This window comes from Pararge aegeria, chromosome Z, assembly GCF_905163445.1.
Source record: "Pararge aegeria chromosome Z, ilParAegt1.1, whole genome shotgun sequence".
Lineage (NCBI taxonomy): Eukaryota > Metazoa > Arthropoda > Insecta > Lepidoptera > Nymphalidae > Pararge > Pararge aegeria.
In genome coordinates this window covers 17,397,492-17,462,967 of record NC_053208.1, presented here as the reverse complement: position 1 = coordinate 17,462,967, position 65,476 = coordinate 17,397,492, and the positions used below count along the sequence as shown (strand labels likewise).

General features: G+C 35.1%; 2 protein-coding genes and 1 long non-coding RNA gene across 6 annotated transcripts; 1 reads left to right on the top strand and 2 right to left on the bottom strand.

Annotated features, from left to right (window-relative positions):
• Window positions 1-6,367: 6,367 nt before the first annotated feature.
• Window positions 6,368-33,432, bottom strand: LOC120636179 (flotillin-1). Of its 4 annotated transcripts, none has more exons than XM_039907526.1 (10): window positions 33,255-33,432; window positions 31,203-31,369; window positions 27,773-27,952; window positions 27,188-27,271; window positions 20,003-20,221; window positions 18,836-18,996; window positions 17,836-17,944; window positions 16,572-16,697; window positions 14,047-14,217; window positions 6,368-9,033 (listed from the first exon to the last, which is right to left on the bottom strand). In XM_039907526.1, the coding sequence occupies exons 1-10, from the start codon at window positions 33,304-33,306 to the stop codon at window positions 9,016-9,018; spliced, it is 1,287 nt and encodes a 428-aa protein (XP_039763460.1). In that variant the 5' UTR covers window positions 33,307-33,432; the 3' UTR covers window positions 6,368-9,015. The 4 variants fall into 4 exon arrangements, with proteins under 4 accessions (XP_039763460.1, XP_039763461.1, XP_039763458.1 ...); XM_039907527.1 differs by having other exon boundaries at window positions 14,053-14,217; XM_039907524.1 differs by lacking the exon at window positions 6,368-9,033 and adding an exon at window positions 10,581-10,681.
• LOC120636180 lies at window positions 15,576-17,991 on the top strand. Its single transcript, XR_005659354.1, has 2 exons — window positions 15,576-15,651; window positions 17,808-17,991. It is a non-coding gene; the product is annotated as an uncharacterized LOC120636180 (long non-coding RNA).
• Window positions 33,433-57,421: 23,989 nt separating the features above from the next.
• LOC120636536 lies at window positions 57,422-59,084 on the bottom strand. The gene is made up of 2 exons (XM_039908056.1): window positions 58,900-59,084; window positions 57,422-58,793 (listed from the first exon to the last, which is right to left on the bottom strand). Exons 1-2 carry the CDS (start codon window positions 58,936-58,938, stop codon window positions 57,456-57,458), a joined length of 1,377 nt encoding a protein of 458 aa, XP_039763990.1. The 5' UTR covers window positions 58,939-59,084; the 3' UTR covers window positions 57,422-57,455.
• Between the last annotated feature and the right edge of the window lie 6,392 nt (window positions 59,085-65,476).

Below are 65,476 nucleotides of genomic sequence, written 5' to 3'. Positions count from 1 at the left end.
GCTTAGGAGACGTTCGCTGGACAGATCGTAATCCAATGTTTGCTCTCAGCTCTGCCCAAAGATTACAATAGTATACTGCTCTGTCCCACGTACCATATTTGTGTACCATTAGTATAGGTTTAGCTTATTGTAAAACTTACTGAAATGGCTTAATTTTAGAATATGCAACAATGTTGAGGAACATTAAGTGCACGAGTTTTTTTAGCTGATATTCCGGATTAAAAAATAGGATACTTATTATTCAAATTAGTAGCTATAATTTTATAAATTCAAATTCGTTCAGTCATATTCTAAGATCAACGATATGTTTATTTCGGCCGTTGTTTGCGACTGAATGACTGGCAACTATATTAGTGAGAAATGGCAAAATATATAAATAAAACAGCCCATGAGTTAGTAATTTTATTGAATAATTATTAATAAAAACCACATTAGTTTACATACATTAATAAAAAGATTATGCACACAAAAATAAAATTAATAATAAAATTGTAACACATCACTTCAGTGCGCATTACTTATCAGAGTGCATTCATACAAAACTTTTGGCAAACGGTATGGTTTAAAATATTAGTATCTACTTTAGTTTAAACAAAAATCGTCAATATACAACTACTGTTCACTAACATGTGTATGAGAATAGCCAGGTAGATATCGTTGTCTAAGCACCGGTACCGGTATCCGGTAGTTTTAATCTGTAACTCAATGGTAGTTCGTGAGAATTTTCCATTTCCAACGTTATTTTGTCCACTGAGATACTGAATAGATTCACACATACAACCAGCGAGCGCATAGTAAAAATCGAGGTAACAAGAGTTACACTTTCTGATAGGGAATTAATGAACAAGAAAACTTTAGTAACCTATAACCTCAAACCTACCACACATATCTGGCTATTCTCATGTTGCATTACGGCGTACAAAATAAAAAAAAGTTTACTCATTCGTCAAGCGTACAAAATAAGCGTTCTTTCTTCTAAGTTTTATTGCCTAATCATAAGTCAATATAATTTGTAAGTAATTTCTTATAATGAATACAAGTGCTTTTGTTAGCTCTAATTATTAATTATTGTAAATACAGCGTAGCAATATGTATCAATGCTCTATGGGCTTACTATCATAGTTTTTTTTCCCATTATGTCTTAACTATTATGATTTGTTTTAGGTGAACAAATGAACTACATTTTCTGCTACTTCTCGTGAAGATGATTCGAGAGGGGGATCAGTATAATCATTCTTGCTACGATTTAATTATTGTACTGTGTAACGGGGGATTGATTATAAGTGGTTGAAATGGGGATTGTACGAGGATCCCATGTTTTTCAAAATTAGAAGGTAGGGTTCCTTTTGTGCGTTGTTTTCCGCAAATAAAGAGTTTATCTAGACTTTTTGTTTATATGGGAGAATTGGACGTATTCAAAAGTACGCGGACACAGTCGGAAGCGAGCGTTATGAATAAGTGTATTATTCATCGAAGAAGCAGGTTTACAGATACTTGTTGGCATAGATTAAGTGAAACTGATATTCTAAAACCGTTCTTAGCTTAACGAGGTTGCGAACGCGCTGCTTATTTGACGTAATGGTATTCTTCAGACGTTAACATGTTTATATGATATTCGGGACGGATGACGCGATTAATTAGACGCAATCACAACCTTGCAATATTTCTCATCTATAAAGTGCATTTATATATATTTCTTTGATACGTTCGATATTTGGTGCATGAGGCAAACGCGTACAGTAGACTACCAGTGTAGCGGACACAAATTCACCAATTCTATCACATTTCGAGATTAACAACTTCTTACTACTGTATCTCTCATGATTTTGGACATTATAAACGCCGCGGAAACGAGAGCACTGAAAGTCAATAATAGTTCAAAATGAGGCAGGCTGACGACGTGGCAGATTTCAACTCGGTCAACATTGCCCGTAGCTTCTTAAATGCAATACAAACGGCCTGGAATAGGACCTGATGAAGATATCATCAGGTACCGAAAGATTATTCGCCATGGGAGTGGTTACGAAACTGTCATGAGAGACCGAGTGATTAAAGAGTATCAGTCAACTCAAGTGGTATAATTTAAAGGGAGTATCACCGGTAATTTTAGATCGAAACTAACACTAACCTTGTAGTTTAATTCGGTGTTTTTAAACAAAAAGTAAATCTTGATAGTAAGCCCTTAGTATGCGTAATACTCAGAAATAATTCGCAGCAATATACTTACAGATGCCAAACGCGTAATTATTAGTTTTGTACTGAGAACAACAAGTTAAACATCTGTCAGTTTTGACAGCTGCTTACTCAGGTGTTTTTATTTATACGTCATTATACCTATGCATTCGTTATAGATTTCGTCATTGAATTGCTTGCTCACGGTGTACTAAGTTTGAAACGATTCAATTACGAGATCTTTAACGGACACCCGCAATAACAGAACCTACTTTCCTATTACTTATGTACGATTTAGCAAAAATAGGACGGGCAAACTATGGTATCTATTCTAACCACCAACACCGTCCAGCTAAATGTCATGGAAAAGTCCCTACGTATCATTTGAATATCATAAGTTCGATGCATCTTATGTTTATAAAATGATGGTTCCTTTTTATATAGATGTGCCTTCACTATTTTTAAATTTTCTGTCCCTCTCGCCTCCCCCCTGGTGAGATGTCGTGACATTTTATTTAACCCTCTCCTGCATCCCCTCATCTCACGTGAGTTTTTCAAAATGTGGGTTTCTAACGATTACGCGTTAGATTGTTATTGTAAAAAGACCAATGGACCAAAATAGTATAATTTTTTTTTGTTTTAATCAGATATTTGCCCCCCCACCCTCCTCTAACGTAAGATTAGATGAGATTTGACTCGACGCCCTCCCCCCCTTGAACATCTCACGTATTTTATGAACGCCCCCTTACAATTAACCTCATAAAGGTTGTCCTCGACTATATTAATCATGACCTTCTTAAGGAGCTTCTCAAACATAGCTGAAAGCTGTTGGCGTTATGAGCTTAAATTACCCATCCCTCTGAATGTAATATAATTACGAAAGGTATGACATAATCATAAACAAGAATATTTGTGGACTAGGAAACACTTCTCTATACTCTTATAGAGAAGTGTTTATCTCTAATCCAGTGACCCTCGGCATTTGAATAGGTACAACAATAATAAAAAGTAGGACTTATGCAAATGGTAAAAATAAGAGTATAAGTAGGGCAGTAAACTACAGTAGATATGACTGTATACATTATACATACATTAACACAAATACATAGATACTAACCATATAATATAATACAAAAAAATGTTCATAAAAAATACCTAAGTAGTTATAAAAATAAATATTATGAGAGGAAATTTTAGTTGTGTGCCTAAGTGTGCCAAAGCTTTTTTTTTTGCAATATAAGGGTAAAGATTAAGCTCTATATTACTTTACCATCGACACAATTGTATAAACACCGATACTAAAAATATACATAATCATTTTTTATCTTACGCAAGTCTAATTGGTATCATCATATTTATTTATAAATATCTACCTAATTCGCGGCTCAGAAAATAGCTTAAGACTAGTTGTACAAAACACCATAGTTTAAGACAAATTACGAGAGTCAGTTTTATTATATTACAAAAAAAAAAAAAAACTATATTTGTGCTAACATAAACTAACCTTTATATGGAATACACAGCACCTAAAGAACAATCTAACTCGGGGTTGTCTCCATGTTGAACCAACATTGGCCCTGGATAGTCCAGTACAACGAAGTGAAGTGCCCAAGAAGTAAATTGGAGCAGGCATTGATTTAACTTAAAAGTCTCGACAGTTGTACTTTACTCTGTAAACGTTGAAATTGGAGGTTCAAAGAAGATTTTCGGCATTTATTAAAGATCTCCTCCAAAATAAACGAATCATAAATACAAAGTAGCGACCGTAGTTAGGTTTCTCCAAAAATAGATGAAAACGAAATCACGGATCAAAATAGAATAATATTAAGTATAAATATAGCTAATGTAAATAAGTATAAATAGTGTTTAAAAATTACCTACGAATACAATAATTGCTTAGCATTTAATAATATTTATCAAAGATATTAATTAAAAATGCATATCAAAATTTTGGAACTATGCAGGGTTTTAAGCCACATCTCTGCGGCAAACAATCGCTATAAGGCTGATAAAAAACCTTTAATAATATTGGCAAGAGCTTTTATTGCCTTAATTAATATTTATACCTTTAAACTATTTTGTTGACATTGGCTAAGGCTGCGATTGCCGGTGCGATTCGCGTTTAATTTCCGATTTATTTATATGCATTTAAAATTTATATATTTGAGATGTGGGTAAAAACACTTGAATAAAAATATAAATACTAATTATGGCACGGAAGCCATGAAATTATTGAGGTAAACAATATTATCTAGTTCTGACATTATTTCATAAACACGTTGCTGGTAAGACGGATTAATTGTACTGACTTTGTAAGCATGTCAAGTACCAACAAATTTTAATTTTATTTAATGGCAACATACACCGAGAATAATTTTGAAAAAATTCATGTACCTAGACGTGTATAATTACGTTTATAACAAATCTTAATATTGATTTCTTGAGTACCTAGCTTATAATAATATGAATAATGTTCGTTTATTTTTTCATAAACTGTGTATAAATTAAAATATAACAACAAATAAAAATAAGTAAATAATTTGCTATAGTATACCTAGGTAATAATAATAAATTACGACGAGTGAAATAAAATCTTACATAGATAAGGAGAAAAGACATTGTACGGAGAAGAAAAGTGGTATTTCCTTTTTTGGAAGCACTTACGAACCGGTAAATGAAAGATTTGTACGTTATTTTATGAAGACAGGAATATCTATTAACGAGCTAAGTTTTTTTTTTAAACACACATTAAAAGTTCTCAAAATGTCTTACTTAAACAATATTCTTTGCGTGTATTAGTTATGGCAGCTAATATTATTTTTAGTAATTTATAGTATAACATTTATTACTAGAGATCGGTACAACGCGCGAAACTGGAAAGGACGTGTAAGGATATAATTTATGTTCAGAGGACACGTGTACGAATAGACCAATCCGTTAATTGTGCAAATAATGTGATTCATCTGCGACGCGTCCTCACAAATGATAGTCGTAGTACTGATCAGTGACGTAGTTATTTTTGTAATCTGTGGTTGACAGAAGTCAAGTCATAGAATTTGTTAAAAAAAAATTGTAAAGTGGTTGCATTGTTACGCAATGTTTTGTTTTGCTTCTCCAATCGAATCACAAATTATTGAGAAACATTGCATAGATAATCACCTTTAATTAGAATAAGGCCATTTGAATAGAAAGAAGTGGAACTGAAAATGGCCTTATAGGTCTATTCCTGCACGTCTCTGCACCAATCCCCTCGTCTCCTCACTCGCATAAATGGATTCTAGCTAGATCGTTATGGCGCGCCTAACTTAAAAAAAAAAAACATTGTGGTAAAACATATTCGACATATTGCGTTTTGTTGACGCCTCCATGCAAGTAAAACATTTGTAACATATTTAACAACAAAGTTTTTAGTCGGGCAGCTTAACTTCGAATTCCGCCATAGTTCACATAGTGGTCCCAAGTGATTTAGAATCTTGAGGTTATAATGTTATCCTAATATTTCAAAATGGCCCCCATATATTCCTAGATAGCTGACTGAGGAGCTAGTTAGTATCGTATGTGGGCAGACCTGGAAAAAGTCAGTTCTTTTGTCCAGTGTGCCCACATTTGTAAGCCGTGCTACCATACTTGCCGCATTTGAATCATTACAAATGTTTTAACAAAAAGCAATATGTTTGAATTTGCTCGAAGTTGTTGAAGTATTTCTTGTTGCATAAAACCATCTCAAGAATTTAACCATTTACAAATAGAATATTGTAGAACATTGTTTTAGTTCAAATAGGACGCACCGTGTAATGGAAAACGATACGGTATTACTTTACTTATGACAGTAATTATCGCGAGCATAAGTATAACACCAGAACATCCGCAACAATAAAATAAAAAAAGATAAATTGATTCTAAACTAGAAACTTACTTCTGGGAGGGTAAGACACTGAAATAGGTGAAAGGGTCTCGCATCAGCAGTTTTCTGAATGTTACGAGAACTATACTAAAGATAGTAATTGTATGACGTTTTCTGAAGTTTATAAACCGAAGAAGATCACGATGATCTGGGTATAAGGCAGACTCTCCTCTTCCCAACCTTAGCCACTCAATTACAGCACGCCATGTGATTTTGTTAGACCCAGAGATTTTTAGCAGAGTAAGACGGTACGAGTACAACGCGTGCAAACTCTGCATTTATGTATTGAAAAATCGTATAAACATTGCGCAATAGAAGCAAGGGTAGACAGTTAGCCATGTGATGCAAAACCTGCTGAAAAATTCAGAACACCACACAGATTATATTATTGGAAAGTCAGACACCGTGTAAAGGGAGCATGGGTGGAAATTATGCTAAGGAATTCGAGATAAAATTATGCTGAGATTATTGTCTGACACTCTCCTGAAAGTGCCACCGTATAGTGACCTTTCTAGCTTCCTGAAACCATGTTCGTTAAATTCTTGCTTTGGACGTTCGCATACATGAGAGCACGAGAAATACAGCTGTCAGACAGTGGAGATAAATGGGCAAACGTGCTAACGACCAAAGTAACTGCCCTGCGAGGAGCGAACCGACTAAGAACATTGCTTCACTTTCGACACGTCGATAAGAATGCTCCTCAGTGAAATACAAATGCTAGCAAGATAATATACACTGATTCGGTTCTATGTTACTACGAAAATTCACAAACAGTTTAATTTGACTATTCTTATCTTATACAAGTACCTTTTAGCACATTTAATAACTTGCCATTAGTAAATACGTATGTCAACAAGCTTCTTTCCGAATAACGATATTATTTAAACACTTAAAGATTAAGTATTTTAACAGAATATATCGAATGTCAGTGATATCGGATATGTCCTTGCTCGGAAGAAGACGGCAAATTGTTGTTTTATACATATCTATATTTCAAATGACAATATTAAGCCAAAAGGCACTTATCCGAAAATTACAGTTAATATTAAAGTACCATATTTTAATAAACGCAATCAATATTTTGGTAAATATAAGCTACAGTTATCAATGGAAAATCTATATTATGTTTAGAAAAGCAATATGACTTCAATAAGAACTACAAAACGCTAATTTAGTTATTTACTTTCTAATAAGAAATTTGTTTGAACACCAAATATTTGCATTATACCCTAAAATGTTAACGACAGTTTAGCTAAATAAAAAAATATAGGTATCATTTTATTAGTATAACAGTCATTTGTAATTTTTTTGAGAGTATTAAGGCGATTGGTCACATCTGTCATCGGACTTATGTTTTTGACATAAAGATTGCGCTTTCCGCGAGATCCTCCATACAAACATAATCCGGAAGATGATCCCTCTGTTATTTATTGCTCTAGAACCCATATTTAGATATTACTATATTTTTATTAGTATAACAGTCATTTGTAAAGTTTTTGAGAGTATTAAGGCGAATGGTCGCGTCTATCAAACAGGGTTACGCTGTGTGTTTTTTTTTTCACAAAGGTTGCCGCTTTCCGCGAAATCGTCCAAACAAACATTGTCATTAATTTTATTGTTTTTAAATCCATAATGATGGGTATAATAACATTTTGTATAGTATTAACGTAAATAGTATACTACATTTTGGGCAAAATAAACATAATTGAAGTAAAGGCACTCTGTGTGTGTGTCTTCCCGTGTGTGTCTTATGAGGCCGACTATGGGACTAAAAGGGGAAAACGTAGCAGCGGCCTTTGTACTACCATCTATTGTGGTCACCAACCCGTCTGCCCAGCGTGGTGAATTGGGGCAAACCCTCCCGTTGGGAGACAAAATATAACAGTCTGTGTATAACAGTGGACTGTTATAGTAAAGATGAAAGTAACAGAATAAAATAAATTATGGATTACGAGAAAAGGTGGCTAGGGAGCCGTTTCTTAATCGCGTTTAGTCAGAGTTTATTTGAAATTCCTCGTAACGCCTTTGATTACTTGAGAGACTCTCGCGCTAGAGTCACAACTTGTCATCTAACACAAAAATTAAATGTTGATATTGGCAATTGCTTGGATACACCTACAGTTTCGTATCAGATTACAAGTTACGATAACAACAACAACTGCAACTTGCAAAACTTTGAAAACATGCAGCATAACCCCGCAGATCACCGCTCCTATGATCGCTCACACGAAACCTTACACGAAACTCGATTATAATAGAATAAACGTTCTTAGTCGAAAATATAGGTAGCAAATGTGCTTATTGAATCGTCACGTATCGTGGAAGATTTTTATATATCAGACAAAGTGATTAATCGTGCGTTATTCATATATCGCGAGCAACTCAAATAATACACAAGTAAGTAGGTCATACAATTAATACAAAAAGTCTTTACTGGGCTTTAATTATTAGCAATGATATCTTACAAAATCTTAAGAAACTCGCAGCCCCAACTTTGATGACAAAGTTGAATAAAGACGTTTCGAAAAGAACAATGCATTTCCTGTGTAGGTGTTCATAAGAGTATTTTCTCTATGGCATTGAAAACGATCAATCTCAATTAGAATTGTGTACGTCTTGGTAGAGTTAGAATGATGTTCATCTCCATAGTTCGTTTGGTCATATACAGCCTGACTGAAATTAGGGTCACTTATTGTTATCGAGATATAAAAACAAAAGAACACAAAAGAGTGACGGGAGCGTTAAAGCGTTGACGCTCAATTATGAATAATGCCTCATTAAAAACTTTGCCCGTAACATATCGAAGAATTACATATTATAAAAGGATTACGATATCTAATATTCGTAGTATTCGTAATCTACTACTAGGCAGCAATTATAGACGACATTTGTAATTATTACCGCGTGGCCACCTCTTTGTCGCTACGTAGATTGTGGCTTTAAACGGCACGTAGTCCCTGTGAAAAATAAAACATGATTATAATATTTAGATTGCAAATCTTCATTAACGGACTCTTCTTTATTTATGGATCATAACTTTGTTCGGAAAAATACAAGAGTTTACGCGAGCGTAATACGAATGTTGACAACATTTGAGATACATGTGTATAATATGATAGCTGTGACAAGAATAGATAAGATAACCAATGAATTTAAGAGGAGATTTGAATGAAGCGCCAGATAGAAAAATGAGGTATAATAGACTTGCATGATATGGTAATGTGGCGGGAAAATTGCGTGAAATGCGTGTAAAGGCAAGTAGATAGCTAGTTGACTGCTGACGGAAGTAAATTGTAGAAGGCATGTGGTGCGTCGACTCCAAGAAGAAATTCCATTACCCAATTAGACTCTTAGGATAACTAGAAGCATTTTCCTTAATGCTGCGCTATTCGTGTGGTTAAATCATAATATGATCAATCGATTATTATTATTTAGGTAACAGTAGTATTTTTCCTGTCACGGTATTGTTTATTATAATAAACACAACTGTTATAATATTTATGAAGCTATTTTAAAAATCTTTTGCATTTGTCTCGCTAAGTATGATCCGCTGTAAATCCGGTGATAGTTTCCGGGTCATATACTTGAATGTTTTGGTTACGCTTATTTATCAGTTAAAATAAAAAAAAAAGTTTCTTATTCGACAGGGGTGTCGTTAACTTAGTAAAGAAAATGCATATTTCGACGACTAGCGCAATAGTTAGTAGTACACGGCTTCGGTAGTGTCTATTTATCGGCAAAGGCGTGCCGCGAAACGATTTAGCGTTTCGGTTAGAGATATGATTTTAATACAGCTGCCATGCCCCTCAAAGGTAGGACTGGTGATCCTGCACCAGGTGAGATTGCAATTAAGGAGTTAACTTGAAGTGAATTAAAAAAAATCGATCGAATCGATACACGGTAAGAAAATGCGGATGACGACAAAGAAATCGTTTTTATTATCTTACTACGCATTTGATCGGTACGTTGTGTTAACGTCATTCTGCATGCAAAATGTCTTGCATTCGGCACATTTGACTTGCGTTACTTTGTGATACTATTTCACAAGCGTAGTAATCGATTGAAAAATAATTTCAGTCGATTACTATGCTTCTGAAATAGGTACCTATATTATTAATTAAGTTTGTTTGCTTGAAACTAAGAAAAAGATATCGCGCCATAGGGGAAAATATTTGCCTTTTAAGCTTAAGACTTATTAGTATTAATTTATTATCAACTTAATATATATATAATAATAACAAAGCTAACGATACATTTTAAGATAAAGTTGTTTTTGTGACATAGCCGGGACATAATAAAATATCTCTCAAAACAATGAATATGATAACATATTTGTATTTGGATTTAATGTAATAATACAAATAGTGGTATCTTAGGGCGCGTTTTAGTTGCACGCCTTTTAGATCGTCTACCTTCTCGATCTCTCTATCTTGCTTCGCTCGGTCGACCCACGTTGATACCCCGTCAACAAGCTACATCATATAATTGGTTATACTTGCCTCGATGATCTTGGACGTTTTACTTGAGATACTCCAACAGTTATCGCACCTTACGCGCTGAATCCCCGCGTGCAGTCGGCGTGGGGACTAGAGCTGTGTCCATCGTCTAACCATGCGCCCGTGAAAAGAAGCGTTAGTAGAAAATGGGTTGTTAGTATTGCGATTGAGGTGATATAATGAACATGCACGAAAAAGGTTGTGAGTATAGAAATGAATTGCCATTGTGTATATTCCACGATGCCGTGTGGTCACGGCAGAACAGTATACAGCAGAACGGACGTAGCGTCTTGTCTGCTACTAGCATCTACTGTGATCACCAACCCGTCTGCTGGGACGTGATTATCGGCAAACCCTCCTGTTGGGAGAGGCCTTTAGTCTAGCAGTATACTTATATAGGATATTAAAAATGTTTTCTGCGAACACCGCGGCATAAAGTGGTCAATTGCAAGCCAGAATTATGCCGTTCTTGGAAGGAAAAGTTTAAAAAAAAACTTATAAAGCTATTGTATTATTGTACTGTATCAAAATGGCATGTTTTAAAAATGCAAAAAAAAAGTGTTAATTGCAACCAATGCTATGTATATTTCACGCCTGCTTATGGCAATACACTGTGATTTCGTAATTGATATTTAAATGCCATCTATGTAAACGTGTGTATAATGCAAATAAAGATCTATCTATCTATCTATTATCTATAAAAAGCAGTACCATTCAACAAACGCCAGACTGAAGGCGGTTTCAGTTCCCTTAAGCACTTCCAACGCGATAGTTTCGTTTCTATACTCAGCGTATTAGTAATAGTTTGGAACAGTTATTATTTGATAATTTTTAAATATATTTGCCCTTAACATTGCTGGCCATTGCCAAATCTTCAAAGTGGACTATGAAGGTAGACTTGGTAATAAAGGTAAAAACTATAACAGATTATATTTTAATCGCAGTCTGCCTTAGTTTTATTTAAAAAAATGGACAATGGTTTAAATAAGAGCCACCGTAAGAGCAAATGTATTGAAAATATATTATAGTACTTAATCATGTTTGCTATGCAATTCATCTAAACAATGAATTTTCCATTCATTATGACAGGTAACATCAATCAAGAGCACGTGCAAACGAACTAGAGTAAAATGTAGCGTTCATCAGAACAGAATGAAAAGCGACACACGAAGCAATTTTCTCGTCATCACACAATAGGTCGCTTGTTTGCGACACTGATGACCTATTTCAAAATGTATACATAACTTTACATTACTTAGGTTTATAACAATAATTAACTAGACTCGCAAAAGCGAAGAGAGTAAGTACCTACAATGCCGATGTATACTTTTCTAAAGTATCAATACTTTAAGTGTTATAACTGTAAACAGCTGTAATTTGTGATTTTGTGTGCGGTGACAACCAAAAATTAAAAGCATTAAGTTTCTCGTGTTCAATCGTGTTAAATGTTATGTGAAGCTATTACGACAAATAATAGTAGTCCGTAACTAAGCCGGAAGAAAAAACTTTCACAATATGTTTTATTGAAGTACGAAGGACGTCTATGAATGTCCGCGTGGCTTAACAGCTTGTAACCAATACTTGACGAAATTTTATTAGAAATTTAAAACTGATGGAGAGAGTAAACTAACTTTACTTTAAACTATGTAGTAGGTTATTAACATACATAAAGTAGACAAGCGAAAACCAACACGAGAATAATATGATTATAGATAATATATAAGTCAATAGGGCATTAAAGTCACTGTGGTGACCTTTAAATTGGAGATAGCACTATCTTATAGGCTTATTTCATTTAAAGTTACCTACGCAGTCTTTAACATAACATACTGCATTGTTTTTTATTACCTAACTAATTGAAAATTAATGCGTTGAACGTGATACTTCGAAATGCATAAATTAATACTTTTTAATACCACAAAAGGAGTTTTAAATGATGTAATATTGTGGCGAATGATATAATGTTGCGATAAAACTCGTTTATATTTTATTTATACACGCGTATTTGATACGTAAGCTAGAAAATTTTGTATTTTCTTCGTGATGAAAAAAAAAACTAGAATGTTTGACCACAGAGGACGAGAAACAAATAGTTAGTAAGTCGAATTTCTCAGTTCTCTCAGGTGATGTGTTCAACTTCTGTGCTTCGCAGAGCACGTTAAACCGTCAAATCTTTAATCATAATCATAATATAATCTATAATCCATGTGAATCATTATAATACACAAAGAATCAACACCTACAAACAATGAGCAGTTGGTCTCGTCTCAAAGACCATTTATTGCCTGTGTGAATAGCAGGAGAAGGCTCACTAGTCGTACATTCACACAGAGGTTTATGATGTTGAAGCCCACCACCCTTCATTGGAAAAGCTTGGCGGGTCTATGCTCGAAACCCTGAGATTTTTTAATTTAGTATAAGAGTATTTTTATATCAATAGTTTTTATTCCCATGTTCCCATAGGAACGAAAGGCTAAATAAAGGCTGTTTGCCCAATGATTAATATCAGTGAAACATGACTTAGCCAGGGTTTACCCGGAATGGCGTAAAAGAAGATAACGTAGCAACAACAAAAATGTCGTCTCATTAGATAATTAATTAATTATTGATTGATTGTTCCAGAATAGTTATAAGTAATATACAACACAGCAAATTTTGATAAGTGTTTAATGAACAGAAGGACGAAAAAGTTGCTTAGCTATGGCGTGATTAGGAGCAATGATTGTGGGCATTAGTATAGTTCACACTGTTATTACAAATTAGTAACGTTATTAAAAACATAAAGGCGAAGTGGAAACATAACAATTAGGTGGAATGAGGATGTAATTTGACCGTAATTTGATGTGCGAGTTAAAAGAAAGAGATTTTGTTTTTGTTGGATTAAAGATAAAAAACATTCAGAACGACAAAAACTCAATAAAATCAAATTTTCTGTCGACCTTAAGCGTTATTTTTTTTTCTACTTTTTTTCTATATGGTGGTGGTTTTATTGTATCGTTTGATAATTTTATATATATTATTTTACTTTATTTTTCCGTATACACCCTCGCCTTGTCAAGTTCACTACGCGTGTACTTAAACTTTTCCCGGCAAATTCGTGACGCCAATCAAGGTTATACCTGAAAATCAGCGCTGCAGTTGTCAATTGTTGTCATGGACAATTGAGGACGACTGTAACCATTATATCGTATATTTTAGATCGTAGGAATACCTGTTTTTTCCTGTAAATTCTTCATAGTACAAGATCCGTGTGAAATATATCTTTAGAACCCTGCTAGCGGAGCACGACACTTAAGATACACAAAATACATAATTTAGAGTGCAATGAAATGAATAAAATGGGTATTTGGTTAGGAGGAAAACATAACATGATAATTTAAGTAGGATAACATAATATTTTGAAGATCCCTTGTGTACTGCTTGAGAAAATAAAGAAATTTAAGGAGTAATGAGTGTGGAATAATTAAATATTACCTTTACCTTGGAGATATCTACGCCTGTAACGCCCTTCACGAGTTCGGGAATGCACTGGACGATGCTGAGAACTTCGCCGGTGAGCTTAGCGGCACCTACTTCGCCGCCGCCGCACGACACCATGGTCACTTTGCGTGCTTGCGACAATGGTGCTGCCACTTCCGCCGCCACCTAGCGAAAAAGTTTTCGTCAATTCACACCACACAAATTGTTCGTTGCTTGACCAGTGTGATCCCAGTGCGGTAATCAAAGGCAATGAACGTACCACTATAGTACCACGTTTATTATCTATGGCGTCCTAACATAAACGGCAGTAGTTTTCCCGCCATAAGCATCTTTAAGAGACCATGAGTGCGAGCGAGACAGTTGGAGCGGTACAAAGGAAGATCTCTTTTTTTTTTATTTATTTTTTATTACACAAACTACTAAAATTTTTATTCTTCGCATCCTGAAACTCGCATGAGAACTCACATCTTACTGGCCTGCTGCTATGTCGGCATTTACAACGAGATCAAAGCATCGAGCTATCGTATACATAAAAAAAAACAACTTAACAATCCTTAAGCCTGCTTGGAAGCAGGCTCCGCTCTCATCTCTCACAAGATAGAAAATTTAAAAGATCGTAAACTGTAAAATGATGTTGAATAAGCGCAATATGCTAAGTTTTTTGCCGGCTCTTCTCGGTGGCATCTGCCTTCCGAACCGGTGGTAGAGTCACTACAAACAGACTGATTTGACGTTTCAAAAGTCATTATAAACCCACCTACTTGGGACAAATGAATTTTGAAGTTTTTTGAATTTAATTTGCCGACGTACCTATATAGAAATGCGTGGCAGTGTCTGTGTATTGATACACATTGACTTGGTTATCGCTTTACGGAATTAGAGAAAATTTGGCACCGAAATAACTAGCAACCTGGAGACCAATAAAGGGTATTTTGCTACCACAATTACGAAAACATTTGTCGCGAAAAAAAAATCTAATTAGGATTAAAGTTCCCGAGGAAACATACAAACAAATACATTAGGTAAACTTTATTATATGGTCATGAGTTTAGTTTTGTCAACAATTTTTATAATAACCCGTATAGTATTACTCGAACTGCGATAAATGCGATAAACGATTAGGCATGAATAATGTATTATGTACTTACTTAGATTAAAACTCATGGTTAGTAAATATTTAGAATTACAAAAACGACGTTGTCGACGTTGTTAAACCAAATTACTGCATGACCAAACTTTAATGAAGAACATAATAGGAAATTTCTTTGGTAATATTAATTACTAAAGTAATATGTAACGTTTTCACATCTCAACCTCTAAACAGATTTTGATAAAAATTGGCAATAAGATATATTGCATCATGGGGAAGGGAATAATTTACTTTGTAGCTTGGAAAACTGCTAAATAAAAAAAAAAAAACATTAACCTAATTCCATATCAGTATAATCATCATCATCACCATATTTTCATCACCATTATTTAACCCCTTACCGGCCGCTTGTGCAAGTTTAGTACGTCTCAAATACATGTCACAAGTGTCTTTTATGCAAGTCTAGTACGTCTCGTATTCAGAAAGAAAGTGTGTTTTATGCAAGTCTGGTACGTCTCGTATTGTATACAAGTCGCAAGTGTCGCTTATGCAAGTCTAGACCGTCTCGAATACAGCTCACAAATATCTTTTATGGCGTCTCAAATACATGTCACAAGTGTATTCTATGCAAGTTTAGTGCGTCTCAAATACAGATCGCATGTATCTTTTATCTTAACTGTTTAACCTGCACTTCGAGGAAATATCAATTTTATAAATTATAATGCATAGAAAAACTTTCGGAACAGATAGGTTTTGAAACTATGCCGCTGTCATTTTAAATTTATAAAATTATACTCTTATAGTCGTTATTTGCTACAGTATATTTTGTTTATATCCGTGTGCATAAAACACGTCAAATTGTTGCTGCCAGAAAGATTAGAATAATTGCGAAGTATCCGTTCTCCTACCGAAAGTTATCAGATAAGGTTCTGGGGTGGAATGGCGACAGAGGAACAATAATGTGGCTTTTTTTGATTCTAAGAACACTTAATGAAATTTTCAAAGTGGCTTCAATCACTATCTTATGATGAGACGGAAAAATTTTGATTATTTTAAAATATATACGCACACACACACACTCGCTTACACACAAAATACATACACTCTAACACACACTCGAAATTAAGTTTAGCATGTTTGTATGTATCCCTTCTGATCGTTGTTTTTTTTTTTATAAAATTTGATAATTTTTGAATGTATTTAGATTTTTTGATAAATATCCAGTGAACGGTGGTATCCATACTTTTACAGTGATCATCGTTTCATTCATTAACGGTTAAGTTATGTTATTGTTCACAAATAAATTAAATAAATAAAAATTACTGCAGAGTATCCTGAAAAAAATACACCAGAGCACTTTGCGCCATTGGTATAAATTACTTTTAGTGGTAGTAGGTATATTACTCGGGACAGATTAAGCTGTACCAACCTTGGGCAATGTCTCAAGCATCATGTCAACCATGGCTGCAGAACCGTACTCCTTCCATGCGTCCGCCTTCTTGGTCATTTGCTCAGCGTCTGCAACCGCCTTTGCTTTAATAGCGAACGCTTCAGCCTGTTAACAAATAGTAAAAGAGATTTCTACGAGTACAAGGAGAATACGTAGATTTAAAACATTGTTAGCCGGCTTCTTCTCGGTAGAATCTGCCTTCCGAACCGGTTGCAGAGTCACTACTCACAGACAGACTTGACGTTTCAAAAGTGCTTATATTAGGCCTACTTGAAATATAATTTCAAGAAGGCCTAATAGTGCACTTTGCACTTTATATCAAGTTTGAATTTTGAATTTGAGTTGTAAGATTTATTTGAGTCTATGTGGGTTTAAAATGATTGTTACTGTTAATTTTTATAACGTTATAAAAAACAAAAAAAAAGGAATAAATTTCTTTCTTTGCTACATTGCTCAAAACTTATAATTAATTATTTTTATAAATGCCATTATAACAATAATTAATTATACTTCTGTATTACAGAGTCACACTATACTCTGATCAGCCACTCGACTTGTGCTGAATTTCTTGCCGACTTCGGTAGTTCAAAGTCATAACAAACAAAGAGTCACGAATTGACGTTTCATAAGTGCACAGTAGGGCTACTTGTCAGAAATTAAAATAATTAATATGTTAATAATATTTATTACCATTACATCATTATTCATTCAATTAAAATCACCAGAAAATATTGTATAAGCACACTTATTTATGCGAACTCTACTAATGATACCGATGGTACAGAGTTCGGAATATACAGAGCCATCATTCAGCCATTATTGAATGCAGTGCGTCTAAAAGCAGTGAAAAACTCCGCGCACATCTAACTATGCACCCCTATTTTTCCAATTTCAAGTTAAACGTTTAGTACATTAGAGGTAAAATAATTACTGTCAACTGCTAAGTGGAATGACTAACCATCTGTTCGAGAATCACTATTAAAGTGGAGTGGTTTTTGATGCTTCGATATTAGTCCACGGTTTCTGTATGTTCTTAACTCTGCGATCGAAGGGATATCATTTTAAATATTATTAAATAAAGTTACCTCGGGTAAGCTTCGAGCATCAGTGCCGTCACATCCCCGAACCCATATTTCTTAACCGTGTTTTTCTTTAAATTCTGTATTATCGTTCATTTTTATGTCAGGTAACGATTATTTATCATTTTAATGACAGGTAAGGAAAAAGAGACTATATGGCTTACCTCACCGCGAACCTTAACAGCCTCAGCTTCGGCTTCTGCCTCAAGCACGGTCTTCAGTCTGTGAGCTTCGGCTAACTTCTCCAGTTTGAACTTCTCTGCTTCAGCAGGCCTGTAATAAACATGCAATATTTTGGTACAATAAAGTGTCATTGTTTTTCTGCTTGTTTTATTATTTCATAATTTTATTTATTTTATCTTCCACGGCTGGACTTTGGTATTTTTTACGTGCGCTTTTCACTTTAAGTTCTTGTGAATTAATTATTATACATAAAAAATGACACAAAGCTGCAAAAATGTGCTGTGCTGGCCGTGCGATGCGCATGTGCGAAAAGACAAAAGACCACCTTTTTTATTTTTATTTATTTATATGTATAAAAACAAGGTTTACTATGACCCACAAATATTTGAATAGAATCGGGTAAAAAGTCCTAATTTGGCCATGGTGTGGGTGAGTATCGAGTAGACTCCTAACTAGTCGTAACTGTATTTAGAATATCACATATTCTACCGCGGACGATGTAATGTACCTTAAAATGGGTCCCGCGAAATAAAAACGACATAGAGGCAAACCGAGGCACACAAGGTCTCTGCGGCAACAAACTTATTGGATACAGGCCTCAAATAACAAGAAACCGCATCCAGTGGAATTAGGAAAGGATAGGCTTTATCCAACAATGGGACATTTGTACATTTAATTTCATAAACATTTTATTCATGTGGACCACTGTACAGGCACTTATGAAGTTCACATATAAAATATATTACTATTAATGCAAGCTGTGATGGTGATATTTATATTCGTTAACTTTAAACTAAAGTTAGGAGGGTTCCAAACGCCCCTGGTCTAAGAAAAGCCCACAACAAACTTGTCAAGGTTTTTTTTTTGTTATCACCATCTCACAGTCTAGTTAATGTTGAGCTATGAAGTAAGAGCAAATCATACCCAAGCTTTTTTATCATACATGTAATCCTTAATATTATAATAGGTCTTGTATTTTACCTGCGTATGGTGGCCTCTAGTTCCTTCTCTCGTCGTTGCACCTCCCACTTTTGCACGTTGATCTCTTGCGTGCGTTCCACCACAGCGATCTGCATCTGTTCTTCCTTGATGCGCTGTTTGGTCTTTGCGGCTTGCAACTCGTACGCCATTTCAGCTTCGGCCTGGAGTACAAGTTCATTAGTAAAATAACTAAACTAGTAATACAGCCTTAGAGTTTGTTTTCATGGTAATAATTGAAAGCATAGGCCATACGAGTTGTCCGTACACCTGGTAGTAAGAGAAAAACCTATAACTATAAAGGAAGCGTCTAACAAAATTCTGCCATGTGACCATCAACCTCAGGTGTAGGTGTTAAAATTCAAAATTCATTTAATTCAAGTATGTCTAATATAAGCAGTTTTGAAACGTCAAGTCTGTCTGTGTGTAGTGACTCTACCACCGGTTCGGAAGGCAGATTCTACCGAGAAGAAGCCGGCATGAAACTCAGCAGTTGCTCTTTTCCAACATCAACAATTTACATTTTAACATTCATTTTTCTATCTTGTGAGAGATGAAAGCGGAGCCAGATGCTTCCAAGGAACCTTTTCAATAAGAAACTCATCAATTGTATAGTAACCTCGCTGTAATGTGTTTTAACATATTCTTTAAACCAAAGCATTGGTAGGTCCAAAATTACCTTAGGATCCGTAGAGGTTTCATATTATGCAAGTATATAAAGTCTTGTATAAAATTGTTGATAATTAGAAACTTAAACACTCTTGTGATACCATTATATGACCCCACATATTATTAAACAACAATTGCATAAATAACTATTATATGCTTTGCTTATTAATAATATCACATAGTATTTTAAATGGTAGTAAAGAAGATACATATACTGATAACATGAAGAATCATCAAAACCGTTTTAGGAAAAGATGTTTTATAGATTTTTGTTTGAAAAGATTTAAGTTTATATATTGACCATACAGCTCTTTTCTGCAATATGAGTATAGTTTAAATATCAGCCGCTTTGCGCTATAATAAGATCCCTTAAGACTCACTGAAAGAGATCACTATAAAAGTTAAGTCTCTTGTTTCTGTAATAACACTAGAAACCACGCCGTTATAATTACCACGTTTATATATAAGAGGTCTTTGACAAAAACTTCTCCTACGACTAACCTTTTTTGTTTGTACTTCAACATCGTATGCGGCCTTCTTCAGCTCGAAGTCCCTTTGAGCCTTAGCGATTTCCGTATCGTTGATAAACCTGGCCGCCATCCTTTGCTCCTCGGCCATAGCTTCCTTGATCTTAGCCTCGGCTTGAGCCTCTGCCTCACCGATACGCGCATCCCTCTTTACTTCCGCAGTGCGCGCCATACCAAGAGCTTTCAAATAGCCCTATAAAACAAACAATTCAACTTATCAGACGTTTCACCATTTAGTAGATCAGCAAGCCTAAACATCGATCTAAACAATTCGTGTCACGTAAAAGTGCGCTGACTGTAGTGTCGCATACCCTACTAGCCCAGAGTTGAGTTAGTCATACAGAGAGGTCCGCCTAATCTAAGCAATCGAGCTGTGTGAGGCGAGAAATATACCCCTACAGGGCCTTCTTAGAAATAGTCCTATACACTGTCGGGACGGTGTCGGCATTTCAAATGATCCAAGGTGTTCAATTACTATTCCTATCTCTTTTTTAAACTGTGCCTACATTCATAAAAAATCATCATTAATGTAAAGATACTTTTTAGCAATAATTACAAATCTTTTTAAATAAAATAGCGGATTATATTAATGATAAAAGAATTAGTAAGTGGCAATTTGCGAAGTCAGAATGGAAAAATAGAAATGAGTTTTTCTTAAACCAGTAGGTAAGGCTAACATGCGCTACGAGATTATTATGTCAACCAACTTTCTAAAAATATGAAAGACATAATTATAATTATCTTAGTCTGTGTAGCGCAAATAACTTCACACGGATAAAAATACGTATCTATGAACTAATCAGAAGTGTAATATTGCATAGTCATAAAAAAGTCACCGCTTTACAAACATTGCAGATAATAAAATCACAAACCTGAATAGCAATAATTCGCACGCTTTAACCGATGGTACATAAAGTAGTTAGTCAGTCAGTACTAGGTTTAGATTTGCATAGTAGAAAAAATCAATGACAGTGGATATCATTTAAGAAGAACGTTACTATAAATTTGCTCTTTCTGTGGACTGGATGTTTAGAAATATTAATAAACTCAGTGGCGTGCACTGGGTTTCTTACCAGGGTATGCATACAGCAGGAAAATTGCATGAAATGGAAAAAATCCTCCTATTTGAGGGTATGCAGTGCTTTAGTGCATGTATGAAGTGCACGCCACTGAATAAACTGTAAACATGGCAAGAAGTCTGGCCTAAATTTACCATTGCAGGCTAACAGTCAGTGTTACTTTTACGTGAAGATACCCGTACTATCTTTTACAACAGATCTAGGTATCTGTTTAACATCAATTTCCTAATCGTGTGCAAGGACGCATGCGATATCGTACAGAGTGCAACAAAATGAGAAGACATAATATCGCAATGCGTAAAATCACATCCAAGTTCTAATATTGTGGAACAAGATACTATCTAAACAGTCAAATGCCCGTTTTCATTAATAACGTACAAGGAAATGTACAAGTAAGTAACGCCTAATCAAACTGTAACCGAACTTGTCTATGATTCTTTTCACAAGGTATGGTATTTTTCATTTGTATTATCATATTTTTCGTATTGATTTAATTAAGGTTATTAAAAATAAAACAGAATTGCTATTTTTTCATCTTTCAAGTTCCAGTTTACGAGTTCCCTAAGCATTCGCACCGCCGAATCGTTCGCGTAACTTTCTGATGGCGCCAAAAGTCTTTAGTCATCAACTTAGAGTTAGTGAAACGTAAATTTTTCTCAACAGACCATCAAAATCATTAGCCATTCGATTCAATCGTCTCCTAGGTTTAGTGAAAACGGGCATAAGTTATAGCACTAGCCATGCACAACGAAATAAGCCAAGGCCAAACCAAAACTCGCGTACAAATTTGAGTCCTATTTCTGACCAATCACAGGGCTTGTCCAACCGAGCAAGTCTTGTGATTGGTAAATTTGCACTTCACCACGGAATCCGGCTGAACACGTTGGTCTGGCCCTGCCTATAGTAGTCATAATTTGTTTTAAATCTATACATAGAAAATACTGTTACTTCTAAATTCACAAGTTTAACAATCATGTCCATGTCTTTTTCGTAGTGATCGCTGAAAAGGATATTAGTAAATTTACAATTGTCAATTTAGGAGTAAGATAGTAATGTACCGTCGCATTACACACCAATATACATCCAGTCGTGTGCACATAATAATAATTGCAATCGACAAGGCATAGTTCACATGGCAAATATACAAAACAACTTTTTATAATAACTTAGTCGTAAATAAACATTGATAACTGACTGATTGATGACGTTGCTTATTCTAGCATAACGTACCAGGTTAATGTTTATTTTAAATGCATCATATTTTTGTATCTCTTGTAAAGTTAAGTTAGTTTTTTTACGCTTTCCGTAATTGTTTGTTTTGCAATTTTAATTAATTAAAACCTGAATGCTATTACATTAATTCGATCTAGTTAACCCTATAAGCTGTTCTCCACACTCTAAAAGTTTATTCTCGGTTTTTAATTATATGCACACTATACCTATACCTAATGTTGAGTTTTAGCGTTAATACAAGATGCTTTATGAGTATGAACCTTTTATAAACATTAAGCTATTCTAATAGAATGATATACTCGTACTTAGCACTAATCAAACAAGAATGGGTGCGGTCTTTATACACAAGGTAATTTATAAAGGAATACCTGTGTGCTTTTTTTCCTCACTTCAATCTATTTTTACTTCACCAGTGTTAAAAAAATAAAACATTAAGAAAAGCATTTAGAAACTTTGAAGCAGCTTATCAAATTTCCTTATTCGAATATTCTTTCCTGCTGAATAAAAAAGGCCAGAAATTGTCCACCGCACCGCCTTACACTTGATATAGGATGCTTCTTACACACCAAACTATTAATTTAATTTTCTAAATATTTTGTTTGTTTATTATTTTCTACCAAAGAATAACAGCCCTAAATGAATAATGTTTAGCAGGAGACGCTTTTAGGCTGATTATGAATGATAATAGACATAATGGCTGGTTGTACGACGAAAGAATGGATACGGTTATACCTCATCAGCAAATTACCCATTTCCAAGTAGTCTTGTAAATGACTTGATCCGGTTTGAAAGATGTCGCCGAATATCCTGCGGTATTTTGTGCCGTCATCAGTAGCAGATTTGCATGCTCTCAAAACACTGTACCGTCAGAGTTACCTTGAACTTGTGTTAAAACTCAAGTCGTCATTAACAAGCATTTTTGTCGGAACATTTTTAAAAGATACATAAGTTATCATTCTTGACCGACAGGGCACGGGTCTCTTTCCAAAATGAGAAGGTAATTAGGCTGTATTACATCACGCTAGCATGAGTCATACATAATGTACGACTCTGGAACAAGTTATATTAGGTCCTAGTTTTACACGTAGGCATAAGAGTTTTGATACCTATTTGAAAACTCCTCTACCGTTGCAAGAGCAAAATTTTATACAAAGGGCTATATCTTAAATAGAGACTGAACCAGATATTCGGCAACTTATTCGGTTTACTATTACATTGTTTTGCCGCGTAAACAGGCTGATATATGACGAACGAGCAGTAACGTACACGTTACCCGCTCACACATCGAGCTGTTACTTTGTTTCCAATCATATTAACGTACAAAACGCACCTATAAGTAACATAAAACACAGCGGTGCTTATAATTTAAAAAAAAATATTCAAATATTGATAATATTAACTTAACATAAATGCTTGAACCGAATATATTCGGCAACAAAACCGAATAATTTGGCCGAATACAAATAAGTGGAAAAGACGCGCAATACGCCGAATATCGAATACTAAATGAATATTCGGAGTATCTCTAATCTTATAACATTCGAATCGTATAACATTAAATTAACGTTAGATCCATTACACTTTGACGCTACAGTGTGTTGATTACTACTCGAAAACACTACCATTGCGACCGCAAAAACCTTGTGTTAAAGGCTTCATTTAAATCTGGCTTTCATGTATGATTCGCTCATGCCCTAGGCAACCTCCGACCCGGTCTTTGTCTTATACCTACTATAACCGTTGATTATTTTCGAAATTAAAAAAGAAAAAAATTTTGTGTTGATATCACGATAAGAAATGACATGAAATAACGAGATACGATCATTTAGGATGATTTTTATCAGCGATGAGACTTTGTCGTTTATCTCTATAACAATGAGTTGAATAATTTCATAAAGTGTATTCATAATAATTTCAATTTCGAATAATATATAATATGATTATATAACCAATACGCGAACGATGCTTACAATCAATCAAATATCGGATACATCTTTATATGAGAAAACATGGTACCGATATTAATGTTATATTTTGATTAGCACGCTTTTAGTCCCATATATTGAGAATTTATGGGATAAAAGTATAGGTATAGAACAACTCCGTCACTAAATAAAACCAATTATCTCTAATAGGTGATCCAAATTTTAGTTCCACTTCAACAATTACGTAATTGATGTTTGACGTCATCTTTGTTTTATTTTTATTCCTCTTCAAATTTTATTCCTCGTCGCGCCGCCCGCATTAGCCCTACCCTATTTTTGTCTACCTATTGATGACTCGACTTTAGTCGTTTTTATTGAAGATAGAGGAGTATTTTGTTTTCTAATTAGCAGTACATTCAAAAGCAATGAGGAGCCCATGTCAATTGCATAATAAGTATGATGTTAGATGTATGGAAACTCCGTCGTTTATGTAGGATAATATAATGTTATATATTCAGCACATGAAGGATGATTGTGTTGCTAAAAAATGTGGGAAAGCCGCTGGCTAATTCTAGTTGCAAGCGCTGCTACAATGGATTTTAGGATAGGTTAACCGGTTTCCGACCGGCGATCTGTTTTCGTCGATTTGGGGGACCCAACTTTAAATCACAGGTCTGAACGACTTAGGAACATTAAGACAATTATATAGTAGTCTGCAATGAACAATTAAAATCTAACGTAATAAGGAAAAACGACTACTTCCAATTGAAATAAATAATATTATAACTAAGTTTATGTATAAATAAATAATTTCCATGTCTTAGTTTTAATTGGCGTTATTTGTAATGTATAAAAATAACGTCATCTGTCTAAAGACAGACGTGGAAAACAAACTTTTAACTATCCTATTACAATAAATTTAATAGTAACGTAGGCCCAAATTAGACGGTCAAATCACGATAATATAAATTATTTGGTTATTTTACAATTCAAAGAGATGGTCGAAAGTCGGTAAACCCACCCTATGTAGGTAAAAAAGCCATGTGATGCTTATAACTAAGGCATTGCTTTTTTGTCAACACAAAAAGAGTTAATTATTTACATACCTTAGCTCCCTGACAAAATAAAAAAATATATTTTAGGAAAATCATTACAATTTCCTACCAACCTAACATGTTACAAAAGTTTAAATAGTAATCGGATAAGATGGTTTTTCCTATTTATCATAGAACCAGTAAAGCTTGCATTAGAAAACAAGAAACAGAGTTCTTATATTTTGACAACAGAACTAAGATGTTTGTTTAAATAAGATAAAAAAGAGGTGATCCAAAGTAAACTTTATACATATAACCAAGATGCGTTTCTTACTTTAGATATGTCGTCTTTGGCTGATTTGCGTTATTTTCATGAATAGATGAAAAAAATTTGTAAGGTTAGTTAGAATAATTGAGACATGAGCATAATCAAACTGTCAGAGTTGTGGGTAAATATTGTTTAAAGAAAGAAAAAAATATAAACGAATTTTATAGTCATGCTAGTAAATAAAATATATGTTTGTGAATTTATTTTATAGTCAGTCTATCATCCGTACCGTCGTTTCTTACCTGCTTTAAATACTTGAAATAGAATATAAATATTACTATCGCTATCTGGAGAAAATACTATAAGACGTAAGGTATAAACTATGATATCACTCTAACATCCTCATAAATGAAAGATAACATTCCTTTGGCAACATTTCAAATAGTCATAAGTATTTTGTAAAATTTCAGACTATAACATTTTCTATTTTAGTTCTGGAATGATAACACTTAGGGCTACTAATGAAATTGACGAGGTCACGTTAAAAGATGGCTGACGGGCGAACTGGCGCCGTGGACGCATTATGCAATTACATGCGAATTGGTTCTATCATATTCGTTAACCCGGTGAACTCCATTGTGCCTAAAGTGCGTCTATTGAAACTAATCCGAAGTAGCAATTTCAATCATTTTCTTTATTTAAAGTATAAAATACAAAATGAAGTATTTAAATCAGTTTTTGCTTTTTTCAAGTCTTTGCGAGACACGAGGGGCAATTCATTTTTATATAAGGATATAAAAAGATTGATAGACGAATATGTTGTTGAATTTTATCTATCTAATCAAATAATTATCTATCAGTTTTCTTCCAATGAACGGAAACCTCGGGGAGGTCTAGTTTGACTCGTACTAGGAAGATTTTTTTTTCTGTATTCGTTCCCGTAGGTATCAGCCAATGGTATGTCTTCAGTGTTTATGGTAGATTTTATTTTATATATTATCTAATTCGAACTAGGCCTGCTACCTATAATATTGTATTCAAACAACCGTCTAAAGAAGTAAGTTCTTCAAGGAACATAATTTGATTTAATGAATGTAAAATACCCCATATCGATTTTAGCTCACGTTATAAATTAACTTAATTAACTTTCCACTGTTCAATAAATAGTGAGTAGGTGGGTCACCTAATGATAAGCTATTACCATCGTCCTTGATCAACTGCACTGCTTGTCTGATATAAAGAGTGATAGTTAGTTAGATTACCCTTCAATCCATACGTGTGGAGGATGTATTTATTCTCAGTTGAGTATTTTCAGGGAATGACGTATTAATGCGAACAACTCTCGATTATTTAATATGCTTATCTTCAATGTACTCATCTATAATTTAAATGGTGAAACAAGGGGTTTAATTTAAAGGCTATTAGGATGTTTGGGTATAAATTTTTGGATTTTACTAGCAAAACTCTAAATAGTGTCAGCAGTTTGTTACGTACTGAAGTTTAGTTTGGATCACCTATATAAGTGATTTTATTCTAATTACTACTAATTTAAAATACGATACAAGTAGGTATGATGATATAAAATTGGATGAAAATTTACAAATAGTTAAAAAAACTTACCTCTTCATCTCTTATATCTTTGAGGGTGTACGAAACTACGGTGATTCCCATATTTATCAGATCACTTGAAGCCACTTCGAATACCTTGAACATTAATAGGGCAAAATGTATCCATTGTTAGTTGTCAAACGCACACAGGAACATAAAAAAAAAACTGACTTTAGTGACTAATATTTTATATGCTCATAAAAATAATTCTTAGGCTTAATTCAAAAAATAATTAAATATCAATAAATTTGAACCAAGTACAATCATCATCATCATCTTATCAACCCATTACCGGCCCACTACACGGAACGGATCTCCTCTCACAGTGAGAAGGGTTCACAATCAGTACAATAATGAAATCATTCAATCAATAAATAATAAAATAATGAAGAAGTTTCAAACTTGAAGTAACAAAGTAAAAGTTTAATCTAAATTTATCGAATTTATTATGTTGTACACACTACCAGTTTTAAACATAATACATTAATTACAAAATAATCAAAAACATTTAAAGATATTGCATATTAAGTTACTAAACGGATAGAAATTTCCTGTAGTTTAAATTTTTAAAAAAATAATAATGAATTGGGAGTTTACCTTTTTGGAAAAAATCTTCCGATCTTTATATATTTCTTCAACAGTCATAGATCCCATGATAGCACGTTGATGACCTTCCAGGGTCACCAGGGCTATATGTTGGATCTCTTGTTCTGATTTGCCAAGAAACTGCTCACAGGCAGAGAGCAACATCTCTGCATTTTGACCTTGGATCTTAACCTAAAAATGCATAACAATATATAATGTAACGATTTTCCTAGAGGCATTCTATCAGTTGGAAAACTAAATATCAATGGAAAAATAAAATCTATTTCAAACTTTTTCAGGATTAGCTTTTATATGACTTGACTTTTATTATTATCTTTAAACTAGTGGTTCACAACTTTTTTTTGACCAGGGATAATAAGAAGGGATTGCAAAATTAATAAAAATAATCTATATCAAAGTAATAAAGCCCCTTTGAAATTAAAACGATTGTTATCCACTAAATTTTATCCCATCTCTGTTCTTAACAATAACTATTTTCAAGCATTCTGATGGTATCAAAATTATTTTAAATATTAAATTAGTATTAAATACTAAAAACAATATTTTGCGTGGTATACTGTTTCAAGCAGCGTTGCCCTCATTCCCAGTGGCGTACACTTCATACAAGCACAAAAGCTCTGCATACCCTAAATTTTTTGTATAACTCTTTAATGCGAAGGATTGTTCCATTTTATGGCATCAGCCTTCTTTATGCATACCCTGGTCAAAAACCCTGTGCACGCCACTGCTCATTCCATAACCGCGGGTAGACCTATTCGGGTGACTAGAGTTTTTGATTAGAAAGTTTCACCTCTAATAGAATATTTTTTTTAAAATCTGAAATATATATAGTTTAAAAACTAATGACTTCATCATTTTCATATTATTTTGTTAATAATAATTGTAATATTTTTTTGTGGTAATAAATGCTCGAGATATTATTTCTTAGACGTGATTTCGAATCGAATAAGTTATAGCATAAATTTTAAAAGCGAAAACAAGAATTAACGTTTTTCAACTTTTGACTGTACCTACTACAGTCTACTAAGTAAATATTGAATGAATCAAGCAAAATCGACATAGCATGACATTTGATGTTTTCCCTAAATATGGTGAACTTTTTCGTTTAGATTACTGACCTTGCCAGCTTAACTAATCCATCATTGAAGTTTGCTGTTTGTTTTCAAAGATAAATAAATATACTACGACAATACACACATCTTCATCTAGTCCCAGGGTAAGCGTAGCTTGTGTTATGGGTACAAAGATATGGGACTGATGAATAATTCTTTGAATTACATAAATATTGTTTTTGTTTTAATCTATATATTATAATATATAGATTAAAACCCAGACACTGAAAAATATTCATGTTCATCACAAAAAGTTGTCCAGTTCTGGGAATCGACCATGGGAATCGGGCGTTGGACTCAGAAAGCAATTGGCCGTTTAAAATATAGACCACTTTCTCAAACCTTGATGCAAGTTTAACTTATACTATCTATATTTTTATTACACATAAAGTCTAAATAAATCCGCAACGTATGCCAAATGCGATACGCGTTCGTTTAAAGTATGAAATCTTTTGCAGACTACTGGTTGGGAGCCACTGTTCTATACATAGGAAAGTATATTTTTCCTGACTGATTAAGTTATCAAGTGCAGCTCCGGTCTGGTTCCATTGTTATTATAATAAATTAACTTTATTTTTAGAAGCATGATTGAAAAGTAAAACTCTTTCTAATAAATAATCTGCAAATTGCACAGTACAGATTTACTTGGTTTTCGAGGATTATGGCAAATTAAGCTAAATGATTATCTTAAATTTTTGAAAGTAATAGGTAGTAACTTTATATGGGGACTTGTAGTGTTCCTTAGTTGCTCATCACAATATATATAACATAATATCGAAGACTATAGGTCTCTGATATTATGTTTTGCTCGCAGAATCCTTTTAAATTATAGCTTTCTAGTATAAGAGTATATGAGCTATGCTGCGGATGGACATCGCGAAAGTAAAGATTTTTTTTTGATTTATTGCATTTATTCAGACAGCCGCTTGGCGCAGTGGGCAGCGACCCTGCTTTCTGAGTCCAAGGCCGTGGGTTGGATTACCACAACTGGAAAATGTGATGAACATGAATGTTTAACAGGGTCTGGGTGTTTATATGTATATTATAAGTATTTGTGTATATTATTCATTGAAATATTCATCAGACATCTTAGCACCCATAACACAAGCTACGCTTACTTTGGAGCTAGATGGCAATGTGTGTATTGTCGTAGTATATTTATTTAATTCATAAAACAGTAACATAATACATTACTATATTTTTATTATTACAACATACCATTTAAGAATAAGCTATTACAATGTTATGATCCATTGTTCTTCAAGGAAAAACAAGATTGACCCTAAGTTTGACATGTAATCCTTCATACTTTGAATGGTCACAAGGATAAAGAGGAATAATAGAAACACGATTAATTTACAAGCTAAACTGTGCCTTACAAACCACTCATAGAGTGAGTTTTTATTGGAGGGAAAACTACACCTGTCCTAACTCAATTTATCTTGGCTTTCGGGATAACATAATTTGAATGAGTCACTTTAGCTCATGTGTACAGCAGTTTTGCCCCAACACTAATTGCAAAAGATTTATTGAGTAACCTGAATTGTTATTTTTAATATTGTTAATCTAGCTGTTAATTATTCATAACTAATTATGTGCTAAGAAATTAGGGAATACCTTTAGAAGAATTCTAAAATATCACTGATTGCTGCTTATAAAGAGCTTTAATATAGGGTCAGTCCGTTCTTTACTCTGTTAAGATAATAAAATTTGAATGATTCAAGATCATCTAGTTTTTGTTTTTTTTGTGTGTTGCCACTGTGATGATTCTTTGATAAATATTGTCTTTATAAGTCTAGGGCCCATATTTTATATGTTATTCAACTTGTGGAAGACTCCTGGGCCAGGTTTGCGCTCTTGAATTCAACAGTACTTGCTTTAAGAGATTCAAAGATTATAATATTATTGTAAAAAAGGGACCTTCAGTTCAGTTTCCAGAACCACAAGGTCTTTTTTCTATTATATGCTTACTTTAGCATTTTTTATATTAATAATTGGCAGGCAAAGCAGATGGCTTACCTGAGGATAGGTGAAAAATTATTGCTTATAAACATGCAAGGAAACCATCCTGCAACATGCTGCCCTGTGTCCAACAACCTGTGACATAGGTGTTAAGCTTGATGTGTCCGTAATAGCATCGGCAACCTCACTCTTAAGACCAGAACACAGAATTGTAACAATGCTGCTTGGTGGCCAATACGCATGGCAATAAAGCCTGTATAAGCTCTGTGACAAAACGCACTACTACTTCTCAAAATTAATACATAGATAAATAAATATTTTCTAATTTCTTAATGGCTGCTATATACCTGTGCAATGCCTGTGACAGATATGGGGACTCCCTGGCTGGTGTAGACGGTAGGAGATTCAACCTGCAAGGTCATAGTGTTGAGAGATATTCGCTGAACACGTTGCACAGCAGGCCAGACAAATGCCCTGCCTCCAGGTACCAGGAGAGGTTTTGAGTAGCAACATCCTGTGTAAGAATAATACATGACAATGCTTTATTGATTTGTTGATTTAGGTTACTGTAAACAAAACTGGATAAGTATTTGATGGAATGATTTAAAAATTTTATATGTTACATTTGTTCACTATGTTTGTTTTGTATATACTTTTTTATTTTATTATTTATCTGGAAATTCTTTTCAGCCTGAGTCTAAGTAAAACAGTACAGCCACTAGTAGGTAATACATTAAATTGTAGTTGTTGTGTTGTACATTACATTCAGAAATTTTATTTAACAACTTAATACCAACTGATATGAGATAAAAAATTTAGTTCTTCAAAATCAGCTAAATTTTTTATCTCTCTAACATATTTAAGTCCAAAGTATATTAAAATTATACATATGACTTTATTAAATCAGACTTATTGTACTGTGTTTAACATAAAACAAACCCCTACAACTAAATAGAAACTAGGTATAGATTTTTAAAAAAGATTACATACTATATAAAGTAAAGGATAATACAAAACTTCATAAGATAGCTTAAATGACTCATATTTTTCAAAGTCTATTATAGGAGTTATTAAAATGATTTCTTTTGTCTCATATTCTGGAAGAATGACTAAAAGTTGGTTTGAACACTTTAGTAACTATTTCAATAGGAAGGAAGTTCTCAGTAATTGATATAATAATAATATAAGAAATAAATATTCCACCATTTTACATGACAGCCCCAAAAGTTAGCATTGTATTAAGAGTTAACAAGAGTAGCAGCATGTTACCTAAAAGCCCTCCATCCCACATTGGAACAGCATGTTGGGTCTAATATATATATCCTTCTCTGCACAGCTAGCATGGGCAGGAGACAATTATCTCCACAGGGAAAGGATTAAAATTTTCTTCTTGCACAGCTTTATCTACTCTCAGAGCACTGGCGCACAAGTCTAAATAATATATGTATAATAATAAACAAGGGGGGTTTACTTCTCCTATTCCATGTTCCCTTGTATTAGCAGGTGGTCACATCAATTATATCCCTTGTCAGAGGATATAATTTTTGTGTACTGCCTGTGCTAGCCCTGCAGGTGAGACTAGATTAATTACACTATTAATACTTTTATGGGATAAGAGCGGTTAATTATGATGGTGACTTTTTCATCATCATATCAACTCATTATCAGCCCACTATAGGGCACAGGTCTCCTCTTACTATGAGATGGTTTTAAGGCTGTACTTCACCACTCAGCAGATTGGTGGACTCCAAATACCTTTTAGAACATTATGGAGAACTCTCACGCATGCAGGTTTCCTGATAATGTTTTTCCTTCACCATTTGAAAGTGATACTTTAATTGCTTAAAATACACATTACTCATTAATTTTAGAGGTGCAACGTGCATGCTGGGATTCAAACTTGGCCCCCCGAAAGTGAAGCCACTATATTAACTACTGGGCTATCACAGCTACTGTGATTTTCGATTATTACCAAATAACAGTAACATCATCCAACCCTTCAACCAATTTCAGGCAGGTTTTCTGAATATACTTAGTAATCCAATAGGCTTTACAGGTATTTAAAAAAATATAATATAAGTATTATTATACAAATATGGGTTGATATGAATATCTTGCTTACATAACTTGTTTCAGATTATTTAATTAATGTTAGGAGTAAACCAAATATTGTAATTCTAATAGATAGTTCATAAATACCTATTAAGACGATTCACGATCCTGCACTGGGGGCGCGGGAAGGATATTAGCTTATTAAACATATCGCTAAGCTTTAAAGCTCTTTATGACTATCGCTAGAGCCTCAAAAACAATAAATAAATAGTTTTAGAAAAAATTGTAATCCTTTTTTTCGCTCTAGTAGTAATTAGGTAAATAGAGGAAGGCATAAAACCACTTACCCGACACAACAAGCGCCTCATTTGGACCACAAGTAACGAAACCCCAAGTCATTTTCTTTTCTTCTGAATTACACTAATGTCTAAATAAATTTTGTAAATCAAACTAATGAAACTACAAAACTGAAAACACCTAAAAATCAAAACATAAATCGCAGAGCTATGTAGTCTGTGATGAATCGGCTTCCGATCCGATCCGAAATGGTAGGGAAACTATAGACAATAGACTTGACGAGCAAAGACAACAAAGCTATAGACATTAATCATAGTTACATGGTCTGGGGTAAAGATAATAAAACCAATCAGATTTAACCACAGAGTATGTATTATAACCTAGCATACATTATGGTATGGAGGGTAGAGGTAAGGAGAGTCATCTGTGTATATGAAAAAGTGTCGTCAAAATGTATTAAATTAGGATGGCGCCACATTTGCATCAGGGTAACTCTTAAAAGAAGCGCCAAATATAAATATTGTTAGAGTAGGCTTGAAAAATAAACAAGGAAGTAAGGTTATATTTACCACAATATTTTGTACAACGTAAGTTGTTGAAATTCTCAATAATTAACTACTTTAGTCGATAATGACATTAAATTTTTTAACTCGGCATACTTCAATTCATCTACGATTGCTACATTCATACCATACCCTGTGCATCCACCAGCGCCATTGTGGAGGATTTTTGAACTGTTATTTAGCGCAACAACTGGACACTTTTTCAACTTTTCTCCCATATAAGATGACTCTACTTACCTCTACCCTCCATAATTATGGTATAAAATCCTAAGAGCATAATTCAAACAGCGTTTTGTCAAATGTCGAAAGTACTCGTGTCCGTACGTAGTATATGTAGGTTTATAAAGCAGGATTATTAACTTGAAAAAACGAGTCTACTCTCCACAGAGTATCATTATTTATTATTACTATTATTAAACCTTCCACAATAAGTACATAAATTAAAACTTTTATAAACGACCAATACTAAATACCAAATATAAAGTCCTTAGTATAAGCCTAAATATAGCATAGCTTAAATGTAAACACATCATACCTTTTACGACCTTTCAGTTTTGCTATTAATAATAATTTCACTCTTCCTTTTAACTAATTACTCACACAAGTCTTATTTCTTAGAGTAAAAAAAAATATTTTACATCTAGGGGTAAAACTAAATAACAAACAAATAAAAAAGTCAGTAATAAGCCTTCATTAAAAGCAGTAATTATTCATTGTAACATTTACCATGGATACTTCAAAACTCGCTTATCGATTTTTTTTGTGACAGCTACTGCGTGGAGCGAGTAGGACATCTTCGAATGGTTTGTCGGTCTCGCTTCAAAAGGTTTTCTTTATTTGGGTAAATCATGGCAAAATAGATTATAAATTTAGAACATAAATTATTTTTTTCTTTCCGTTGTCCTTATCTTTCAGTACCCGATCCGGTTTGGGTATTGTTGTACATCGATCTCAATTCTTACATAGGTGGTCAACAGTCAACGCAATGAGGACCGACCTAATGAGGCCATTTATAATATGTTTTTCACATTTTTAAAAGCCGATTTGAGGGCCAATTTTTGCTAGGGGTAAAATTCTCTTTAAGCTTACGAAATTGACAAGTCTTACAATAAACTGAAAAAAGTTCTCTCTTTTTCCTATTTTTTAAAATGTTCTTAACTTCATCAAATGGTAAAATTAGACAGTCTTTATTTTAGTAAGCATAAATTTTAAAGCAAAATGTTTATATTCCAGATAAAGGTTCAGAAGTTGCAATACGTCTCGATAGATGGCGCGATGCACAAAAAATAGGAAGTTTATAACTTGTATTTTAAGTAATTAGTAGTGAATGTGTGAATTAGTGATTAAATTAATAGTGTACTTTATTTAGAGCTCGATATTGTCGGCGTTTGTTTTTGTTTTCTAAGTATCCAGTAGGAACAGTTTCTTTAGGAAGTAGGGCATTAAGTTACAGTGTAGTTCTACAAATATTTCTAAGTTCTTATTTTTAAAAACGAGTCTAGTTTTAAAATAACTAAATAACTGTATTTTTAGGTGTAAGTAGTCGTTATTAAACTATATATTTAATTAAGAATTAATGCAGTTTACAGTGGTAATGTAAAGTACTTTACTTTCTACCAGCGATTAGGTAAATAAAATTTTAAAACACAAAAGCTGCTTTTGCGACTTAACTTTGATAGCTAGTTATAATTGTAGGTAATGAAATTTATCGACCAAATTTTGTTACTTGGGGTAACATTATTGCAATTTTTTTAAGGGCCTCCTTTTTTTTTAAAAATAAATTATAACCTAACTACTATGTTATTTCGTGATAGCTTCGCTTTCTTTTGGCGAAGAAAAAGTTAAAATCTGATCCAGAACTTCCGGAGCCTATTAGGTACAAACAAACAAACATACCCTTTATAGGAAACTAAGTAATATATTTGTTTTACATGAATTGCAATAATGTACTAACGCTAAAGGCAGGTGCCAGCACCGCGGCCACTTTTAAAGCGCGCTGACTACCTATTTGAGCGAACGAATTCACAGCATCTTTATCCAGCTAGCTAGTGGTAAGCATCGAATGTGTAAAGTCACATTGGCACTTTGCTGCGCGCTAAGTCTGTCTCTTCTTCCTATAAAGCTTTAAAACCTTTTCGATACTTACAGCACAGATTTAAGTACACACTGAACCCTTATTCAGCCTTTATTAATATACTAATATACTACGACAACACACACATCGCCATCTAGCCCCAAAGTAAGCGTAGCTTGTGAAATGGGTACTAAGATGACCAATGAATATTTTTATGAATAAATATTTATAATATACAGATAAACACCCAGACACTGGAAAACACTTATGTTCATCACACACACATTTTCCAGTTGTGGTAATCGAACCCACAACCTTGGACTCAGAAAGCAGGGTCGCTGCCCACTGTGCCAGTCGGCCGTCACTTTTCGTCATTATTGCATGCATTGTGTCAAAAAACAATGAAAACGACCCGTGAACGACTCAATTCACACCGCGAAATGTTGCTGTTGGTTGAAAACGTCGTACTCGTTCAGGTGGTAACAATCGTTTTGATAATTACAACGTATGGTACGTTGTAATTATCATTTTAAATTAACAAAGTACCTATTTATCCTTTACATGGAGTTATCAACATATTTTCATATCTAGTGCCGCCATCCATTAAATCGGGGCTGCAAGTTCTTACAAAATCATAATCTTACTTACCTATTCATTAAAAGTAAGTAATTGGTAATTAAATTAAATTAAAAGTCATTCAAAAAATGATTATAAAATTCAGGTTAGATCTGAATGGCTATAGTTATTTGATTAATATAACTAAAGCCAACATCAAATCATTTGACTTGATAAAATAAGGTCATACGTTAGAAATATAAGTTGCAAGTTAAAATCCGTATCCCTACTAATATTAAAAATGTGAATGTAAGTTTGTTTGTTACGCTTTCACGCGAAAACTACTGAACCGATCTTCATGAACCTTTTTATACATATTCTTGGAGGTATTAGAAATAATATTCATAGTATAGTTTTCATTGTAAAAAAAAATAACGTAAAAAAAAAATGTTTGTGTAAAATCTCAAAATCTCATATATCTATGACTATAGGTATAGAAAAAATTACGCGGGCGAAGCCGCAGGGCACATCTAGTTATTAAATAAAGTTGTTCAAATAAACGCCCGCACAGCCTCCGCGGCGACAGGTACAATAATTTATTTATTCAAAAATGTGTACCCTACCCGGTTTTTTTAGCTACAAGACTCTTTGCTGTATTTAAAAAAATAACTGTATTAACTAGGTACTTGGTTTAATTAAGAGCTCGTCTACATACATGTAACTTGCAGTGAGGCACAACTATAACATCAAGTGCGGTAATGTAAATTAAAACCGGCGTATATTATGAGCATTAAAGTAATGAAATAAGTTTCAAGCTACGAACAAGTGTGATTAAAAAGTATGTAGGTATTTAGAAGCTAGTGTGGAAAGTATGTCATATTCATACCACGCGAGTCCAGAACTGTGACTAGGGACGAGTTAAAATGATCCTACTAACCTAGACCTACTTATCTCCTAACCCGTTTATAAAATATTAACTAAATAATGCCTAATGCAGTGAAACCTTTTTTGTACACCTTCTTGGCGCAGCGGTGGGTGCTGTGGTTTTAAGTTAGTGATCCCGGGTTTGATTCCCGGCAGGGGAGATTTGGGAACTTATTTTTTCTGGTCGGGTTTGGTGGGAGGCTTTGGCCGTGGCTAGTTGCCATCCTACCGACAAAGACGTGCCGCCTAGCGATTTAGCGTTCCGGTGTGAGGTTGCGTAGAAACCGATTAGGGGTATGGGATAAATATAACTGCCATACTCCCAAACAGGTTACCTCGAAACCATCTTAGACTGCATCATCACTTACCACCAAGTGAGATTGCGGTCAAGGGTTAACTTAACTTAACACATCTGCTTAAAGTTATTTATGGATGATCGCAGATGCCTTTGCCTAATGCAAAAAAAAAAAAAAATAATAAACAGTAAGTAACAATAATTACCATGCCCCGTGGAGCTGCCTACTAAGATTCCACTGTTGGGCACATAAATTCTTTCTTATAAGGGCGACGGTTAAAATGGGAAATGTTTGGTGTATTCCATTTCTCTCTAATATGCAGTTATACTAAATATAACCTTGTACCTACAATAGGTCGAGTAAAGGATAGGTTACAGTCTCTTTTGAAATGGATAATTATAATTTTGGGCCTCCGTCTCAGCTAGTTGCCTTTATCTATCGGCATAGGGATACAGCATCCCGAGAAGAGACGATGCTGCATAAAGGATATATACCTACATACAAACCCTCCATTCGAAGCGCTTCTAAAAAACTTCAATAAATTATACTCAACATTAGGCGTGATCGCACGCTGCCTTTTTTTTAAATTGAAAATAGCCTAAATAATACATGGATAAGTAATAAGATATTAAACAAAAGTCTTTATGAGTCTGCAACATAAATGGGTATTAATGCCCTGAAGGTCCTTACAATATCACCGTTAAATAAAATTTGATTGAAACGAATAAGTACCTATCTAAACTGCATGCAGTCAATGTACGGTTGATAGAATCAATGAATGCATCCAAGGTGAATTAATAAAAGGCGACCATGATATCAAAGGCCAACAAACTGGCTTGTTACTGTTGCAAACATCAAAATAAATTTTGTAATTCATGTTGGCCTGGCCAAGCCAGGCCTGTATGCACAAAATCTGTAGCTATATGTACTTAGCTACAGATTTTGTGCATACAGGCCTACTACAGCCGTTCCAAACATCGATAAACAGTAATAATGACGATTTCAAACTTCACAAGTTTATTGGTCGGTCCGTTTGTGATCTAATCTTCAAAAGGGCTGAAATGATTTAACGGCCGATAGGTAGTTTTACCACGGGCTTATTTTATTTGCTTTGCTGTGCGCATGTGGTATAGAATCTGGAATACCCTGCGTCAAAAAAAAATTGCCGTTCTGTGTCCATCGACGTGAGGCGTATGGTTGCCGGGGTAATTCGAGGCTCATGCCCCATAAGCCTTGAATTATCCCGGCCACCACGCCCTTTAGATCATGCACAGTGGCGTGCACTTCATACATGCACAAAAGCACTGCATACATAGATTGTAAGGATAAAGTGTTGAACACTAGTATCATATTGTACTATTCCGTTATATCTAGCTAATCACCAACCCTTCCTTTGACTCAGCTAAGCCCACGCTCGCAACGTAGATGCATAATAAATTTTTATATTACCTAAGCTTGCAAAAGGAAATATCTTGTCAACAACAGGAGCTCCGGGGAAACGTAAAAGGATTTTGATTTTCTTTTAAATATAAACTGTAAAGAATATTTTCCTTTGCTTGGAGGATTAATATAATAAAATGTTTATATATTAAATGCGCTACGCTTCGGTTTCAAACGGGTAGTGCAAATAAATCAAAGTGGTTTTATACACATCACCTACAAAATGCTCAAGTCCGATGCACAAGGATCTGGGTGAAGCATAGAGAAAAAAAAGTTTCACCAACTCTTAGATGATGACTAACGACGTTAGGCGCCACCTTAGGTTACGACACCGATTTGGCAATACGTAATTTTCAGGGACCTAATAAACTGACACTCGACGGATGTTTTTTTTTTTCTTTATAACTATAACTAATATTTATCATTTTTCGTATGGATTTACCATACGAAAAATGATAAATATGATAGGTACGAACACAAAATACCTTGTGGCCAGAGCCATAAACAAACCACAAATCAAAAGGTAAATGTATGCCTGGGAATCTTTTATTAGGCGTTACTTACTTAAGCATTGCCTTGTTTGTGAAAACGGGCATTAATTTCCGGCAGATATTTCACAGTATGGTAGACAAATTTGGCTGAGAGCTTTGTTTTATAATAGTAGCTAGGTGCCTATCCGTAGTATAAGTAAGCTAATCTTGGAATATTTATAATAATTTTTGAAACTTTTTTATTTATCTTTGTTTAATTTACTTACTTGGCTCTAATTTTTTTATAGGCATTTACTATGTTCTACTTTTGTTTTCTTAGTACTATACATTTATTGTTGGAGGTGGGCGTTAATTGTTGCGACACAGTTTATACTACTGCAGCAGTTATCGCGGCACAATGTTTATTGTGTCAATTCTGTACCCTTACCAATATTCTGAATAAATAAATAAATAAAAAAAAAAAAAAAAGAATTAATGATTTTTTGAACATTTAAAGTAAACATTGCGGACACAAACAGTTGTCTGTTCGCGCTTATCTCAAAAACAACTCTAAGTATTTTAAGTGGTTGGGAGTTGGGAGTTCGTAGTAGCTCTAAGTGAGGGTTTCCGGTAGCATTTTCTAGATTTTGTCTCCATTTTATTTATTCAGCCGTATTATGCAATTCCCTACTGTATACATACCGTGGCAAGAAACCCAGAGCACGCCACTGAAACATACATATTATGTCTTTTCTCGTTGATTAGGTAACTAATACCTATTCTAAAATGGACATGAACTATTAGGTTTCCTTTTCTTACAGTTTTTCAAATATCTATTTATTGTTCACAAAAAGGTAAATTTACTTTGAAAATCTGAAAATCTGTAAACTAAACGCAAGTTATACCCATAATGACAACAGAAATTCGCGTGTTATAATCGGTGGGTTTGATATTTCTTTATATTTGATTTGATTGATTATTTATAAATTGGTGCAAACTTTTGCAGGGCCTTATTGCTATAAGTGCCGTTTGCGTCTATGTCTCTTCCATTTAAATCTTGCGAGACGCTTACCGATTGTTTTATAGCAACTCTTTGCAAAGGTAGAGGCAACTATTTGCACGCAAAAATGGGGCACTCTACTTGCCCTTCTTGGTAACACCCCACTCCCTGCTGTAAACGAGGCATCAATCACGGGCGAAAAATCCTAGCGACCAATGGTTTCTGTGTGGAAGGTAGTTTTGGAGCAATGTGTTGGTATGATTTTCGTCTAAGAATAAGGACCTTAATATTTAACGTGTCATAACGTCGGAATAGTTATGCAGCGTTTTCACACTCTGACATTTAAAAGATGCCACCAGTTAAAGTGTGAAAACACAGTACATAATTATTCCGACCTAATGCCATGTTGATTAAATAAGGTGATTAAGATATCAAGAGCTTTTATTCTTTTACCACCGATGCAAAAGCGGCATGATATTATAAGCATAACCTGGTGTGCGTGTGTCTATGGCATCGTGTTTCCCAAACGAATGAACCGTGTTGAAGATGTTGGTAGTTTTCTTAGCTATGTTTGATGGAAATAAGTCCTAGATAGCCGCACAAAATGGCGGATAAATACAATTTATGTTTTTATATATAATGGCCATTTTGCGCGGCCATTAATTTGTAAAAAAAACTAACCAAAATGCCGGACGAGTAGGTAGGTACCTCCTTAAGCCAAAATATTCAAAGACCATTTGATTATTACAAGATAGGTAGGTACTTATCTTACGGTACTTGTACAGAGGTTGCTGTCGATCATATAAGACCATGAAAAAGTCACCCTGTGAAAAAATAATACCTACAATGCGCTACAATGAACTTTTTTGTAGGTCATGAGAATGTTGTTTTAATTATTCTACTTCATTAATTCCAGATTAGGCTGTATTCATTATTCAAAATTAATTAGATACTTAGGTATCTATTGGATCCAAGAACACAGTAAATTTGTAAGTATATTTTGCGAAAAATGCTTCATGATGTGTGATAAAATAATCAGTACCTATCTATTACGCCATAACCAAGTTAATAATTATTATGAAGCGCACGAATCGATGTGAGTCGTCGTGGAGGGGACTTCAAGACGTGAGGGCCGAGGGGGCAAGATGGTGGCACGGTAGCGGGGTGCCGAGGGACGCCGCGGCAACGCGCAAGTCGCCGCCCGTATCGACCGGCCCGGATATGCACTGCGATGCCGTCGGAGAGATCAGCCGACCTACCTACTCGCGGAACTCCACGGCCGCGTTCGAATAGTAAACTTGCGGTACCTATAGCGAGGACCGCTAACTTCCCAGAGCCCTCGTGGTATGCCGCGTACGAGTCTTGCAAATGCCTCGAGCCAATTTTACACTCCTGCCCTTTTTGCTGTTATTGTAGCGGATCCAAGCTACCGATATTTGATATTTATACCAACAATTTCGTTGTATTAACTTATCTGTTCAGTCTGTAACAATTTGTCAAAACTATATTTTACCAAATTTATAGAATTCATTACGATTCTCTTGCCTGTTTTTATGATTCTTAGTATGTACTACTATTACTATTTGTTGCCGAATTTGAGAAATTCTAGCGATTCTATTTACCTAGGAAACGAAAAAACATCGCGGTCTATATTCTTTTACCGATTTTGTATTAATGCTTCTATGTACGATATTTGCCAGATGCCCTTTGGATTTCCTTTCTTTGGATACGGACCAAGCTATTTTTATAGACATCCAGGATTCTATTGATCTTACAAAGCTGTTCTCACGAACCCTTACCAGTGGTACCTATTTGTAGCGAAACTCACGCTGTTTATTTTAATCTGGCAAAAGTTTTTTTTATCGAACTAGACGTTTCCATCTCCATCAATGAATGAATAAATTTTTCCCTACAGGTGTTTCCATACTCGTTTTTGTTGTCACAGGAGATCAACTTGTTGATGTAGATAATCTTTAAAACAGAGATCTGGTCGTACTGATATTCACATATTGAATAACTAACTACGTAAATACACCATTGCTAAATTTAAATTATCGAGTGATCCAAAATAAATCTCCTAAATGTGCACGGTAGTGGTACTAACATTTTGTTTTGTTATAATTAGCACAATAGGTAGTTTAAATTTTAATATTTTTGTATTCATGAATTCACATAAGCGATATTGCGGTTACTGGATCATTATTAGATATTTAACTTTAGACATGGGACTACCGACGGTTACGAGTATCTCTCAGTCGTTTCACATTACCCGCTCCGTTTTTATTGATTTTGGCGAGTTTTCCAACTGAACCACAAGAGACCTTGTGATGTGTATTTTGCTCCCTTACGTAATTGTCAATTTACGCACGAAGCTCTCAAATTCCTAATTTCGTGCCTCTCTAAAGCTTACTGAGAAATGATTCTCACTTTCAATTGCGTAAACTTTGATTGAGTGATTTTATACCTACCTATGCTTGAATATCAACCGAAAATTTGCCGCCTCCATGGTTACCAAATTGCGTCAAAACATTATAATAATGTTCTAAGATCCAATTTGAAACTGGACTGTTTTAGACAAACAGACAGACATATAGGAGTTCCGTTTCCGAGAGCGCCATAGCTTCGCCGGCCGCGCCCACGCGAAGTCATTTCTTACAGGTGTTTTAAATTTTTAACTTGAGCAATTTTTTTCTGACAGCGGGCTAGTAGAAGAATTTCAATGTATGAAGGTTCTACCTATTTAAAAGCAAGGCCAAGCCGTAACGCCTCACCTGCGTCCTAAGAGGCGTCTATGTCTGCGTGCTGAGTACGAGTGATAAGAAGACGCGCAAGAACAAACTCGGAAAGGTCCATAGATCAGAACATAGTAGGTTACCATATCGGAGTAACGCAGAAGTATCTCCTTACAAAAAATCACATTAAACCTCACAGTCCTCAAAATAAGTTCGCCCTTTTCCGAAAAAAGCTATAATTTTTTAGTGCATGTAGTCAATTTACTTACGAGTAAAAATCTTTATATCCTCCGGCTAGTTTCCGCCCAGATAGTTATTACGACTTATGACGTTTGATTTTATAGCTCATTCAGTTGTGTTTACATGTCTACGTCTGTAGTCTAAAAGGCATCGGTCATTGGCCCAGTCTAGGTCTTGAAGTAGGCAATTCTTTAGAAAAAATATGGTAACCTGGACTGTTGCTGTAAACAGCCAGTCTGTACATTGCAGATACCCACCACCTCGTTAATTGGTAGCAGATTTGTTGTACTTGGGCTCATTGATTTGGTTAAGCGGTGATAGTCTACTAGGTAAAACTTCGAACTTCCGGGAGATCGAGTTCAATTCCCGGCTCGCACCTCTTAACTTTTTGGAGGTATGTACGTTTTAAACAATTAAATGCCACTTGCTTCAATGGTGCAGGAAAACATCGCAAGGAAACCAGCATTCCCGAGAATTAATAATCTATAATGTTGTCAAAGGCGTGTGAATCCGCGTGGTGACCGTTCTGAGAGTAGACAAATGATGGAGTTGATAGATACATATTTTATTTTCAAGATAATTCTAATTATGCTGTAGAAATTAGTTTTGTAGTAAGTTAAAAAAACAATTTTATTACTTAACTTTATTATCAAAGATAAGAACTATTATGAAAATTAAGCTTAATTTGCTGTTTTCTGCGAAACGCAAGGGAATCTGTATGGTGTAATTTATGATTTCTTCAATCCTTATACTCCACACCAAACAGATCTTCGGTAATGTACCCTCTACGCACGTTTCGCTCCGAAACCGGAGCATCCTCAGGAGATGTTGACTTTACAATTGTTAATTGTTTTTTAACAGATTCCCCTGCTTTTCGCGGACTATAGCAAATTAAGCTTAATTTTCATATATATCATGGATTTCCGCAAAGTAACGCCTGCTTCTGTCCAAAGATAAGACCATCGTGTGACATTGGTTATCGGAGACTTTATCGATATAAATTTCATATATACTATGTCCAGCAGTAGACGACCTTCGGTTAAGATGATGACGATGACGAAAAAGTGTAAACTATATATATATAACTATATAAATAGCAGCTTGTTACGCTCGCGTTTAAATTGCAAATCAGTTTACTATTCACTTACCTTACCTATATTATGAAGACCGATTGGCGTAGTGGGCAGCGACCCTGCTTTCTGAGTCCAAGGCCGTGGGTTCGATTCCCACAACTAGAAAATGTTTGTGTGATGAACATGAATGTTTTTCAGTTTCTGGGTGTTTATATGTATAGATATTATAAGTATTTTATGTATATTCATAAAAATATTCATCAGTCATCTAGTATATTTATTTATTTATTTATATTTTAAAACTATTTTAATAGAAATACTATGAAAGCTCGGATGCGGATCACAAGGCCCTGGGTTCGAGTCGGGGGTATATATCTAAGGTTTTGGGAATTCTCCGTACCTACACGCATGGACTTAAGAAATTGGAGTTTGATAGTGTCTACTCCCGTGCCTCGGAGACCACGTTAAGCAGTCAGTTCCAGTTGTTGTCACTATCATGCAGTGGCGTGCACTTCATACATGCACAAAAGCACTGCATACCCTAAAATTGATATACAACCCGTATAGGAGGAGAATTTTAGCCGTTATATTCAATTTTCCTGCAGTATGCATACCCTGGTAAGGAACCCAATGCACGCCACTGCTAACATGTGATATTAATCAAGCCTGTCAACCAATCTAAAAAATCCAACACCCTCTAATCAATAAAGGTGGAATATATAAGGCATCGAGGCGGAGACAAATTTTCAAAGTGAGCTTCACAAGATTAATTAAGTTGACTTATCTGTTATTTTTGTATTTTTTTCTGTTTTTTTCGTCTATCATTTTTATTTTTATATAACTAATTAATTGATAATTAATTCAGTTACCCGATAATTAATAATTTGTAAATGGTTTTAATGCTAGTGGGTTTTTATGTAAATGTAAAGTTGATAGAATAAATAAATATAACGTTCAAAGTAAGTATAGTTACTACTTAGCGATAAGGCCGCCTTTTGTATTCTACTTCTGTCTTTGTATTTCTTTTGTTTTTTTATTTTCCTAACTTCATTGTGGTGTACAAATAAAGAGTTAAATAAATAAAAATAAATAAAAAAACAGAATATTGCTGTCAGTGGAAGTGTGACAAGAAACTACGTAACTATACTAACGCGAATCTACGTTAATTAATGCCGGCAGGTCAGAATACAGTTGTCCCGTGGGTGTCGTATGAGGCGTCTGTAGGACACAGAGTTAAAAACATACAGAATCCGTTTACTCGACTAATATTGAATCATCAAAAACCATTCCACTTTAGTAGTGTTTCTCGAGCATACGATCAGTCACTTCATTCATTTAGCAGTCGACAGTTATTATTTTACCTGTAATTTTCTAAACGTTTATCATAAAATGAGAGGCAACATTGTGTGGAGTGAGACGTGTTGGCGACGTCTTCTCTGTGTTTGGATACCATGCACTGTACTAAACAAATGCTGGCCGAAAAAGTTTTGGCTAAACAAACTTTTGCTTGCGTCGATTTTTGTTAATAAATTATTTCCTATTATAAAATCGGTATTCCGATATTCCGATACTACCAATAATAAACCGAAAACTCTTCTAATGTGATGTGTATAATGTGCACGTTACATAATGTGTTTAAAAAAATTATATTTATATTGAGTGAATATGAATGATTTTAGGGAATTATTAAAGTCAGTATCATTTGGTCTTCATTTGGTAATGGATTGATACCAGCATTAGGCACATGGCAAGAGTCTCCCATGGTAATTAATGGTGAACGAGGATTCTGTATGTTATTAATTCTGTACTATAGGAATACAAAGGGGAACGGGCAGCAGCGTCCTCTGTACTACTACTACCATTTACTGCGATCACCAGCTCGTCTGCCTAGCGTGATGGCTATTGGCAAACACTCCCGTTGGGAGATGCCTTTAGCACTGGACTGTTATATAATGTTCATGACGATGATTCATGTTTCACTTACATTAAAATGCCAATGATGAAAATGACTATGAAAGCTTTATAGAATAGATTCTGCCAACGCCCATGCTTTAAATTGTGCTATTTGAAAAAGTACAAAATTACTCTATAATTTATCTATAGCTATTCCGGATCATTATGGCCGTATCTATTTCCGACGTCGGCCGGTCGTTGACTCGTATCCGGAACCAGGGTTGTGCAGTAATTAGATAAGCTGCTCGCCTCAAGTAGGTAATCTATAGTAACATTATAAAGCCGAAGTTTGTTTGTATGTATGCTTATACTCGCTAATCTTAAGAAATGACTATACAATTTGAATTTTTATTTTATTTTGTATAGCCCATGTATTGAGGACGGTAAATAGGTTACATCAAATATCTCATATCCATATGAGCACAGAAGTAATCTTCAACACCAACCAATCCGGCAAGTTGTTATAATAAACTGTAGCAATATTCACTCTGAACATACATTTATTTGTGCACAAAAAATATATTAATAATTTGTACCATGCAAAATATTTATTCACCTAAAAAAATATATCTACATAATTTGATTGATTTTATTACGACCTTCTTGGCTTAGTGGTGAGTGCTTTGAATGTATTATGAGTAGGAGGCCCGCGGTACGATCCCCGCAATCCCCGTAAATGCAATTTGGTCTGGTATGGTGGGAGGCTGCGACCGTGGCTAGTTGCCACCCTATCGAAAAGACCGTGCCACCCACGAGACGTGCCACGAGTTCGCGTATAAACTGATTAGGGTTTATGGGTGTAATCTAACTGCCTTACTTACTACTAAGCGGTTAGCCCGCTACCATCGTAGATCGAATCATAACTTACCACCACGTGAGATTGTAAAAAATAATCGTTCTAATTAAATAATTTAGCTGGACGTACCTAAAAGCTTCGCATTTTCCGTTAATATTTCCTCTCCTTAATAACGCAACGATATTTATATTAGTATCACGTAATTTTGTGATTATTTTTAGTCTTGTGCTGTCCTATTTCGACACTCGGCAAGACTCCTAACCTAAAATAGCACTCGAGTTAAAATTACCCTCAATACAGTTGCAAATATAGCTATTATAAGCTATTGATGATTGAATATAAATGTGATGAATTGAATGTACCGAAAACGTGGGACATTTTATCATACATAACCAATTAATGGCCCAATGCTGGGCATAGTTTTCCGAGGAGTCCTACGAGAACAGGCTTATTCAAAAAATTTTCAAGAATTTTTTAAATATCTTCAATGAAGGTACGTTTACAGATTTCGACTCGTTCCAGTTGTATATAATTTAACCTATTAAATAAAGCTTGTAACATTATGTAGGTTATATTAGCCACCCAGATTCCTTACTCATAGAGGTTAAACCCTCCCGTAATTTAAATTTTTTATCATCTTTTAAACTATGCAACCAAAGAAAATTTTTATAAGCTCGTCTCATGATAATAAAATGATGAATTTTCTTTTACGATGAATATAACGTTTTAAAATCAAACTTTAGTTTTATTTTGCTTTAGGGAAGGTAAAACATGATTTCTGTTAGTTTTCCTTAGACCAACTAAATACCAGTATTTTGATAGTACATAATTGTATCCAAGTATGACAGGCCATTTGCTATACGCACAGCTCGGTAATGTTTCTCTTCTGAAATCTTATTATTGCTGAAATCAAATATATGATAATGTTATATGAGTATGTTGGATTAAATTGCTTTCTAGCGCTGAAAGAATTATTAAAATTTTATCGAATTCAAACATATAAAGAAACAAACAAATCTTTCCTCTATATAATATAAGTATAGTTCTTATAGAAGTATAGATAGCATATATATAATACGCAATGTTTTCAATAACCGGGACGGTAATAATAATGTTCATTTATGAAACATATTTTACAAAAGATTTATTTTATTTATAAAACTGTTAAGAAAACATGGTCTACATTCATAGCTGGAGCCTACTTAAGAAGGCTGTAAGCTTAGATATTTTCAAAGCGTAGGTAGGTAATACGTCTTCAAAGGTAAGTGCTCTCAATAAATTGAAATGCGATTTAAAGTTTGCTATAAAATTAAATTGAAGGAGGTACCCTTATGTCTCAACAAGCAAGGGGATTATTCATAATAAGAACTGTTGGAAAATGGGAATTGTCCGCCTACATAAGCGAAAAACCATAGTCTATAAACAGAGGAAAATTTCGCAGGACATACAAGACACTTCTGTATATCGACCTGACGTGTAGGTGTTAAGGCTCGTGTGCCCGTAATTACCCCGCAACTACTCTCTTTATTGGAACACAGCTATTCTGCTTGGTGCAGGAATAAGAAAGGTGGTAGTACTTCCACGGACGATGTTTGCCATTAAAAACTCTACTACTACGAGGTTTTGAAGGGTTACATCGTTCCCGGTTATAATCACATCTTAGTGACAATAACCGTGAAGATGGCTTGTGCTTTCAACAACGTAACTTAACGTGTGTTCGTAACATAAAAGATTATCATAATCATCACTTAAACCGATTGCCGTCCAATGCTGGACATAGGTATTTTGTAGGGAGGTCCAAATTCCACGGTCCTGGGTCGCTTGTTTCCAGCGGCTTTCAGCGACTCGTCTGTTGTCATCTGCGCACACGTTGGGGATCGACCAACGCTGCGTTTACCGGACGCGGGGCCACCATTCCAATCCCTTGAGACCACAACGTCCATCGGTTCCAGATTGACTGTTTCCTGATTTGATTATATTAATCATTCTTACAATATGGCCACCATTGTAAGCAAGTAGGTTGAAGTTTGGAGTGGGTTGTTGAGTGATTCTTAGCAGTATTTTCAGCGATATCTGATAATTATACCAGCTACTTAATGCTGTCTAGACTGAGCTTAAAAGTATATGCATAGCAAAACAACCAACCTTTTTACCATCGCTTAAAGTAGTATTCTTTTAAAATTACAGTTTATATGACATACTAAAAAATTGATTAAAATAGTAAGATAAAACGCTATCAATAATAAAATTATTCTGTGTCCGCACTGGTCGTACGTCCCCTAATCTTTGTATTGGTGGATGCTGCAGCTACAGTTCCTGCAGAAGTCCAAAGAAAAGTCTTGGGAGGCGATGGTCTCCTTCTGCGAGCAAGTTATGTAAAAGTAGGAGGCGGCTGAGCGTTTGAGACAGGATGACGTGGAATCTCAACCGATACGTCGGAGGAGGATTTCGGGCACAGGCGTCTTGCTCACGAACACCGCCTGCCTCATTGATACCTCCGGGCGATGGATGCGAGGAATCCGTCACCCGTTAGAGATAAGTCCTCGGGCTTAAGGGCGCTCCTTATGTTGCCGGGCCTCATTTGTAGCGCCATTTTTGGTTCTCAAATGAGGGTAAGCCACGGCGGGCGCCGCTAGCTGGGTCGCGGATGTGTGCGAAAGCGTTCCCGTGGTCCAGCTGCCAGGCGACTGGTTGGAAGACCATAGCGTTTAAGCTGATACGAGTCCAACATAGCCACCGTGCCTTCCCGCGGTGGGATGGTGTCCATTAGGATTTTCCCATGAAAAAAAAATGTTCCGACAACGCACACGGCCTCGTTGATTATTATTTATTTCTTTGTTATACTCCAAAAATCCATTCATTATGATACATTAAAAAGCAAAAAAAAAATTTTATTGTAATCACACCTGATGGTAAATGATGATGTGATGGGAGCTGGGAGGACATTCCTGTCCATTCCATCTTTGAAATGCGAATAAGAAACGAGGATGAAGAGAGCTTGGTACGGAGTAGATCCTAACGATACCTCGCGGTTATATGGTAAAAAAAGTGTGGGGAGAACTAAATGAAACAGTTTTAGAGCATACGCTCCGAAATTAATTTTACTAGCTGTTACGTGACTTCGTTCGCGTTTATTTTTGTTTTAAAGCATATTTAAAGTTGTGTATTCCTGTAAAAATTAATAGGTGTAGTTTTTAAAAATATTTAAGTGTATTTCTAATATAACTGTTTTATTCCCTCTTTTCTTTTTTATATTCCCTCGCAGAGTTTAGATAATTATAAAGTTTTCTTAGTATTGATACGAATCTTTTTTGTTTATATTAATAATAGTATTGATAGAATACCGAAAAGCATGACAAAACAAGCTGCATTAAAAAATCATAAAAAAAGAAAATATAATATTTTCTTAATGAATTGGGATGGGCACGAGTTTCACAGCAGAGGACAATCCATCCTATCTGATATCATGCGCAGAATAATTATTAGTCTGTGTACAACATACGCCTCATATTCAGATTGGACTACTTGTTTTGCAATCACTGTACCATTGTTATACCAACAGGCAAAGCCATTTCAATAGAGGCGGCGTTTTGGTGCAATGTTTCGTTAAAACAATAGCAAGCAAATAGCAAGGATAGCCTTTAGCAGCATTATATGTGTAATTTTGACGAAAGAAATAAACGATATTATTATATATAAGTAACACGGATACTAGGTGGGTTTAATCAAATCCCATAGCCAATTCGGTCAGCGAATATTAATCTTACACTGCATTATCGTTATCCGTCTGGTGTAAAATCATAAAAAATACCGCCCAAGTAGGGACGGGTCAGGCTTCCTTTCCAAAGCCCAAGGGTTCTGTACTCTGTAAGGAAATGCACCAACTTACCTTAAATATTTAAAGGTGTGCTGTGAAGAATAATTGCAAAATTTAGTGTGAATCCAATTTTTTTTTCTGTTTTAAATATTACTTAAACCTTAAACAAACTTTATTTATAACGGTTATATAGACAAAATAATAATATATTTGTAGTATGATACTCACTACGTAAATGGGCTAAGAAACTTCTTACCATTGAACTGAACTGAACTCTGAACATTAGTTTCTTGAACATTGTAAACTTACAATGTTCAAGTGAAGTCCTTTGGCACTTGTTTATAATAAGAACTTTATCCATTTCGGTCTCTTTCGAAAAAAAAAACATTTTCAGTAAAGTTTGACAAGTATAATAACTATTCCAAATGTTTCATCATCATCATAATTAAAATACCATACCCGTAACCGGCCCACTACAGGGCACGCGTGCCCTCCCGCAATGAGAAGGATTCAGGCCACCACGTTGGTCCAGTGCGTATTGGTGGGCTTCACACGCTAATGAGAACTTAAGAACTCTAAGGCATTCAGGTTTGCTCACTACGTTTTGCTTCATCAATTGATATTCTTCCAATTAGTTAAAACGCACATAACTTATAAAAGTTAGAAGTGCGTGCTAGGATTTTAACTCATTCTTTAATAAGTTCGGACCACTAGGCTATCACCGCTTACCAAAATGTTTACTTCAACAAAATAGATATGTCACGAATATTATTGTAGCAGGCATTGAGGTCCATTGCAATACGGAACCCTAAAATGTAAAAAAAGCCATCATCCGAAATTTACTGCAACTGACTTTAATATAAAACTCGAACATTTAAGTAACATAAAAGAAAATTGCCGATTTGGTTTTTAAACAATTGATATTCGACTGGGTTCAATGGCCCAGAGCGAGGTGTAACCATCCAAATTGCAAAAGGCGCGCCGAGGGCTCGGTTCTGGAATGCGCGGTAGCGTCCGCAACTCCTTATAATAAGAATTTCGCTTAAAAAGTTGACTGCTCTTCCGAGAACACGGCGAGCAAGAAAGGTCTTCTCGGAAGGCCACCGGTACGCACATTTGGCGTGCGTGGCGTTGTAGTTAGGTACGCCGACGCGAATGCACGAGTAGGCTCTACAAATGCATGTAAATCGCGGGCCTCATTAAAACATGGCATAACGTCGGACTGTGGAGTTATGTCCTACTTCAACTTTAGGCTTAGAGTAAGAGTTACATGCTCGCAACCATGGTGTTGTTTACGAGCATCAAGCACTGCAACATCAAGCCAATCTGAACCTAATATTGCGTGTCTAAGAGTCGCAAATACTGTTATCCTGTTTAATTTTGCCAAGAACTTTATATAATGATGCATTCATTTTACTCTGGCTTTACAGTGTATCGATAATCGAAAATGACCTTTGATTAGAAGCAATAAATCTTATAACTTAAGAAGGGTATCTACTAACAGAACCCTTTGAATGCGTGAGAAAATAGTTTGCCAACTACTTTTTTTAATAAGGCCCTGCTAGCAGTGGCGTGCATAGGAATTTGGACCAGGGTAAGCATTAAGAAGTAAAATGGCATAAAATGGCAAAATCCTCCTCCGTTGCCAGTTATATGAAAATTTTAGGGTATGCATTGCTTTTGTGCATGTATGAAGTGCACGCCACTGCCTGCTAGTATATTTATACTTTGATTATTCAAAATCAATGAACGTCTTTAATTATATAAATTCTCGATTAATAATGCAAGTAAGTATGTACCAAAATATATTGTTTAATATAATGCCACGGTAGTTGCAGTCTCTGGTGTAAGATTCCATGTTAAGAAGAGTTACGGTTATTCAAATAACGACTTTCGTTATACAATGGCGACCTAGTTAACGAGTCCAACGCCTATTTATTATTCATAAGTACGAGTATTAGGTAGGCATATTTAGAAGACAAATAATTTCAATACCTAGGCATAATTTTCTTTAAGAATCATCCTTCATTGAAAGCATGTATTGTAGCGGGCAGAGGTTGTCAATATTGGTTGCGGTTAATTTAAATATATTGTAATACCTTTGATTTTATTTTTCATTTTGTATCAACTCTCACTAGCCCCGTCGGACTAGTGGTAAGCATATTCATCAAGAGGTCTTGGATTCGATTTTCCAAAAAAAATTAGGAAACTTCAGTGGTCAAACCTTCTTCCCAGAAGAAGCACACCGAATATTTATTATAGGTACTTTATATTTCTGATAATTATCTTTAAATCCCGCCAAACAACATCCTAGCAGCTAATAGTGGGCCTACGCTCTTCTAGGGAGAATGTCTGTGATGTTAGTAATAGTCTGAGTATAAAGACGATGGTGTGTAAAACAAATAACTTAATAAAATATTGTGAATCGAAAAATATAGCAATTTCCGATCGGATTAAGAAAAGGTATTAAGTATGCCGCTGGAAAAGGTCGTCGTGTATAAAATGTAAAATTTACTTCAATACAACGCCGCGGCCCCGGCCACGTCACTTCTTTTCACTGGGAACACCTGATCGTGGAAATTGACTTGAATAATCTATAAACTTCATTTCTTTCGAATAGGTATTAGTGGCCTGATTGTCTTTGTCATGCATATCGAAGTAATTTCAATCAGTAACTACAATCTGTTTTTTACAGTAAGTAGGTACAATCTATGTCTATTTTGCCTTCGCACTAGAAATTAATTTCAGTGCACTTACACAATTTTTATTGTATGAACAAGTACACTGGCGTCAATTCTATTCTTGCTATACAAATCAACACTAAACTCCAAACTAAACTTTGGTTTGGATATTTTATAAGTACAAACAAAATGATAGCACAATACTTAGATTATCAGTTAGGTAGTTAGATTTATCAGTTTAATTTAGTTAAAATTTTGTAAGTAAATAAAAATGGTACTACACGATTTACCCTGAAAAGCTCTTTTACTTCTCATGCCCGCTTTTATTGAGGCAATGCCTAAATAAGTTATGCACTAGACAACTCATAGTATAAGAGTTACCAAGTGAAAACCTTGCATGAATTCTTGTCATATTGCCATTTTAACGTTTAACAGGCCGATTTGTAATTTCATTTTTGGACAGATTTAATTAAAAAAAAATTACTGAGTTAGTTTTTTTTTTCAACTGTCACGTGACAGGTAAGCATATCGCACCAACGAATTGGTGTCGTAACTTTAGATGACGCCTAACATCGTTACACCTCATCTAAGAGTTGGTGAAACGTTTTTTTCGGCATTCGATTTAGGTGTATCCTAGCTGAAGTGGTGCCGCGTGGTAACGGCAGTTCAGAATACAGTTGTCACCACGCCTCCTCTTCACACGGGTCTCGTATAGAGAACGGGCAGCCGCGTCCTCTGTGCTATTACTACCATCTTCTGTGATCACCAAACCATCTACCACTAGGTACGTACTACTACTAGGTACTTACTTAAGTAGGTACGATTAGAATTTAAGTAATACGAGAAACCTCTAGATCGCTTCCCTAGGCAGAGAATTAGGTGAATTGATGATTTTGTCAAAATTATAGGAGCAACATGGCAAAGGGCGTACTAAAAGTGCGAAACTGTAAAATTGAGTTCAGTTAAGAAAAATAGGGACATTTTGTTTAATAATTAGTTAAAATATTTGTTTTAAATAAATTAAATTTTTCAGTAACGAAGGGCTTTGTTATATATTAATTAAGCTAATAAAAGCATGTTAGGTACCAACTAATATCTTTTGCATTCGTACTTTACCAATAGAACTAATAATAGCAGTTCACAAACCATTTCGTGGAGCATAGATAAGAAGATATCAAACACGAAATCATAACGTATAAGATCCTGCACTTGGTTAGTACGCATATAATGTAGAATAAACTGTGCAATGCATTTCGAATGTCTAACGCGTTTATTAGTCAGACATAACACATAAGTGATATGTTATATAAAATCTGTGAACTAAAAATCTATTCGACGAATTCAAGAGCAGGTGTTTATATTTATAAGCGGCGTCTCGGAGGGGTTTTATAGCCTTATAAGGTTAAGCCCATACTGCTACAGTCGCAAGAGGCGCATCTACCGTAAGCAATGCGTTTTATAGGACAAAAAAAGCAAATTACACTTTGCTATTTGAATAAATTGTAAGACTTTTCGTTCAATAGTTAAGTAACGATTACATAAGCGATCACAATATTTAAGATCCTGTTATATTAGTCCACCAATCTGTACTGGGCCGGCGTGGTGGACTACGGCCTTAACCCCTTCTCATTGTGAGAGGAGATCCGTGCCTTGTAGTGGGCCGGTAATGGGTTGATATGATGAATAATTGACCAAGCAAATGTCCCACCTGATGGTAAGTGGAAAACCATCGCTTATGAACAGAGCAACACTTCATGTTGAAGGGCTCCTTGCATGCCCAGCAATAAGTGTGCCCTGCAACAGGCCACCCTATGTCCATCAATTTGAGGCGAAGGTGCTAAGCCTCATATGCCTGATACATCGGCAACCACGCCCTTCAGACCGGAACACAGCATTGCATTATAGCTGTATAGCGGCAGAAATAAACATGGCGATAGTGCTACTACCCCGCCTAATTGGAAACGTGAAAACTAGTTTTGTTTTATAATTTTTCCTGTATTTCTATGTCTACAGTAAAAGTGTATATATATATATATATATATATATAGTGTATATTTATTCAATCCCCGGACGAGCTCTGTGACAAAAAGCTCAACTACTACCAGTGGCGTGCATAGAGGGTATGCATAAGGTATGCAGATGATATAAAATGAAGAATATCTCCTGTCTAAGTTATAAAAAACTTAATTTAAGAAGATAGACATTGTAAGAGTTATTAGAAGACCTTTAAGTATTTATGCCACGTACTGGAGATTTTCTTCATTTCATATCATCTGCATACCCTGTGCATACCCTCTATGCACGCCACTGACTACTACTAAGTTTTTACGCGGTTAAATTAGTAAATGTGGGTAGAATACCTCATATTAAGCACTATATACGGCTCTCAACGGCGTAGTGCGTCAATATGCGATCCCCTTTATAGAACATTGTAGCTCCGTGAAGTGACGGTACTAATAGGTCGGGTGAGGAGTCGAGGACGCGGTGCCGGTCCGGCCATGTGCCGTTGTTTAGTAGTCGAGAAGCGCGCGCGGTGAACAGCGCGGGCGCGTTTCTTTTTTGTCCGCCGCGGATTCCATTGCCCCATGTTCAACCTGTAAGTCCGGCAGTTTGCCGAGCGTTGACCGCGCGCCTCGCCACAGCGAAAAGCCGTTGGACAACCTGCGGTGGACACATACTATGCCCCTTAGGGATCTCGCGCACTAGCAGTCCAAGACGATTTAAGCTAATTTTCACTAAACGAAACATCATCATCCATAATAGTCTGTAACAGTCCACCGCTGGACTAAAGACCTTCCCCAACGGGAGGGCTTGTCTATCACCAGTCTGGGTAGACGGGTTGGTGATCACAGATGGTATTTATAGTACAGAGTGAAGAGGAGTGGTGGTGACAACTGTCTTCTGAACTGCCGTTACAAAACGGCACCACTTCAGCTAGGATACACATAAATCGAATGCTGAAAAAAATCGTTTCACCAACTCTTAGATGAGGTCTAAATATGTTAGGCGCTATCTAAAGTTACCACACCAATTAAGCTGGTGCGTTATGTTTAGCTGTCACGTGACATTTGAAAAAAATATTAACTTATTTATTTAAATAACAAAATCTATTCCAAAATTGAAAATAAAAATTGGCCTGTTAAACTTTAAAAAACAAAATATGACTTGTAATTACAAGAATGAACACACAAGTTAGGCAAGGTTTTTACTTGGTAACTCTTATCCTATTAGTTGTCTAGTGCCAGACGATCGATGAAAGTTTAACAATATAGCTAGCTATGTTAAGAAATCTCCTGCCTGTTCGTAGTCAATAAAACGGGCATTAGAAGTATTAGAGGTTTTTAGGGGAAATACTGCCGCCGTGCTCATTTTACCGCCAAGTAGCATTATTGGCCACCGAAAATTTAGCAAGAAGATGACACCGTTCAACAACAGGGATCACAAACGTTATAGATACATCAACTCAGTTGTGCGCGCGGCCCTATGTGTGGGTAAACCTTGTACATATACAGTGACTTTGTGTGCGTGACAAGAGGTACAGTCGGGTACAAATACAAATACAGTTATTTACGGGTTATATACGGGTTTTTTTTTAAAAAAACAGTTATTTGGTAATTTAATGTTTATTTATTGAACATTATTCTGAATCGCTACTTGAAAAATCAAATGATGAATTTTCGGATTCGCTGCTCTCATCAAGGTTAATTATGAATTCTGACTCCATGTCAAAATGTCTATAGTATTCTTCTTCTTTCTTTTGTACATGTCGACAAGTATTACCCCACATCCCTTCATCAATTTGACTTAAACATTCATTTATGAGTTTCATTATTTCCGTCACATTTTGGTCGACATTACGCGAAGCAATATAATTTTTTAAAATTCCCCACACATTTTCTATGGGGTTTAGTTCAGGATGATATGGTGGCAATCGAAGAACTTTTATGCCATATCGCTGAAGTATGTCATCAATCTTGTAACAGATATAGTTTTCTTTATTTTTTTTAATCAAATCATACAGTTCAATTTTTTTCATATCTTGATTAAAAGCTATATTTTTTTCTGTCAGCCATCTCTGCATTTCTATTTTTTTGGAATTCGAATTTGGGGCTCTGTCATTTTGAACGTTATGGTATGAGGCATTATCAAGCACAACCACAGAGTTAGGTGGAAGATTCGGTACTAGACGTTCTTTTAGCCACTTTTCATAGTTTTCCGCGTTCATGTTAGAATGGTAATCACCAGAAACACTATTTGCTTTGTATGTCAATAGTGCGTTAGGTACGAAACCTTGTTCTGAACCAGCATGCACAATGATAATTCTTTGTCCTTTCGACAGGTTTCTCTTTAAAGGTGGTCCATCTTTATTACCCCATCCTTTGTTTTGAACATGATTAGTTAAGATATAGCTCTCATCTGTATATACGATACACCGATTTTCTTGACGGTATCTGAGTAAATTTTTTAGGTAGGAAAATCGTAGTTTTTGGATGTCATGCCGCTCTATAATAACACGTCTGTTATCCACAGTTTTTCGCCATTTGTATCCCAACTTTAACAAAGCTGTACGCAGAGTCGAAATACTTCCATCATAGTTAAGTTTATCTTGAAATATTCCTTTCAACTTTAGCAAGGTAGGTAACTCACGATGTTCTAAATGGTAATTTTGAATAGTGGAACGTATAACATCAACGTTAAAGTTGTCTAATTCTAACTTCTTTAAACGTTTTTTACGGTCTTTATGCGGAGATTTAAACTTAGAGTCAGATTCTTTTCCTTCAGCCAATATATTAGTAACTGTTCTCTCTGATACCCCCACTGCCATTGCTGTTCTTTTCCGTACGCTATTTAAATGTTCACTTAGTTTCGATATTAAAATTGGACTTGCACTGCAAACTGGATCACTTACTAGTTCCAATATATCTCTCGCATCTATTTTCAGAAATTCGTATACCTTAGCAATGGTTTCTCGAGTCTAAAACAATAATACGTAAACGTCAACAAGGATATATTTTTTCGTATATAGAATCATAATAAATACCTATTCATTACATCTAAATTTAAAAATAAAAAATATTTACCTGACTCCTTAAACATTTTTTCCGTGAAGAACTAGACATTTTCGTAAACGACTGTACCCGTAAGAAAAAGCGATAGGAACACGTCTTGCTCGAACGACGACTGCCGCGTCACTGCCACACGAATGAAAGTTGTATATTTACAAGCGCACGCACACATAGGGCCGCGCGCACAACTGAGTTGAAGTATCTATACTTGTATTGTTCGGTCTTTGGATGAGACACGGAAGCGTCTTAAGTGCACTTACGTCTAGTGATAACGAGTAAAAGACGGGGACAAAGATACCTATCTTTGCATCGTTCGAGTCCATACAGGACTGGAGTGTATCGATAATGCTGTCGTATTTATATCCAAATACCCACCAAATGTCATGAACGTTGGTTGTTAATCAGTCAATCAATAATTTTAATTAATAAATCATTAATAATTCGATTCGATTCTCCGAAATACAAGCTGTATATTAAACTCCACGTAGGGCTACCTGGACGCAGAAATTCTAATTTGTAACTTTTTGTATATAGCATATTAATATTTCGTGTAAGTTTTTAATGATTTAGTTTAGTTTTTAATTATTCTGTTATGTAATAGTGTAGATGGGGCATAGTTACCAAATAGAAGTAAATAAAAAAATAAATTTAATTGTGTCTTGAAAACTACTTATTAATTACATTATAATTATCAGCATATTAGTAGAAAAACCTATTCAATTTAATAAAATATCTGGCCAATTTGATCTTATATTTATCAAAAGTTTAATTATTTACCAACTTTATAAAATTACCGTCACACTAACTTGTGTCCGATAGTCTTGTAAATGGAATGCTAGTGCGCGAGATCCCTTAAATCGTTACAACTTTTCTTGAATCAATACAAACGTCAGCACAAATATTTAATTTATGGTAAACTTAGGTAGGTACTAACAAGGTAGATTAGATACCAATATACAAAAGATTAACTTACATGGGTCCATCTTTACGAGGCTAACGGCCGAATACTAAACCGCCTCGTTGATCTAGTGGTTAGCACGATCGTATACAGATAAATAAATAAATAAATATACTACGACAATACACACATAGCCACCTAGCCCCAAAGTAAGCGTAGCTTGTGTTATGGGTACTAACATAACTGATTAATATTTTTATTAATAATATACATAAATACTTATTGTGTACAGCTAAACACCCACACACTGAAACATGTTCTTCGCACAAACATTTCCCATTTGTGGAAATCGAACCCACGGCCTTGGACTCCGGAAGCAGGGTCGCTGCCGATTGCGCCAGTCGGCAGTCTAAACGAAAATGTGGCATTCGAGATCACGAGGTATCGAATTCCATTCCATTCTACGAAGACTATATGTTAAGCTCCCGGTATTATTACAAAAATCTGCGAAAGTGTATCTGTTTTTTTAGTTGATGAGGTAGTGTTGGAGATATTAATTTTGACAATATTTAGCACAGATATTGCTTGTGTCGTGGAGACGGGCCTACCCTATGTTTTATTCCGGATAACCGGGGCAGCGTTTTAAAGGGATTAAAAAAAGTTTGTTAACTTCTATCTTAGCCTAGCAGCAAAAACGGTCTTTCTATAATTTGGCATTAATATTAGGTTGGGGAACAAGTTTCTTCGCATTTATATATTCACATTAGCATAAGAAAATTCAAAACATTATTTAATATAGTTTATTTACATTTAACTAGAGTATGTAGGTACCATTTTGTTCGATAACTTTTTGCCATATTGTAGGTAGAGACATAATCAAATATAAATTTAGGGGCTTCTGATCAAACCAACATTTTGACATCCAAATTTCCTGATCGAAAACGTTTAAACCAAATTTGTGCTACTCTCACAGACGCTGCACTAGGTCCAGAAACATCCCAAATTTTTATCGCGGCTTGCCAAATTTTTACCTTTTTTGTAGTAAAATAATTTTAAAATGTATCGAATTTCTTCATTAGATTCACTCATCTTCACAGTACAAAAAACAAATAAAAATCACACAATTTCGTAATTTGAATTTATTTTTAAAATTTAAACTCTTAACGATACCAGCCAGATATAAATAGTAAAGCCAAAGAGATTTTATTACAAGTTCATACATACTATAATGCGAAAAGACTTTTTCCCCAAAAAATTATATTGCATCCTTTATCCTATAATCATATAATCCTATTAACGGCCCACAGCAGGGCACGTGGTCTCATCCCACAATGAGGTTTAGCACGCATCCGCACACGCTTGCCTTGTGCGGATTGGTGAACTATCCGATGTATCATATTTATTAATTAGTCCTGGAAAATAAACGGTTATCGCTGGATTTCAGTGCCTCTGACGGAGAGAAAAATTTCGGAATCCTGCCGAATATGAAATTTTAAACTTATAAATTTCATGAGAAACAATTAGCGTATAAAAGAGGATTAACTAAATAGGTATTTGAGGGTTTTTTCTAAGTAAGGAATATTCTATCGAGTTATAGCACCTAATTGGCTATTATAGAGGTTAATCCCTCTTTAAAACTCCTCTCAATCCTCCATTTCTCCGAGCCTCTAAAATATATTTTTTTATTTTATTTTAATAGGATTAGTAAGTATTAACTTATCGAAGATTTTTAAATTAGTTTAATAAATTAAGCGGCTAAAGTACCAAATGAAAATATCGTTAGTCGGATTTGCGCTAATAATCATTTTCTTAGAAAAACAGATCAAGAAAATAAAAGCGCTTTTGATGCGTTAGTACATAAACATTTTTACATTGTAGCAAGATTGCAGTGAAAATATAATTACAGTCGTAAAACTAAAACTTTCTAACGGGTTCCTTTCTAAAGGGGAAAAGGGTTCTATGTCGTCTGTCCACCTCGTTGGGTGTCAGCTCCCGGTGACCTATTACCTACCTGCAGCAGCTATAGGAAATGTGTTAAACCGACTGACGTAAGAGGACAGACAGTTAGTGCTCGGAGACTTAATTGGAAACTTAAATAATTTTAATATGTGATGATTTATCGCATGTTTCTAGAAATAAAGTATATTTTTATTTTTATTTTATAAAGTCCCACATAACTACTCCGTTTCCCTCAACGGAGTGGTATGCGTCAGGTATTTTATATGGATAAAAAAAGTGTATGTTTGTAACCCTCGTAGCTTTAGGTTTGAGTTGGCGAACGAAGTTATCACCATTAGCCCACAATTACGTGAACATATATGTATCAACGCTTCATAACTGCCTGTGAATAAATTAAATAAGGCCTGCATTTATATACGGTATGCGTACTTGCACGGAATATACTATTAATTATTTATTTATCTATTCCGTGCTGCTTTTGCCTATCGGGTCAAAATTCTGCGCCTGCCTTTGGATAAGGAAGCCTCAAAATAAAGTCATTTATACCGCAGAACAGGTAGGTACCTTCGTAGTCCGTTCAATAGAATTTATTATAGGTCAGGGGGTGGTTGGGACAACAACACCCTCCCATTAAGAGGACGCTCGACGCTGTATCGAATTCCATACCGCCCTGACAAGAGATAAATATAATATCATCAATATCCTTGCCCATTAATGTAACGGATCCGGGACTAATAAGCAAACAATATGTTGCTTTAACAATGACACCTATATTTTATGGTTCCGTTATAAAAATGGTAAAAAAGAACCCTATGGTGCGATAGTTTGTCTCAAAGAAATTAACTTGAAAGGAAGAGTTATATATAGATCATGTTTGTACCTACTTAGGCTACTTGTACTCTAATTGTACCTAATTTTTTAGAGAGGTATAAAAAAACGTTATAAAGTAATGAACCCCTATTTCATCACTTCAGGAATTGATTTTTGCAAGAAAAATACTAGTGTGTCTCTTCCTTTAAATTCTTCAATAATGTAATCTCACCAAATTTTTTTAGTCGTTCTAGCACACAACAGTAAGACGGACACAAAAAAAAAAGATATAAAAAAGAGTCCGAAATAGGAGAATAGAACTTTTAAAACTTCCTATAGATTGTGGTGCATAACAAATTCGAATGCAATTTGGTTTAATGATTATACCTAATTCCTTCATGATAGGGCATTCGGGAACTCTTTAGAATCCTTATCATCACTGGAATTATTAAGTTTTTTCGTTTGGAGTAGATCTGATGAAAATTATTGAAGAGCACTCCTTAGAGCACGGCAGCAAACCTTTCACTTAACAGAAATATGGTAGCAATATTCTTAATTAACGTTCTACTTACAACAAAAAGAATACGATTCCGACTCTTGTCTTAACAATAACTTTTAACGACTGAAACTGTGGCACATATTGGTACAAATTCTCCTTCGAACCTAGATTGAAAACATGGGAGATTAAAGCTCCAATAGGTAAAATAACCCATGCACAGACATTCCTAATAAAAAAATGTAGCTTATATTAAGCTAATCAATTTATCTTCTGGATGTTAGACGCTAGTTAATGTTTTCATATTGTTATTGTCATTATATCCCTTTTTTATTACGAGTAAAAGTACTGATATTAAGTATTTAATTTTATTTGTATATGCCTACAATATTCCTTTTTCATAAAAATGTATTTTGTGTTTACTCCATCAATTGCAAATAAACTCGAAGCCCTTCGCTACTTATTTTTAACATGCTCAAACGTTTAAGCATTCTTCCATAACAATATAAATGTAGAAAAACTTGTTTATTGTAGACAGAATGGTATTGATTCTTGTTCTCATGCTTTCGTAGATCATTGACATGAAACCCTTAAATGTCGGCGCACGGCCTTAGGTGCTTGCCAGTTTTAACCGACCATCTTCAGCAGGTAAAAGGGTAATGTATTTTGGTTTTATACGTAAAAATATTTCATTCATTTATTATTATAGACTCTCGTTTGGATGCAATCACACCAGATGATAGGCGATGAATGATGATGCTTTATTACCTAATAATGTCGGGAACAAAACACAGAGTGTGGTTATCCGTAGTTTTAAAACAGTCGACCACAGACCACTCAATCAAATGTCGCATGGCTGGGATCGGGCCTCCCCTCTGCTACATTATTATACTATTTATACCTACTGCATATCATGAATAAATGAAAATTGGTGTCTGTTTTTTTTTCACTGCTACGAGTAGGGTGAGAGGCTAGTACCAGTCAGCCTCCCAAATTGCCAACATCGCCTGCCCGTGGTGCACCCTTGCTTCTAACCGATGAGGCACTGGCAACCGACACTTGGCGATCGAACCACTTCTAATTGGCTAGACTGATCAAATGGCACAGTCCGTCGTCGATGATGGATAAAATAAGCTGAAAGAGCATTACAGTTCTTTGCGGTGTGTGTTAGAGACGTGGGACCCAGGGCTTAGTACGCAGACATAGAATGTCAAATACTTAGATGCCTTTATCATTTATGTCTTTCTTATATTTGGTTAGCCCATCCAGAATCCTGCAAACAAAATAAATTATAGATCGTAAATAACGAGGCTTCGTTATTAGTCTTGGTCGTGGGAGTGACACTACCGATTAGTTATTACATCATCATCATTATCATCATCAACCCATTACGGCACACTACAGAGCACGGATCTCCCTCTCAGGATGAGAATCATTTATCCCGTACTCTTCCACGCCGCTTTGGTCAAGTGTGGTTTGGCAGACTTCACACGGCACGCATGCAGGCCTTCGCGCGATGTTTTCTTTCACCATTAAGGCAAGTGATATAAGATTGCTTAAATTAAGAACGTGCATAACTCCGGAAAGCTAGAGGTGTGTGTGAACTCGGTCCCTCCGAAAGGAAAGTCGAAGCCATACTCACTAGGCTATGGCCGCTTTATAAATTACAAGTAGTAAAATACATGGCATCCAGACTGTGGGGGATGAAATTGTTTGTACAGCGTAGGTTAAGTACGGTCTGAGAACAGGGATGGTTGTTTTAATGCAATCAACTTGTCTGAACGCTTCGTTATCAATGGAACACACAAAGGGACAATTAATTAATCAGTGACTAACTAACAGATAATTAATCGGTGCTCTACGGGGACTCAAAGTTAGAAGTCAATTTGGCTTTGTCAACAAGTCGGACTGCCCGATTTGTATCCGGTTGTTTCTGTATCCGGATTGGTGAAGTCACAAAGCAAACTAACATTGTTGCGGATACTAGCCATCGAGACCAACTATAGATGTTCTCATAACAAAGGTAAGTTCAGAACAGTAACTAACAACTTCGATAACAACTTTGCCCTTTGGTACACTCCAATAAATGAAATTGACGTTAGATTTGTCTTGACTCTGAATTATTGTGGAATAGCTACATTTGAGGAGCGAAGTTAGCTAGTCTCTGTTGGTAAAGCGGCACTCTCTCCGTCTGTACTTATATTAGGAAACTTTGACATACCTAATTTGTGAATTAAGAAATAGTATTATTTTTATTTATTATTATCACCTCTCATTGTGGGAGACCCGTGCACTGTAGCAGACCGGTAGTATGTTGGTCTGATGATGACTTATTAACTTGCTGATCCGGGCAACATCGTCTGCCCCAAATTAGTTATTACCAGGTTTAATATGTTAAAAAAAATTGCTTGTTGTTTTATTTCCTATAG

What these genes read in the sequence shown, in the direction of transcription:
- LOC120636179 (XM_039907524.1), bottom strand. Translation starts at nt 33,306, where the DNA reads ATGACTTGGGGTTTCGTTACTTGTGGTCCAAATGAGGCGCTTGTTGTG. An exon ending in TGAGGCGCTTGTTGTGTCGG is followed by an intron (nt 31,370 to 33,254) that starts GTAAGTGGTTTT and finishes ATTCTTACACAG; the next exon opens with GATGTTGCTACTCAAAACCT. An exon ending in CTAGAGGCCACCATACGCAG is followed by an intron (nt 17,945 to 18,835) that starts GTAAAATACAAG and finishes TGTTTATTACAG; the next exon opens with GCCTGCTGAAGCAGAGAAGT.
- LOC120636536 (XM_039908056.1), bottom strand. Translation starts at nt 58,938, where the DNA reads ATGTCTAGTTCTTCACGGAAAAAATGTTTAAGGAGTCAG. An exon ending in AAAAATGTTTAAGGAGTCAG is followed by an intron (nt 58,794 to 58,899) that starts GTAAATATTTTT and finishes TTATTGTTTTAG; the next exon opens with ACTCGAGAAACCATTGCTAA.